Genomic DNA, 72,089 nt, shown 5'->3' on the forward strand with positions numbered 1-72,089 from the left:
AGTCGTAAAATAATTTTGTCATTTCAAATACTCCAAAGCTGCATCTTTAAAAAACTCTATATTGCTTGATCTAAATAAAGTATTTAAAGCTACAGTTTGGTCCAAAACAGCCTCTGTGAGAAGGTAGCTTTGGTGTGACGAGAACCTGGGATCCCAACCACACTGGCCATTATATGTCGGACGGCGTAGCTGAACTGGAGCGTGAGATGAGCTGCTTCAAGGAGCCTCAATACCCTGGGTTTAGAACTGACACAAATTACAGTAGAGGATGGAAGACTGATCAGACTGTTCAGTCAGCCATAGCTGTTTAATTACGACTATCTCTCTCTACCTCCCTCATTCTACCGCCCTAATTATTTTATTTATGATTCAGCCCTTTGCTCTATATCTTCTTTCTTACATCCCTAATGTCCACTTTCCTATCTGTCTCCCTCTCTGTCTCTCTCTCACCCATTGCTTTCCCTCTATCTCTGTCTCTCTCTCACCCATTGCTTTCCCTCTATCTCTGTCTCTCTCTCACCCATTGCTTTCCCTCTATCTCTGTCTCTCTCTCACCCATTGCTTTCCCTCTATCTCTGTCTCTCTCTCACCCATTGCTTTCCCTCTATCTCTGTCTCTCTCTCACCCATTGCTTTCCCTCTATCTCTGTCTCTCTCTCACCCATTGCTTTCCCTCTATCTCTGTCTCGCTCCTGACAAGTTTACAGAGGGCACAGTCCAAATATTTTGGCTCAACCCGTTATTTGTTTTGTGAGGAGATTAGGTAATGCTGTATACTTTCCTGTGTCTGACTTAATGAATCATTAGAGATAAAACCACAGAGAAGTAATTTAGTCATGACTTTGGCCGCAAATCACTGTGTCCCTCATGCCTGTGTTCTGCCTCTGACAGCTGCTCTGAAATAATGCTTTATAAGGAGCAGTGGCAGTTAAGAGACGGCCTATGTGTCCTGTTGACTGATTGACTTGGTGGATGATATTATCATGAGTATCATCAATATTAACATGTAATTGAAAAGCACTGGGGTGGTCTAGCAGTCTAGGCTGCTGCCTCCAGTGCACTTGTACTGCTGCCTCCAGTGCCCATGTACTGCTGCCTCCAGTGCCCATGTACTGCTGCCTCCAGTGCCCACGTATTGCTGCCTCCAGTGCCCATGTACTGCTGCCTCCAACAGCAATTTAAAAAGAGTACTGTAAACTAGCAGCAATATGGGTAGTAGTATTGCATATTATAGATATGGCAAGTGTGTCACTATCATCACTATTAACGTGTCATCAGTATCATCACCAATAACATGTCACTATCATAACTAATAACCTGTCGTCACTATCAGAACTAATAACATGTCAACACTATCATCACTATTAACATGTCATCAGTATCATTACTAATAACATGTTGTTAATATCATCACTAATGACATTTTGTTAATATAATCACTATTAACGTTGTCACTATCATCACTAATAACATGTCTGTCACTATCATGTGATGACAATATCATAACTATTAACATGTCTGGGGTTTTATGTACCTCTGAAACATAATACATGTACTCTACATAGCCTGGGGGTTTATGCACCTCTGAAACATAATACATGTACTCTGCATAGCCTGGTGTTTTATATACCTCTGAAACACAATACATGTGCTCTACATAGCCTAGTGGTTTATCTACCTTTGAAATGTGATACATGTACTCTACATGGTAATAACATGTTGTCACATATCAATAACATGATAGTGACAATATGTTATTAGTGAAGATAGTGACGTCAGGTTATTTGTGATTGCCGCGGTGCAGTGAGCAGCAGCGCCACCGTTCCGTGCACTCTCACTTCCCATCACGTATGAACACATCCTGGACTTGTTTTGTGTCACATGTCTTCAATCATCGTTCAAACCAGGTCCCTGTTTGCTCATTAGTATGTGTTTAAATGTTTCCCCTCTGCTCCCCACATCGTGGATCATTGTTGTTGTTGTTTAATGTGTCGTGTGTGTGTGTCGTGTGTGTGTGTCGTGTGTGTGTCGTGTGTGGGTCGTGTGGGTCGTGTGTGGGTCGTGTGGGTCGTGTGGGTCGTGTGGGTCGTGTGGGTTGTGTGTGGGTCGTGTGTGGGTCGTGTGTGGGTCGTGTGGGTCGTGTGGGTCGTGTGTTGGTCGTGTGGGTCGTGTGTGGGTCGTGTGTGGGTCGTGTGAGTCGTGTGTGTGTTGCCGTCTACAAGTAAGTGTCAAGACAACGTCTGTATAGCTTTCGTTTGCTGCTTAAGTCAGCCCATTCTTTTGGTATTTGGTTGTGCTCGATATTTTGTTTAATTAAATAGATCAACACCTTCTGCCTGCGCCTGGTTCGTTACTCCCGCAACACTGTTGACAGTGATGATAGTGTTGACATGTTAATAATAATAATATGCGATACTTGTACTCTACATAGCCTGGGGTTTTATGTACCTCTGAAACACAATACATGTACTCTACATAGCCTGGTGGTTTATATACCTTTGAAATGTGATATATGTACTTTGCATAGTCTCTGGGTTTATGTACCTCTGAAATGCAATAAATGTACTCTACATAGCCTGGGGGTTTATATACCTCTGAAATGCGATACATGCACTCTACATAGCTTGGGGATTTATATACCTCTGAAATGCGATACTCTGTACAGCTTGGTGTTTTATGTGCCTCTTTCATGCATGTCACGTGTCTAGGACTGGAAGGTAGCATGATGGTTAGAGTATCTCACAAGTAACTGAAAGAATTCTAGATCTAATCCCTGAGATGGCAAATTAAAAAAAGATGTTCAAAGCAACTTCCCCTTTGCTCACCAGGTTGTCGCTACAAATGAGTGTTCTCTGGTAAAATAACGCAACCAAGGAAGATCTTGGTAATTATCTTAATTTTCCTGGGGAATTATGGAGTAACTGTATGTGCCAGGTGCATCGGGCATGTATTTGGTGTGTGTGTGTGTATTAGGTGTATGTGTGAATGTGTATTAGGTGTGAATGTGTATTAGGTGTGTGTTCGTTTGTGTGTGTGTGTGTGTGAACATGTATTATGTGAATGTGTTTTAGGTGTGTGTTTGTGTGTAAGTGTGAACGTGTATTAGGTTTGCGTGTGTGTGCGTGTGTGTAAACGTGTATTAGGTGTGTGTGTGTGTGTGTGTGAATGTGTATTAGGTGTCTGTACATGTGAATGTGTATTAGATGTGCGTGTGTGTGTGTGTAAATTTGTATTAGGTGTGTGTTTGTGTGAATATGCATTAGGTGTGTGTACGTGTGAACGTGTATTAGGTTTGCGTGTGTGTGTGCGTGTGTGTAAACGTGTATTAGGTGTGCGTGTGTGTTAACATGTGTTAGCGGTGTATGTTTGTGTCATTAGGTGTGTGTACGTGCTTTCATGTGATTGCACCAGAACAAAGGATCTTTGAAAATGAACTGCAACCGACCAGCTACCTTGGAGAGTTCCTCAGCTCAGTCTTAATGCTGAACTACATTTGGACTATTTACAGAACAGCTTCATGGTGAGCCTCCCTAGACTTGTCTCTAAGTAGCACTGTAGCAGCTGAGAGAGTTGCCCCCAATCCCTGTGGGTCCCAGTTGGAGTAATGTACTAAACAGGGAATAAGGAGACATTTGGAATTCGGACAATTAGCCACTGGGCTTAATGCCACCAGTTCCGGTTTCATTAGTTACAATATCTACTGAGTTCTTGTCAGGCTGGTAAGTGGCCCGGGCACTAGCTGACTATATAGCAGACGTCTGCTAGATCTCACAATGGCTGGATGTTTAACACCTCAGCTGACCACATCATGCTAAATAACAAATGACACTAGTTGCTGCAGTGTGGAGAGCATGGATTCAAAGCCTCTGGTGTTTGCACGCGTGTCCTTGTGGGTGTGTGTTTGGGACATCCACTTGCGTGTTGGCGGAGGGAACCATTTGGCGACAGTGCTGACGGGACTTGAGGGTTTTTGGATTTAAGGGTACGACGTGGAACATTTAAAGCTCAGATGTCGTTTTAGAGTCATCTTTAGCTTTTTCCTAAAGGGTTAAATAATAAATTTTTATGTGCTCATTAGAACTGAACTGTTACAGTAGCCGGTCTAAATTAAAACATTTACACAACGTTTATGTAGCTGTGTTGCCCACTTTTAACTGTCAGAAGCGCAAGGTCCAGGGACTGCTCTGATTAGCTCGTTGCCCGGGTGATAAGAGTTATCATTATGTTCATCAGGGTGTTGCACAACACAGAGATCACGTTCTCTGTGGAAGCAGTGTGTACACGGTGCCATGTTGTTCTGGGTGATGAAACGCTTACAATATTTCCCAGGAAGTATCAGCCTTTTTGACAGCATAGATAATAACCTCTTCATTTGTGCAGTGGACAGTGGCCCACAGAACGGCCAAGCATGCGGCCAGCTGAGGCCATGATGTTTCATCTTAACCCCAAAATGATACACCCCAACCCCAGCCCTTCCCCACCACAACAGGCTTAGAAAGATCTAACTTTTTTCTTGAAGAAAGAGAGAAATCCTTTTCATTCCTGTGTAAAAAATGAATTAGCAAACAAGGTTTTCACCAAACCCTATACAACTAAAATGGGATTATGATTGAGTATTGGCTGGTCTTCAATTACTGATGGGTTTGCGTCCCGGCGGCCAGGCACTGCTGTCTGTCGAAGCTGAGAGCGTGGGGATCAGATGAGCTATCAGAGTTCATTTAGAACAAGGACGTTCTGCTTTTAACAACACAAGCCTTTCTTGGGCCTGATTTGAGAAATTCATTTCAACATTCCTGCGAACAATAAGAACTTCAAGGTGTTAGTGGGTTGGGTTATGCATGTATCATTATTACTACAGCTATATTCGTGTATGGGAAAAGGAAACGTTATCATGTGTCTGACCAGACAGCTGGCTGAAACATGACACATGAGACAGGTCCACCAGCTTGGCCTCGAAAGACCCATTTCAGCATCATGGACGGCTCACGTAGAGTGTTTCAACGCCATAGAGAGTAAACGCATATGACCCCATTTTCATGGTCTCTGCACGTCATTCAGTGTAAAAATAAACAACCCAGCGCTGACTGGAAAACGAAAAGACACAGCAAATAACCAAACCTATAAGAAGGAAAATCATTTCTCACCAGAAGACAAAGCTGAGGCTTCTTCATTTACATTCTGGTCGAGAGATTTTCTCTATGGGTTATTGATGAGATCCTTTCAGAGTAGAAGCAGATTATCCATGGATAGATGTTATAGTATGTGAAAAAATGTTTGCTCTATTTGAGAAGACAGAGTGAACAGGTTGGATTTTGTAGTAATAACCCTCTTTCGAAATACTTTATAGTTTTAAAACTGAATGGGAATAAGAAGTGACCAGAGGGAACAAAGAGGGAGGGGCCAGATGAAGCAACCTTTAAACACAGTAACTGGAGGGAAGAAAGAGGGAGGGGCCAGATGAAACAACCCCAAATTCAGATAATTAAGCACATCTCTTGGCTTTCGCAATGGCTGAACAAGCTTTAATTGACACACATTGTACTGAACTGTGAACTTTGACCTGGATCTTTAAGTTTTGCTGTTCCCTGTTTATTGGCTGTCAGAGCGCAACAATGACAAATTACATTGGAGAGGTTCAGAGGATTCAACATTCTAATCGCTCCACTTAATCACTCTCACATGGTTTACTTAACCAATAAGGCACGAGGCTGTTCTTATGCTCGACTCAATGCTGCGTGCCTGTTTTCAGCTCTTCATACGGTCTGATTGATATAGTACAGCTTTTAGCCAATCAACACTGAGGGCTTAAAGCAGCCGGTTTATAAGAGTCATTAGAACCTGTCTGCTGTACCCCAGGGCTGGACTTGGGATATGCTTTGCTTCGTAAATGCCCATTAATGGTTTACAAAAGGGACATACTGTGATAAGATGATTGATGCCACCATATGTTCTTAACTTCTCACTCTGCATGACAAATCTCTCAGCAGGAGGGAGAAGAGACAGACCCCATCATTACTCCCCACCCCCTTGTTGTAGCATGCTCCACTCCTCTCTTTTCCTCTCCTCATCCTTCCTGTCCTTTCCTTTCTTCACCGCTCCCCTTCCCGCAGGGAGGGAGTGTAGCGATTAGAGTATCTGACCACTAATCTAAAGGTTTTCAGATCATAAAATCTGAGCCGGCGAGATGCACAATATATTGTTTGGCCCCTGAGTGAGGCAGTTAACCCTGGGTTCTCTTCCTGGCAGAGCAGTTGAGGTTAAATGTGGATGCTTGACGTTGGTTGAACTTGGTATGCAAATTGGCAAATATTCTCGTTTCCTCTTCTCATGTGTATTTATAGGAGGCTTCCCCCTCTTCCCTGTCCTCTATTTCCTGTGTCTCCTTGACCCCCACATGACCCAAGTGTGTCCTGCATATATTGGAGACTGATGACAGAGTGACAGTCAAGGGCTGAGTCTCAAATGACAAACTATTCCCTATATACAGCACAACTAAGCCTGTGGGTCCCGGTCAAAAATAGTGCCCTACATGGAAATACAGGTTACTATTTTGGAGTCTGGGTAGGGTTTAGGGCACTCCCTCTTCAGCACCCTCTCACAGCACTTCCAGTAATGACTGCACTGAAACACACGCGCTTACTGTTGAACATCTCTCATCATCATTCAAATCCTCTGCCTCCTTCTCTTCACCATGTCCCTGTCTTTCTCCTTGTGGTGTGGCGTGTGATATTAACGTCTCCATTCGCCCCGACTGGTTTCCCTGTTACAAGACTCAGGCAGGGGTCCCCATTGTATTGTTAGGACAGACCACATATTGGATTTTGGAAGGAGTCTGGGGACTCGGTCAGAGAATTTTTCCCTGTCTGGGACTTAAATTGCGAAAATGGCTCCAATTTGTTGCACCTCATCTGCTGTATCAGACTCTAGCTAATTGCTGAGTTTGGCTTGTAACTAAGGGAAACCCAAGACGAAGCTCTGATATTGACAGAAGATATCCCTTTGAGGGAGTGTAAAGGCTTTGCTGGTACATATCCGCCATTACGTAAGGCTTACTTTTTATCTCCAGTTCTGCCCCTCCCATTTCTTCTTCCTTTCTCTCACCCTGACGCCGCTCTCCCCATACTCCTCTCCTCTCTCTCTGTTCTATTTTCCTCTCCTCTCGGTATGGTTTTAGTTGTCATCCCTCACCTTCGTCATTCGTTCTTCCTGTATCACACTGATGTTTCCTTCCTCCTGTCAGAGCCGGTATCCTGACAAGAGCAGCATAGAACTTCCCAGGGAGCCTAGAAAAATCTGTTAATTGGTCTCAATGTTCTTTTGTTCTGCAATCTTTATTCCCTAATCGGATTAGAGATAGTATCATTCACACTCTATTATTTCACTAATAATTATCCTCTGTAATGAGCCTCATACCGAGAGCTAACATTTAACATTTTAGTGATTTAGCAGAGCCAGTCACAGGAGCAAAAAAAGTGCCGTGCTCAAGGCAACAACACCAGATTTACGTTTATACTTGTCGGTTCAGGATTTGAACCAGTAACTGTTCCAAAGCTCTTGACCACTAGATCATCTGCAGCAGAATGGGCATTTTCCATTTACTTTCCCATTAGCTTGATACGTTTACTAAGGGTAATATATAGAGGGAATTATGTTTCTGATGGGTAAAATAAAATGAAAGATGCCATGACCCGTGTCCATCTGAGCTCACGTGACACCATTAAATGTGAAAGGAGAGGAGAGACAAGATGGAATGGAAACAGTGGTTTCAACAATGCTGGCAAATGTTTCTCTTGTACTGTTTCTCTCTCCTGAAGCCAACATTCGATAAATATTCACAGGCAACTGTCTTTTCATTGATTTTTATTTATAATTGTGCTAGTTGCCAGGCTAATTAAAAACCTTTCCGTGGGCAAACAACAATTTATGTATGATAGGACGAAATTTGTAAAACTTGGAGTCTGGATTAATCTTCTTGGGGAAAACTCACCAGATGCCTGCAGTGGGATTAGGCCAATTACATGGCTTGTCCTTTTGGATATAGAACGATTAATATTGCCAAACATTGTAGGCCTGTGTGAATTCTTGGAAGAGGAACATAGCTAGGCTATCCCAAGAACACACAATACGTTGGTTGTTTGGAGCTTGAGCTAATTAAATAAAATGTCATGGAAATGTGTTAATAATACGCTAATTGTTGATATTATAAACTGCTAAACACTGAAATGTTTTACTGCACCACACTGTACATTTTGGGGATTTGCGGAAGTATTGCTATATTTTAATGAGTGATAGAATGTTGATAATTTAAGGTGTGTCTGTAACAGACCATGTCTGTTACACCGATGAATGAGAATGCTGTACGAATTGTACTCGTGATTAAAAGTGTGTTTAAGTATAGTTGATCTGTACCAATCATTGTAATCTCACCAATGCATTTGCAGATGACACCACTCTGGTTGGTCTCATCATTGAAGGTGAGGAGTCCATGTACCATAGAGAGGTTGACCAGCAGTCCCCAAAGGAGAAACTTTTTGGGTTCCATGTAGAATCCTCTTTAGAAACGGTGCTACATGGAACCAAAATTGTTCTAACTAGAACCAGATAGCGTTCTTCAAAGGGTTTACCTATGGTGGACAGCTGAAGAACCCTTTAAGTTCTATAGAGAATTTTTTTCTAAGAGTGTACCAGTAACCAATAGGTTGTTAGATCGAATCCCTGAACCTTCAAGGTGAAGACATATGCTTGTCCTTGAGCAAGGAGGTCAATCCATAACATGTCCTGGACGATCATCATGACAAATGCAAAAGCCAAAGCTTTACAGGACATTGTGTGCAAACTGACAAATATCCACTCCCTGTTACTGTTTCCATGACATGAAGTTGGTAAAACAAATGGCCACTAGATTGATGCAAATAATTATTATTCTGTTCTGACAGGCAGACACATGCTACTCACACCATTATTCATACGTTCAAAGTGGCTTAGCCAGAATCCAAACATAAATGTAGAGCGACATATTTCATTAACGCTTCCTAATGCCCCAAGCTGATTTATTGGTTTTCTTTATTTTAGTCATATTAGCCAACCCAATATCTTCACTTTACATCTCACATTTCAAAATAATATGTCGATCTCGACCATTAACGGTTCACGACACACTGCTTGAATGTTTAGTGGGCATTTTGTGCACATTACATTTAGCCATAGTGGCGCGTGGACCAGCACTAAAAACGGGAATTATTCATATTGTTTCAACAGTGTCAGCTAAACACATTTGGATATGTTCAATTAATCGTTTTAATCGTCACGGTGTGTCAATAAATCCCTTCAATACATATAAGTGGGAATTAAGAAGTGCCTACAGCCTGGGGTGGGAGGCATGTACCTGCGTAAATCCCCACCACATCACTGGAGAAGATCATAGCTGACCACTCCAACCCTGCTCATGCACTGTTCCAAAAATGACCCTCCAGCAGGCTGAGGGCAGGGGGGTAGCTCAAGTCAATCATGACCATAACATCATGACATAACATCCTGCCACCCATGGGTGTAGAATTAGGGGGGGACAGCGGGGTCATGACCCCCCAATATTACAGGTCAATGTGACCTTCCTGGAAAAAAATCCTAGAAAATCCTGGGATCCAGTCACCCAGACCCCCTCCACCCCTCAATACACAATACAAACCTACGCTGTTGCTACCACCTGGTCGTGTTAACTTCCCTGCAGTGCCCCTCAACCAGCCATCTGCCCCAGAGAGACTGACATTTATACAGTAGGTCCACTATAATGCGAAAATTATTTTAATTCAGATTCAGATGAATAAGAATGTGCTGGTAAATTATTTTTACCAAAACTATTTTATCACCTACCAGGGACAGTAGAGAATTGCCTCTTGGGCCGGATTCAGCCCGTGTGCCTTAGTTTGTCCACCCCTGGCCTATCATCGTCTCATAGGTGCACCGCACATTACAAAAATGTATGTTAACTTAAGAACGGTTCGTCTACTCTATCCCTGCAGGCTGTATACCACGCACCGTTACACCAAGTTAAATTCTGGGTAAGGGTATGGGTACTACGCGAATAAAAGCGATTCTGATTCTGGTTAATTTAATTAATCCATTAGTTCATTCATTCGATAGCAATTCCTCTCCTTTACATTATAATACACTAAATGTTACAATATGGGTGTCAATAGACGTTTTTGCTTTCATACCGCATATTTATTTATATTACACCCGGTGTATTGCAATATGAAATACACATTTTACTAAGGACTGAGCTGCCGGTAAGCAACTGAAACATTCACCATAATCGCTTCAAAGTATGCGTCTTCCCGTACCTCTTATTTTTTGCGCATTCGGGAACGCCTGTGGCACATGATGCGCACAGCACCAACGAGTCGCGTGTAGTTGACAGCTGGCTGTGTGGCAGCGATATTTGTTTTTTCGTGGATCTTTCATTATCGGACTTTATTAAGTAACGGTCAATATCAGAATGTCGAGGCGTTTTGATATGAATTTCGATTTTTCCACAGGCTGCTCCTGGGACTTTTGCTGATATCTATCTCTGTCAAATACTTTCAGAAGACACAGTAGCCTACTTTAAAAGTGTGTCACTTGTCGAAGTGTGGACTAATTGTTGCTTGTGGGGAATCATGAATTAAGCACTGGGAACAATCCAGTGTCGCTCTACATAGACCACAGCCTAACGTGCTACTGACGCATTGTAGAGAAAGGAGCAGGAAATCATCAATCATGTCTGTGAATCCTGTGTGTCCATGGGATTTGGTCAAACAATACTCAAGAAAAAAAAAGATATGCACCTAAAGCTGGCTTCTGGTCAGAGGACCAAACGGTATACTTTAATATAAAGGATGTGTCAGTACCACTGAAATAATTTAAAGTCAACGAATGTTTGCCTGTTGATGCTTCGTCGTTTAACAGTCGTATCCTCTCAGGCTTATCTCTCCACTCTATGCTGACGGTGGTGGATTTGATATGGGCTCCGTGGGACACACTACAGTTTTCGGGACAGTCTAGTATAGCATGATCTCAGCAGAGATCCACAGATCCGATGAAATGTGCTGCCAGTGTCTGTTCTCGACTGTTACTGACTCATTAGCACCGCAGCTCCGCGCAATACCCGCATCAGATAGTCTGTCATGGGAAGATAGATTGAGGAGTTGAGTTTAGGCTGAGACCGAGAAACAAAATGACCCAGAAGAGCCCGCGGCATTTCTCAGTGACTGATCTTTATACGTGTAGTTCTTCGACCGTGTCAAAGGGTAGTGGCAGAAAGTGATATAATACGAGAGATGTGCGGTTTGGTGCAGCTACCCAGCGGAAGATACGCTTCTGACTACATATCCGGTCCTATACCTTGCACAATGGATAAGGGGAAGGGGAATAGCCGAACGGATGAGTAGATTCACTTTGTTGCGTTACCACTGCTTAGTATAATGTAATTATAATTCGTTTTTGTTAGGTGTTTTTAGGTATACTCTGGAAACCAACAAAAAAGTATTCGGTCACAGTCCAGTCCATGGAATAATGGTTCTATATCTATTTCGCGTACCACAAGTTGGGCTGTTTCTTCTTAGTTGTCCAAAATAGACTAAGCTGTACAATTGATGGTAAGGGAGACTGGCTTGTGTAAATATCGTAGTCATTTGGGGTTTATCTTAGCCCTTGTATTAGCCTATTTTTATTTTATATACTTTTTTAAACATTCTTAAGTGGGACAATCAAGTGATTGGATGCCCTGTCCAACGCAGAGCGGGTCGCTGTCCTTCGCGCTAGTGGTGCTGAAGTCTGGATGATGCCTGGCCAGCGACTGCAAGGCTGCCGCTCCCTCCACATAAACGAAGACAACGGCCGCTTCTTGCTGCTCGCGGTCTTAATAATTTTGTATCTGCTTTGTGGCGCCGCGGTGTTTTCCGCTATAGAGCGGCCTTCGGAGGTGCAGGCGCACGGTAAATGGAACAGAACACTTTTCAACTTCAGCGAGACTTTCAATATCAGCTTAGAGGATCTGAACTCTTTCCTACGGGAGTACGAGACCGCAATCGCCGCAGGCATCCGAGCTGACGCTCTCAGACCGCGATGGGATTTTACCGGGGCTTTTTACTTTGTTGGGACTGTGGTGTCAACTATTGGTGAGTTCAAAATTAATTAAGCTTATCAGCGACTCAATTTATTTCGTGAGTAGGAAAGGTAAACGCATTCAGAGATTAGAGTAGGACAAAATTCATTATTTAACAGCCTACCGCTGTATGCACTCTCCTGCTTGCCTCACAAAAGAGCCTGCACAATTTGAACCTCACGTTCTGAGAATTTGCTGCACTAACTATGCCAAGTATTAGGGCTTTTAGAGTAAGTCTAAATTAAATTAAAAGAATGTTTGAGCGACACAGTGACACGGCATTGCATAGAACACTGAAATATATCGCTTGCGAAAAACATACTCCATAAATATTGTTTTACATGGATATGTTGGGTGAACATGCAGAGCAGGATGATGACTCTTAAAAGGGGAAAGACAGCTATTATTAGGTGTCACTGAGGGGGTGTCAACCACCAAGGGGTAACATTACTCAGGCATTGCATTCTTCTCATCACCCTTTTCAGAATACAGATTTGAAATGCCAGTTTGAATGTATATTTTGGTCATCAGATGCAGAAGGCCTAAACCATTCCTCATGGTGACATTGTTGTAGACTGGCTATATATGCTTTGCATATATCACGACCTAAACTACAGCATATGCAACATGCCTTAGTTTAGATTTTTATTTTTCTTCTGGAGTTTACTTAAGGAATTGCGTTAGTGGACTAACAGAAAGGCGACAGATTACCAAGTGGCTAGTGTTGTGACAGTAACCCAAAGGTTGCTGTTTTAAATCCCAAAACTGTAAAAGAAAAACTTACAATTTACTGAACACCTAGCTGCCTAAATTCCCCCTAGATAACAATGTCTGATTAGTGGCTAGAAGAGCATTCTAGAATGTGGATTACTTTTTGCTTCATCTGACAGTTGGAAAATATATCAGCCACCTTGCAATGATGGAGATTATGAGCCTACCCTAAAAAACGTAATTGCTTCTACCAAGATACAGAAAACTCAACCAACGTATACCTAAGCTGAAATTGGATACACAAGGAAAGACATTGCTAGCTAGATAGCATTGATTTGTTTTTGCCGAGACATCTGACAACCTAACACGAGTGATTGATGAAAATACATTTCTGCCCTTATTTTACCAGGTAAATATGACCGAGAGCACATGTTTACTTTCAGGAACAACCTGGGTGGAATGAGGGTTAACTGCCTTGCTCAGGGACAGCGTGGCAGATTCTACATTTTAGTGGATTGGGGATTTAACCTTTTGGTTAGTGATCAGATGTTCTAACCACTAGGTTTCTCTTCCACACATCTTTTGCAGTCATTCGATACATTGTATGGTCTTGACATTGTTTATCTTTGCAAGGCCCTGGGGCAGTTGCAGGCCCCTAGTGGACTTCAGCGTAGCCTATGGTGTACCCCTTCATTGCATTAAGGATTGCATTATTTTGTATTGTTGTGCCCCTAAAACTGATGCCTCATCAACCAAAGTGGCCCCAGTAAGAGAACGTGAAAAATACCTAACTAGGCTGTGAAGTCTTCCCTCATATTGACCAGCTGTTTCCCGCATCTTGTTTATTTATTTGTCTGGTATGTTGACAGATTTTCTAGTTACAGATAATTTAGCTAATTTAATTTCAAGCCTATTGTTGCAATAAACAGTGTGCTGATGAAAAGACACATCTAATCTCAAAAGTTTGGGGTCACTTAGAAATGTCCTTGTTTTCTAAAGAAAAGCATATTTATTGTCCATTAAAATAACATCAAATAGATCCTAAACACAATGTAGACATTGTTAATGTTATAAATGACTATTGTAGCTGGATTATTAACAACATAAACAATGTCTACACTGTATTTCTGATCCATCTGATGTTATCTTCAAGGAAAAAGAAATGTCTACCCAACTGTTGAACTATAGTATATACGTACATTGAAAACTGATTGTAAATGAGTTGAAGTGGAGTTGCTTATAAATTGCAGGCTGGTGTTACACAAAGCAATCAGTTAGAAAGTTATTTTATTCACTGGTAAACAGTTGCAGTAATATTGTTTGTTGGCTGTTGTGTCAGCCAAAAAAAAACAGACATTCTCTTCATTAACTTTTATCCAGTGTTTTCCCAATGTCTGCATTTTATCCCTAATGTACATGTATTATCAATGTTCCTGCACCATGTAAAGTCCCCTCATTAGCATCTTGCTAAGCCTTTTGTTCCATTTAGGCATTGGCTTTTACCCAGTATACTGTATGTCATTCTAATTCAATTCAAATGTATTTCAAAAAGGCTGTTTCATATCAGCAACTTTCACAAATTGCTTTACACATCCCTGAAATAAAGAAAAAAGGAACCTGGGAAAAAACCTAGGAAGGACCCAGGCTCCAAGTGGTTTTCAGTCCTCTGGAGATTCTATGTGTACATTACATTTAATTAGTTCATGACATGCTCTAACAGTTCAGTGCATACATTTTATAATGCATACAGTTTTAAAAAATCTGTGACCCAAAAACGGGCCAAAATAAATGCAAAAAGGTCAGTTGGCTTTTCATATCAGTGTTCAAATTAATCACTGTGGAAATATAGGCTGCATAAAGTCAGCTCCTCCAGAGTAAATGCAAATGTCAGTTGGCTTTTCATAAGCTTGTGTTCATAAGCTGAGGTACAGACAAATAAGTAATTGGTCAGGTGGTTGTCAGGCCAGGTTCTGAGGCACAGCCCTTAACTCATGTCCTCCTAGGGTGAATAAAGAGACAAAGAGAGACAGAGAGAGAAATGACAAGGGAGTGAGAGACCAAGAAAAGAAGAGATGGACGAAGACTCAGGAGATTTCTATCTTATCTGTAATTGCGAAAAGTTCCATCCCATGACAGGAAAGTTAATTACATCAAAAGTTAAGCCTTGTCAAAAACATGTTTCTTGTCGGCAAAGGCATATAACATCTATGGACTCTACTTACAATCTGGGGGTTTGAATTTGTTCCTCGATATCAACAAAGCTGTTAAATATCATTTTTTTCAAGCAACAATCCATAAAACATATCGAAACTGATCATAAACCTTATATACCGTATAATATACAGTGGACATAAAAAGTCTACACACCCCTGTTAAAATGCCAGGCTCTTGTTATGTAAAAGAATGAGACAAAGATAAATCATGTCAGAACTTTTTTCCACCTTTAATGTGAACAATTCAATTGAAAAACAAACTGAAATCTTTGAGGGGGTAAAAAAATGAAATACTCACAATAACCTGGTTGCAGAAGTGTGCACACTCTTTTGATTTTATTACAGCACTCAGTCTTTTTGGGTAGGAGTCTATTAGCATGGCACATCTTGACATGGCAATATTTGCCCACTCTTCTTTGCAAAAGTGCTCCAAATCTGTCAGATTGTGGGGAAATCTCATGTGCACAGCCCTCTTCAGATCACCCCACATATGTTCAATTGGATTCAGGTCTGGGCTCTGGCTGGGCCATTCCAAAACATTTATCTTCTTATGGTGAAGCAATGCTTTTGTGGATTTGGATGTGTACTTTGGGTCGTTGTCATGCTGAAAAGGGAACCTCTTCTTCATCTTCAGCTTTCTAACAGATGCCTGAAGGTTTTTTGCCAAATTTGCCTGGTATTTGGAACTGTTCATAATTCCCTCCACCCTGCCTAAGGCCCCGGTTCCAGCTGAAGAAAAACAGCCTTAAAACATGATGCTGCCACCATCATGCTTCACTGTGGGTATGTGTTCTTTGGGTGATGTGCAGTGTTGTTTTTGCACCAAACATACCTTATGGAATTATGGCCAAAAAGTTCAACCTTGGATTCATAAGACCATAACACATTTTCCCACATGCTTTTGGGGGACATGATGTTTGTTTTGGCAAACTTCAGCCGGCTTGGATGTTTTTCTTTGTAAGAAAAAGCTTCCATCTTGCCACCCTACCCCATAGCACATTTATATGAAGAATACAGGAGATTGTTGTCACATGTAGCACACAGCCAGTACTTGCCAGAAATTCCTGCAGTTCCTTTAATGTTGCTGTAGGCCTCTTGGAAGCCTCCCTGATCAGCTTTCTTCTTGTATTTTCATCAATTTTGGAGGGACATCCAGTTCTTGGTGTCATATTTTCTTCACTTGAGGATGACTGTCTTCACTGTGATCCATGGTATATCTAATGCTTTGGAAATTATTTTGTACCCGTCTCCTGACTGATATCTTTCAACAATGAGATCCCTCTAATGCTTTGGAAGCTCTCTGTGGACCTGAGATGAGATGCAACTAAGAAAATGTCAGGAAAATCCTACTTGAACAGCTGAACTTTATTTGTGATTAATCAGAGTCACTTTAAATGATGGCAGGTGTGTAATGACTTCAAAATAACATGAGTTTGAATGTGATTGGTTAATTCTGAACACAGCCACATCCCCAATTATAAGAGGGTGTGCACACTTATGCAACCTGGTTATTGTAAGGTTTTTATTTAAAAATGTTCCCCCTTGAAGATTTCAGTTTGTTTTTCAATTGAATTGTTTACATTATAAGTCACATTAAGAGTGGAAAAAGTTCAGATTTTTGTCTCGTTCTTTTACATCACAAAAACCTGGCATTTTAATAGGTGTGTGTAGACTTTTTATATCCACTGTACCCATACATAAATACTTGGATTTACTTCGTATACTGTGTGTCAGTCAAATTAAATTCATATACCTCATCCACTTATACATCAACAATGCAGCAGAAACAACGGCTTTAAACAGTATAAATTCTCAATGCACCATCATAACATACTATTTAATGCCTTTAAACACATGCCCTGATCAATTAGATGTTTGGCTACAGAAGTGCCTTTCCCTATCCAGCTCTACATCTTACTGCATGTAAAAATAACATGTAGAAATACTGGAGGAGGTAAGTAGCAGTCATCTGGAAACCCTATTCTGGATATAACACCAGTATCTGGTGAGTGGGAGTAACCTATCATCGTCACCGGTGAACAACCAAATGCACATCTCAAGTCTGATTTTAAATTGAGAGAGAGTTTGACCTTTAAAGAAAGCAACCCAACTGCAAACATACACACGCAGTGGAGATCGGTACAATATATTATACATTAATCACCAGTCACGTAAAAACAACTGCATCATCATCTTCCTTAAGCATAAGAACCTTGTTTATTTTCTCCCACATGGCTTTCGACCAGAACACCAGATTAGCCCGTTTTCCAGTCATGTGTTATCTTAGCTGTGGACGAGCCTTTGGCATGAAGGATACATCCTATTTCTATTTCTGTCTCTTTGGCCTGGGTATCTCAGCTGTCTCTGCTCTATATTCAGGTGGCTCTCCATCCATTCTGAGGGACACTGTGCGTCACTGTGTATAGGACAGGACCCACGGGTGAACTTCGGGAAACATTTAACATTTGCTCCGGCGATAGGTCACTAAAGAGCATGTTTCCCTGCAAGCGAAGCCTGAGGGTTAGAGACGGGCCGCTTTGCATAGCTGATGGTGTGTGTCTGGATGTGTGTGAGTATGTGTGCGTTTCTGTATGTGTGTACCCGGAGGCCAAACAGGCTGAGTTACAGAGCTGATACCCAGTGGCAAACATTTGGCCCAGGGTGACCCTAATGACACACTGTCAAAACATTCTATAACAGAAGTGGATTTGTGAGGTAACCAGTCGCGAAAAGCGTCTTGAATGTTCAACTTTTGTTGGTATAATATCGCTGGAACTCACCATCCTCTCACAGCAGCAGCTTGCCGTACAAATGTACTTTGAATCAATCTCCATGCCATTTTGTTGAGCCATCTCCATCTCCTTTGCAGCTGGCTGTATAATTTGTCCATTATATTAACATCCATGCCGTTTTGTTGTGCAAACACACAATCCTATTATACATTGAATCAACCTCAATGCTGGCTTGCAAAGACATGTGCTTTTCCAACTGGAATTCAATCAATGTGAGGATATCCAACAACTGAATCTTTTAATCACCCTCCACCACCTGCATTGAAAAAGTCTGCCGTGCTAGAAAATATTGATTATCAAGCAATATACAAACAGAAAGAGGTATTGATGCCATCTCAAGCTACATTTGAGTGTATTGAGAAATGATGGATGTGGTTTTTAGTAGTTTCCAAATTTTACTCCCTTTAAAGGAATATTGTAAACTAGTCAGGTGATGTCTTTTCAGGTTGCTCATAAGAATTAACAAGATGTTTTCCTCCACAACCTGACACCCATCGTAATTCCTGCCATCCCAATGCTGCCCTGCTATAAGGCTCATGGTCCATCATGAGAGTGTATGTTTTTAACTTAACAGCTAGTCTGTAGCCATTCAAACTAGTTGGTAAGTAAAATTGCCCTGTTGACTGACCCTAGCTGCGCTAAAGATGACACAGAGTAAACAAAATGTCAACATATGCAATGACTTGAACCGCCGGGGGGCAGGCCGGGAGCATCCAGTGCAACATCATCATGTGTTTAAATATGACGTGTGTGAGGCATAACTGATCGGAGCTGTTGATCTAAAGGTACAACCTAAGTTCTCTTTCAAGCGGCCAATCTATTTAACAGTTTCAGCTCTCATCATTGCCCCCTTGTGGACAGTGCCCAATTCAGACATTCTCTCCACTTAGACAAACGTCTAATATAGACTTAGATCTTGTGTGAGCTACCTGATATGCCAGGTTCCCTCTTTGCACCGAACCAAATCAGGTATAACTTAAAGAGTTGGTGTATTTTTATAGATTATCTCCATAAAAGGACCACAACGTAAACACATCTTTTGATATTTGCTGTATATAAAATATCTTGCAACTTCTCAGAAATGTATTCTTTGGATTTGTCTGGCTTATTTATGTATGTCCAATGGTCAAATAAAGACCAGAAAATAAGTGTCATTGAAATTGTATTAAATTATATTTCCTATATGTGAAATTAAAATTGCAATTCTGCATACTGTTTATTACTTCATATATATAGTTTTGAAATCAAATGTCATTTGAGGTATTTTCAATTCTGAATTGAGCATGCTGATGCGTTTATGATTTAGCCTGCCTCTCCTCCGTGTAGTACTATGTTCAAAGTGAAATTGGCTTTTAGCAGCTTCATTGGTTTTTATTTCCAAGCTGATAGGGACTACAAGGCGAGCTGCAACAGGATATCACAAGACAACCTGTCGAAATGTAAATGCCAACTTAATATTATGAGTTTTTCGGTCTAGTGAGCCTTAATATGTTGGGAGGGACCAAAGTATGTATGAAACATCTGAATGCTGATTTAGTACACGTTGTCCTTTTGCTTTCAGATTGGGTGGGTGGGTGGATGGGAGTGTGTGTATGCGTGTGTGTGTGTATGCATGGATTCGGGGGGATAAATATCACATATAGTAAGTTCAGTTGACAGCACTTTCACTCACACAGACAGAGAGACAGACAGACAGATACACATTTCACATCCCGCACATTTTACTTCGACACTAAACACCAAGTCCACAGAGTCTAAAGAGTGTGTAAATGATGTTATAGTGCTAACAGTTCAGTTGGAGCATTTGTTTTATTGTAAGAGTTCTTTGAGTAATTTAAATTTCACTCAGGTTGTGAAAGTCAAAGCCATGAACTGCAAAGGCTTACTCATAGCTCAAAAAGTTGGGGAATTACAGATATTATTGTGACTCTGTCCTACTGAAACTTTTACTCTGATAAAATACAGCATATAATGCTTTCTATGTCATGCTTACTTAGATCCATTCAATCAAATACGTTAGGGTGCATTTGAACACTGAATGTGACAATGTTTTACCCGTGAGACTGTGTTGTCAACTCCACCAAAAGCATTGATGTGAGAACTCAGTCAGTGGCACCACACATGAGTGTGTATCATGTGAAAGATTGAGAGTGTTCTCTATCTCATTGATCAGTGATTCACCCAATCCACAAAGATTTTAATATATTTTTTGTGATATCGTCAGCCAGAACATTTGTGGCGCAATCACTGTTTCTTTTTGTTATTAACCTTTTTAGTTTATAAAACGCAACAAAACAGAACATGCTCAGTTCAGGTCCTGTTGTACTAAAGAGAAAAGTAAAGGTGTCTCTGTATTTGGCATTCTTGCAGTATTATCTCTTTAATTATCTGTACATATGATAGACAAGATAGACAGAGCTTTTCAACACATCTCTGGAGCATCTGTAATCTATTCTTTTGTACAGTTTTCATTAAGTATACATTCTTCATCCAAATTTTAGTTACCTTTCTCCGCTGTTGGCTAAAAATGAATAGAAGTAATCACAGAAGGTGAGCAGAGTAAGTGAGGATGTTTTGTATGGCCAAATTACATTTAGTATGTAACGTCATACCGTAATGGAGTGGAATTCAGGTGAGTTTTTAACATGTTCAGCCCTGATTACTTCCACTGACTTTTAGCTAGCATTGGTTAAGCAAGCTGAAGTTCGGAAGTAGGGAAACTGAATCATCCATGACAGGTTTTCTTGGCCAATAGTCATCTTTAAGAGGGAGGAACCATGTAACATAAAGTTGAAAAAGTGAAATAGTCATCATTGCTATTCATTGCAGCAAGCGGTGAATCAATACTGATCCTCAAGTTAGTAAACATTATTTGAGAGTAAATAATTGTCTAGCTGCACATCATGCAACCATAGATTATTTTGGGTCATGGTTATTTTCCCAGGGCTCTGGTGAGCATTTCATAATTCAATCATTCAAGAGTTTTTTATTACATTTAATTACCTTGGCCTGTTTGTGCTGTAACAGTGGTCAAAATGCAAACCTTTTGTGCCATTATGCAATTAAGGTGAATAAAATATTGTGAACTCATGCATAATATACACTAATTGTATGATTTTAACTGTATTATGGGATTGCAGTATCAGTGACTTCTGACAGTACAGAAAAGGCTCTGTGCGTCTGGGTCTCAGTGTGCGTGTGTGGGAAGGCTTTGACATTTTCTCTGTGTCTATCTATATATATCTATCTATATATTTATATATAGATATATATATCACCTAGTGACATGAGAGAATCATGAGATCATATGGATTGACGGGATCTTAGTTTAGAGGCGGAAATGGCCTTCTCTCTGCGTCTCTGCTGGCCTTTTGCTTTGCTCTCATCTAGTTCAGAATTTTCAGTTCTCTTTGATGTCAGTCCAATTTCTAGTTATGACCTTTTGTCTATCGCAGCAAATCCCAACAGGCTTGGGAGAGTCAAAGATCGGGACACGCCTCCCCCGAGACAAACCCTGCCAAGCTGTGCTACTTCTTATCACACTGCTCGCTCAACCACGATGTGTCAGCCCCTTGACTCTAACCACTTCAATTTAACTCAACGATGTCCAATCTGCCTGAGTGTGTAGTTACGTAGTGACACCACGAAGTAGTGCGTTAAACTGCTGCGTCACTCAGGAGGCCAGGCCCTTAAATGTCTCTTTCTATCCTCTCTCTCTTTCTCTCTTCTCTTTCTCTTTCAGTGTCTTGCTGCCTTGGCCCCTGACTTTCTATTTCATGTGCTCTGTCTCGCCGGAGAGCGTCCGCTGACTCGTTCTCTGTGGCAGGGCTGGGTTCTTTATTTGTACTGCTCACAGCAGGATGGTGAATGTAGGGTCACTCCACGCACCTCTCCTCTGTCACACTGGCAACCTCTGCTGACACAGACACCCAGACTGACAGACACACACAAACACACAAAACGACACACGCACACACACACACACACACACACACACAGGCACCCTGCTGCTTGAGACACTTCTGTAGAATGGCTCTGTGAGTAAACATAGAAACAGATGAAGAGACTGGCATTTCCCTTTCATGTCTTTACAGAAGCACTAAGCCAATAAAGAAAACAATTCTCCCACCAGTTTAACCCTATCTGTTTAACCCTCTACTGCAAATTGGTGCCCGGAGGCAACAGAAAACAATTATGCACCTCACACCAACCATTTTGTTTACATTCCTTGACAATACACTATGTGTAACTGAGATGTTTATTTGCTTGCAGTCCAAACGGTTTGGTCGTGACAGTTGTTTTTAGGAGGAAAATCGCAGGCATTCCATGATGAAATCTGAGTTGGATTTACTGTTAAATGTTATGGATGAAAGAAAATAACACATCATAGAAAAAACGTGCATTAGTTTGTAGTCATTCTAAATATTGGTTGTTCTTTTAAGTAATTTATATTCACCCAATTCTCATTTTGTACAACGTAGTTGTGTGTTTAATGTCTAGTTCTAGTTAAATGAACCCAGAAGTCAAATGTTCAACCCCTGATCATGCCTGTCCGACTGTCTCCACGAGTATGTCCCAATAAACATAAAAAATGCAGAATTCCACACCAACTATAACCATGGACATATCGCCAAACATTATAATGCCTGAGCTATTTGCATTCATTGACAATGAGAGAAATATTCATTTTTCATGCTGCCGTCGTCGCACTGAAATAAAAATAAAAATAAACTATGTTTTCATAACAGTCTTAAAACATGGATCAATAATCATATTGATGAACACCTTTGCTTCTTTCGAAATACTTGAAGTCTGTCGGGGGAAGACCTCTATAGAGACTTGAGGACTGAAGGCCTTTCTGAGGAAAGATCTGCAGTTTAGGCAGTTTCAATTTCAAAACAACAAGGAATCAGGGGCTTATAGGTTTGTAGTTTGCAATCTGTCTGATGTCTTTCCAGAAAGAAGAGAAGTCGTTACTGGAGCACTGCTTTCAAAGCCTGGCTCCAAAATTATGTTTTGCAGAAGTAGTTCCTTGAGCTTTTCTTGGCTTGTATCTTGGAAGATCTTGTTTAAGGCTTGTGTAGTTAAAATTCCCTGTGTGGTCGCTCAGGCACTCAGAGAGATGTAAACTCCAGCCAAAATGCCAGAGCAGAATTCACCCGGGTAGAATGGGTAAGGTTTACAGTGGATATAAATAGCCCCCAAAGACAGGAGAACAGGATTTAAACACAAAGTGACATCCTCTCACCAACTTCGTTGGTACAAGAATCATTAGGAATTTCTGGGAAGTCAATAAACTTGAAGTGCACATAATAATTTCTCCCAGATGTTCATATCTCTTTGTTTTTCTTGCTGAAACATTAGCAATGTCTTTAATGAACAGACAAAAAACCTACAAACCTACATAGCCTGTTACCTACAAGAGTAGGTAACGGACAGAAACATACATATATAGGACAAAAACGAACATATAGGACAGAAACATACATATAGGACAGAAACATACATATAGGACAGAAACATACTTATAAAGGACAGAAACATACATATATAGGACAGAAACATACATATAGGACAGAAACATACATATAGGACAGAAACATACTTATATAGGACAGAAACATACATATATAGGACAAAAACATACATATAGGACAGAAACATACTTATATAGGACAGAAACATACATATATAGGACAGAAACATACATATAGGACAGAAACATACATATATAGGACAGAAACATACTATATAGGACAGAAACATACATATATAGGACAGAAACATACATATAGGACAGAAACATACATGTATGGGACAGAAATATACCTATATAGGAATAAAGACATACATATATAGGACAGAAACATACATATATAGGACAGAAACATACATATATAGGACAGAAACATACATATATGGGACATAAACATACATATAGGACAGAAACATACATATATAGGACAGAAACATACATATAGGACAGAAACATACATATATAGGAAAAAAACATACATATATAGGACAGAAACATACATATATAGGACAGAAACATACACATATAGGACATAAACATACATATATAGGACAGAAACATACCTATAGGACAGAAACATACATATATAGGACAGAAACATACACATATAGGACATAAACATACATATATAGGACAGAAACATACCTATAGGACAGAAACATACCTATAGGACAGAAACATACCTATGTCCGCAGCTACACACACACACACACACACTGTCTAATAGGCTCCTTATCACAAATAAATTAATAAAATGCCAGACATAATTTTTTTACGGCCAAAAGATCCACGTTGATCGATGACCATGATGTTGTGTGTGTGCTTGCATGTGTGTGTGTGTGTGTGTTTGGGGGGCATTAAGTGTCACTGAGCAGGCTAGCAGCCCAGTATTCTCACCACACATACATACAATCACCCTGCACAAGTTTGGTGTTACCAATCTTTACTTCACCAAAGAATGCTAAGATAAATCACTTTCTTTTAAAATAATAGGGAAACAGTGTTGATTCAAACGCTTTGTGCCTGCTGGGGAAGGGACAGTGCTGTTATAGCAAATGTTTCCAAGTGTGTGCACAAATGTGGGTTTTCTGTCCCTATATGTTGTTTGCAACCAGCTGCACCTTAAAACCAAGTACAATTCTGGGTATGTACAAACATACTTGGAGAATATAGGCGATTTAAAGCCTGATGCTGAGTATGGCATTATGCACCGATCAGCCATAACATTGTGACCACTGGCAGGTGAAGTGAATAACACTGATAATCTCGTTATCATGGCACCTGTCAGTGGGTGGGACATATTAGGCAGCAAGTGGAAATTATGTCCTCAAAGTTGATGTGTAAGAAGCAGGAAAAATGGGCAAGCATAGGGATCTGAGTGACTTTGACAAGGGACAAATTGTGATGGCTAGACGTCTGGGTCAGAGCGTCTCCAAAACTGAATCCCTTGTGGGGGGTTCCCAGTCTTCAGTGGTATGTACCAATCAAAAGTGGTCTAAGGACGGAAAAGCAGTGAATCGGCGACTGGGTCCTGGGCGGCCAAGGCTCATTGATGCACGTTGAGAGCAAAGGCCGGCCCGTGTGTTCTGATCTAACAGACGAGCTACTGTAACTCAAATTGCTGAAAAGTCAATGCTGGTTCTGATAGAAAGCTGTCAGAACACACAGTGCATCGCAGTTTGTTGCATATGGGGCTGCATAGCCGTAGACCAATCAGGAGGCCCATGCTGACCCTTGTCCACTGCTGAAAGAATGGGCACATGAGCATCAGTACTGGACCACGGAGCAATGGAAGAAGGTGGCCTGGTCTGATGAATCACGTTTCCTTTTACATTACGTGGATGGCCGAGTGCGTGTACGTTGCTTACCTGGAGAATACATGGCACCAGGATGCACTATGGGGAGGAGGCAAGCTGGTGTGATGCTTTGGGCAATGTTCTTCTGGGAAACCTTGGGTCCTGCCATTCATGTGGATGTTACTTTGACATGTACCACCTACCTAAGTATTGTTGCAGACCATGTGCACCCTTTCATGGCAACGGTATTTCCTGATGGTATTGGCCTCTTTCAGCAGGATAACGTGCCCTGCCACAAATCAAAAATGATTCCAGAATGGTTTGAGGAACACAGCAACAAGTTCAAGGTGTTGACTTGGCCTCCAGATTCCCCAGATCTCAATCCAATTGAGCATCTTTGGGATGTGCTGGACAAACAGGTCCGATCCATGGAGGCCCCACCAAGCAACTCACAGGACATAAAGGATATGCTGCTAACATCTTGGTGCCAGATACCACAACACACCTTCACACCTCGACGGGTCAGGGCTGCTTTGGTGGCAAAAGGGGGACCTACACAGTATTAAACAGGTGGTCTTAATGTTATGGCTGATGGTTATATGGTTCAATAAAGTAATTGACTCTGTACATGATGTCCAACATATAGCTGCCTAACATTGTGTGTGTGCATTTATTATCTCTTCAGGGTGCTACGTCTTTATCTCCACCTCTGACTGCAACATCTGTTCCGGCCATTGTTGGTCTATCTATTTATTAGCAGAGAACCTGCCAGCCACCTAGATAGCATGAACACAAACAACAAACACACACACAATAAGCTTCTGTGGTGTAGTGGAGGCTTTAGCCGCATTGAAAAAACAAGGAGATTTCCTTTTTACATGGCAACTGGCTAACAGAGTTCACCCACCTATTTTTGCTAACACCAGCCCTCTGTGGAGACAGACACACAGCCCCACGCGACAGCCTGGCGGTGCTGTTCACTTTAGTTACAGGGGATATAGAACCAGGCAGCCGGGCTGTTAAGAAAATAATTGCTTTGCTGTAATGGGATCAGTGTCCCTCCCACCCCCCTTTGCACATTTAGATCCCTCAAAACTCATGTTGTGCTGTGTGAGGCTCGCTGAGGAGTTCACGGGGAATGCGGCGTTGCCACGGGGAGGGCTGCGTCGGCGACTTATGGCACTATGTTTGTCCAGTCCTTAAAATAAAAGGTTGTCCCGTATTGCGCCACGCAAACTAGCACAGCTCTGCAGATATGCAGCTCTGAAGTTAGTTCAGCAGTTCTGCTAGCCTAGCACATTTAAAAACACAACTTAAACCTCAGGAAAATCAGGTTAAATTGTAGGAGTCTTCTCCCTCTGCTCTTGCTCTGAACCTCATCTCCTCTTTCCTTCGTCCTTCTCCTCTCCCCCTCATCCCCTCTCCTCCTGTCTCCCCCCTTCGTACAGTCTTCCCCTCCTACGCAGTACAGACAAAGGCCCCATTACACGGCTTTGTGATCAGAGCCGGCGTATCCCAGCGTTGTGTGTCTGTTGCAGCAGTACAGTGATGCTCAGTGGCCCCGAGGGCCTGGATCGTGCTTCACTCTCCCAAGTCTTCCTCCCTCTCCGATGTGGATTAGATCATTTCAGTGCGCTGGCCATGTTTGAGTGTGTGCATGTGTGCGCCTGTGTGTGTGTGTGTGTGTGTGTGTGTGTGGGGGGGGGGGTCTACTTGACAAGACTTTCAGTCGTGGAATGGTTTTTAATGGATGTTGATAGTAATGGATGTTGCTGCATTCATTGGCTGTTGCGAGGTGATTCGGTGTAGATAAAGCACTAGCTAGCCTGTCTCACTGGCTCAGAAACCTCAGTTTTGTTGCTGTTGTATGTTGTGATTGAGGGAAGTAACTGCGGAGGTAGGTGTGAAATACCTTCAATATGCTGTCTGGTCCATGGTTAGTTGTCTGTTCACATGCTGAATATAAGTGGTCAACTGATTAGAAAAGCAAGATAAACATTTTCTAAAGCAAAGATTGTGTAGAATTCTAGATGTGTTGTGAAGTGAACCAGATAACCATCTTGGTTTGATAAAATCTTTGCTTTAACAAAGATACCCCTGCGCTAGCCCTTGTCTGATGGTGTAACTTGGGGTGACAAAGAGTCGCGGCTGCAGTGCCGAAGTAGTATAACATTCCTCAAAGACTAGCTACAGAAATCACAGATGATTTGTTATAAGACAATAACTGTAATGTAACCATGTAATGTAAGCAATTCACTTTCATTCATCTCAAGACGTAATTTTAACTCTCTGGTTTTAGTTTTCTAACCTAAGCTAACGAGTTGAACCAAATTGGTATGTGATCAATACAATCCTCATTCTTTTCATTTTATTTCTAAATATCTAATATATAAGCAATTAGGACCCTGGCTAATATCCAAGCTAAACAAACATAAATAGTGTTGCTAGTGGTATTAATGAACTAGTTAGCTATATTCTAGTGTTACCACATTTACGTTGAGCCTCAATCTGTATAATCTTGGCTGTTGACTGTATGCCTACTCATAACAAGAGTAGAAAGAGATATTTTTTGGGAAAACCTTCCTTTATGTCAATTCAGTGATTCATCCTGAGTTGCCTTGTTGAATGAAACAGAGGAAAATGAAAAGACACAGCCAAACAAAGCTAAAGGTGACGGAGGATAGAGAAATAGGAGCTACTGCCAGGGATGACAACCTTTTAGAAACATAACGTAGACATTTCAATCATACTCATATTTCCTTGCTCTGTGAAAACAGAAGGGACCACTACAGTATGTTTAGCCAATACAATGAACTTGTTTGGTGTGAACCGCTTGTATGTGTTGATAATGGAAATGGGACAGTCTCGTTTTATCTTTCTCTTCATGTCTCCTCTTATCTGTCTCCTCCTATCCATCTCTTCCTATCTCTGTCTCCTCTTATCTGTCTCCTCCTATCAATATCTTCCTATCTCTCTCCTCTTATCTGTCTCCTCCTATCATCTCTTCCTATCTTTGTCTCCTCTTATCTTTCTCTTCATGTCTCCTCTTATCTGTCTCTTCCTATCCATTTATTCCTATCTCTGTCTCTGTTTATGTCCTATATGTGTATCTGTTTACTCCTATCTGTCTCATATCTGTCTCCTCCTATCTCTGTCTCCTCCTATCTGTCTCCTCCTATCTCTTTCTCCTGTCTCTATGAACTCCTATGTGTCTCCTATCTTATTTCATCTCTCCTCCCTGTTCCTGCTCATTCCATCCCTGTAGTGTCTTCCTCCATGGTCATGGTTTCTCGTTACAGCCTGTTGAATCCTTAAATCTCTTGGATCATGTATCACTGTGGTCAGCCGATATCCAGCCCTCTTTCCTGCATGTCATCGCCGGGCTGAGGGTGGACAAACTCATCTATACAAGCTAAAATCACAAACAGAACAACGTTCTCCCTTTGCATAGATGAGGAATCTTAAATTAAGACAGGTCACCACAGATGAAAATGAATCCCGCAGCATCTGGAAATGTGAATTGTTATGCAGATTATAATGGTTTCAAATTCCTATTAACTATTTTAAATACAGTTTTCTCAAATCATGTCTCTCAACGTTAATTGAAGATAACTAACCTTAGAAGGCTTTTAAAACCTAAATGACACTACATTTTGAGAGTGCCTATGTGATCTAGGGTGTGCCGTGGTCTAAGCCTCGACAACTGGAGGGCATCTACTGCTGCAGTACTGGTTCGAAAGTGACCTACTAACCTTTCATAAAAAATATAAAAATCATCATCACAATCATCCCTATTCTGTCCAATAAAGCATAAAACACACACAAGATATCGCATCTGTACTAGACATGTAGTTCTGAGAGGATTCAACACGTGGAAGCGTATTTCATCTTCCATAGCATAGAAAAACAGGATTTTCCATTCCCTGTCCAGTGGCTGCCTTACTGCACCATGAAACTGAACAGGCAACTGCCTCAGGCATTCGTGAATTGGTGGCATAATTGCAAATAATGACGATAATAACAATAATAAGGCCAAAAACATATTATTTCTCTGCTCGGGGTGCCACAGTCTCTGTTCTTTTTTGTTACATTTCATATGTATCCTCAAATGCATAACCAATTCCCATGTTTGTTTCCCTCTTCTACCCTTCTCTTTTTCATTCATTTTCTTCCTCTCATTGAAGACTGGGTCACTAGCTCATCTTTTTATATCCTGTCTAAGTTTGGTATGGCTGTCCCTGCTGTTAACCACTTGGTTCTCTGACCAGTTTTCTCTTCTCGGCGGTTCATTTTTGAATCAAAGTATAGCTGTATGCTATTTGGCTTGGTGGCCCTTCCTAACTTTAGAGTGTATCTGGGGCAAATCAAGCCAACATGGACATCAACACCACAGTAGAAATACATGGCGACGCATCTGTGGACGTAAAAGGCATCAAGACTGAGGGTTGAAAATGTCTGTTTCAAACTGGTGGGAAACCTAAGGCCAGTACATTGTGCATTCAGAGGTGTTTTGCCTTGCCAATAAAGTCAGAGATCTGGAGTTCTGGTTTTAATCACATTAACGTTTCACATGGCCCATTTGGGTATGACGTCTGATGGATGAATGGCGATCTAGTGTAGGGTCCTGACTCATTCTCTCTTCCTCACATTTTCTCCTCTCATTCTGTCTTCTAGTCTTTTCTAATCCTTTTATTCTTTCTCTTCTCCTGTCCTTCTCTCTTCATCTGTTTCCAAATCTCTTCTCTCTCTTTTCCTTTCCTCCCACTCTATCTTTTGCTCTCATACTCCTTCACTTTGAGATCATGTCAATCTATCATACAGATTTTGGCCTGGCACTGCTCATAATGAAATGGAACGATATTGCTTTGCCCTGCACTGTTATGTGAACCTTCTTAAAGGACGATTGTAAACTAGTCATGTCAGATTATATTTCCAAATCGGGGGAAAATGACTTGGCAAAAAGGTGATAAATTACAATATTGAGCAGTTACCTAACCCAGATATGACATCAGCAGATATGTTTGTCCCCTTCACCTCTTTTCATCTCCATGGCTACCTCGTGGGTACTCCAAAGACTAATCCAATTCAAAGCCCCTAGCCCCAACCCTAAAACAGGTGACCGTTTGCTTGATATACGATCTCATGAAGCTAGTAAAATCAGAATGTACCCAGACAGACACATACACACAGTGCATTATCTCCTTTAGACTTCCCTGGTTCTCCAGTTGAAATGTCCCCCTGCAACACAGTTCACTAAACATTTCAGGCTGACAGTCCTTTCATTACGGTTGTTTAGGTGCAGTCCAAATGAGGAGTGGTGTACAAAAGAATCCTCTGCAACTGGGTCAAATCTGTGTGATCTGTCGGTAATACGGCAGCCTTTCTCAACGGCAAAGCCAAGCTGCTTTGTTACACTATCTTTGCGTTTCTTCACCTTGGGTCTGACACGGTGGTCAGGCAACCTGTACTCTGTTGCGGTGTTCCAATGTGCTTTTTCTGCTTCATTCTATCCAGTGTGTCACAGCTGTTGTTTTTTTTGGTTTTCGCCTGATTTGGTTGGGCCTAACCATGCTGTTGTCCTGGGGCTCGGTGAGGTCTGTTTGGGTTTGTGAACAGAGCCCCTGAAACCAGTTGGCTTGGAGGGCTTAACCTAGAGAATAGGAAGCCATTCTCTTGGTAAAGCCCGCTGTAAATGAGGGCTTTGTTATGGAAGGTTTGGAATCCCAAAATGCATTGGTCCTTTTTTTGGGATTTTGATTATGACTGGGTCTAGTCCTAATTGCGCTCTGCGAATTTTCAATGTACTCTGAGGATTCTTTTTGCAGAATTTGGCATAAGGAGTCTGGTTTTGTGAGCTAGTGAGTGAAGTTCTGACATCACAACCGTAGACCATAGGCTCGAATACAGACTGAAGTGTTTTCAGGCATATCCTGTGTGGGTTGTCATGTTTTTGTCTTTTTGATGGTGCAGAAAGCCCTTCTCGCCCTGACGTTCAGATCATCAATAGCCTTGTTGAAGTTACGTGAGGCATTGATGTTTAGTCCTGGGCAGGTATGATTCTTTCTTGTGCTCTAGGGTAATGGTGTTTAGATTGTTTGTGGTCCTAGCTTCTGGAACTTTTTTTGGAACACCAACTAGACTTGGTGACCTGGGTCCAGATTGTAATCAATTAAATTCAAAGAGGCCTTTACTGGAATGGGAAATAATTGTTGAATAAGGCACGTGAAGATTTTTCCAAATCATGTGAAAACAAAGATAAAATAAATCAAATTACGTGAAATAAACTCTAAAATCTGACATTCTAAGTAAACATTACACATACAATACTTTGGATAAAAACAATTGGCAATTGGCTGTGATTGCACTTTGTGGTATTTAGTATGTTTTCTCTTTTTTCACGCTCTGTCTCTTTCCCTGACCCAGGTAAACAGTCTTCCTCTTTGTCAGTTTATTTCAAATTGCTTTATCAGCCTGACGAAACAATTCAAATATTCCCAAAGCATACCTAACAGTCTCTCTCCCTTTCTCTCCTTCTCTCTCTCAGTCTATCACTCTTTCTCTCCCTCAAGCTCTCACGTGAGCGCAGGTGTACTCTCTTGATTCAGTTCAGTTTCCATTTAAAGGGCCCCAGCCTGGGAATCATTTCTACATTGCCAAAACAATTGGAAATTGGAAGAGATACAAACATTAAAGAAATTATAACACTAAATTGAAATCAATCGGGAATATGAAGTGAACGGATGTGCGGACAAGATGTAACCTTTGACTTTTCTAAACCTGTTGCGGAATTGTTGTGATGAGGTGAGGCCATAATCGCATCAGAGAATTCCAAAAATGGAAGTTCGTTAAACAAACAAAAGCATTACAAATCAATGTTGGTCATGTTTACAGGACTATGATAAATCTTGGTTAGGTTTTGTGTTATGGGGTGCCGAATGTAAAAGTTTGGTTACAATTTCTTAGCTGATACATTTTCAACATTTAGCTCACTTTCCTCACATTTAGCAAATTTTTCTCACATTTGAGACAGAAATTATATATTATATCTAAATGTTAAATCTAAATGTTATATCTAAATCTAAAGGTTGAATTTATATCTAAATGTTAAATGTTAAACCTAAATGTAATATCTAAATATGTCGCCAAGTGTAAATATTCAAATCCCCAAGGAAATCACGCACACTGCAGTGGCTTCAAATCACGCTGCACCGCTCCCACCCACACTAAGACGCTATGGTAAAAGCAAAGGACTTAGGTGAAAGGCAGGTATGGCCGGTTCTCTAGGTCTAGGAGACACTGAACGGGTGGTCATTGCAGGTGTGCGGGCTGCACTCCATGGTGTACCTCCCCCGGTGCAGTCCACAACATCAACGGTAAGTTCAGTTGTTTTAATTTTAGTTCTTTATGCATTCTGGAGCGGGGGAGGGGGTGGGGGCGGTGCAGCGCGATTTGAAGCCACAGCAGTGGGCGTGGTTTCCTTGGAGACTTGAATATTTTCTAAATATTTAGCTTTACACTTGGCGACACATTTAGATATAACATTTAGATTTAACATTTAGATATACACTTACCTAAAGGATTATTAGGAACACCATACTAATACTGTCTTTGACCCCCTTTCGCCTTCAGAACTGCCTTAATTCTATGTGGCATTGATTCAACAAGGTGCTGAAAGCGTTCTTTAGAAATGTTGGCCCATATTGATAGGATAGCATCTTGCAGTTGATGGAGATTTGTGGGATGCACATCCAGGGCACAAAGCTCCCGTTCCACCACATCCCAAAGATGCTCTATTGGGTTGAGATCTGGTGACTGTGGGGGCCATTTCAGTACAGTGAACTCATTGTCATGTTCAAGAAACCAATTTGAAATGATTCGAGCTTTGTGACATGGTGCATTATCCTGCTGGAAGTAGCCATCAGAGGATGGGTACATGGTGGTCATAAAGGGATGGACATGGTCAGAAACAATGCTCAGGTAGGCCGTGGCATTTAAACGATGCCCAATTGGCACTAAGAGGCCTAAAGTGTACCAAGAAAACATCCCCCACACCATTACACCACCACCTGCAGCCTGCACAGTGGTAACAAGGCATGATGGATCCATGTTCTCATTCTGTTTACGCCAAATTCGGACTCCATCTGAATGTCTCAACAGAAATCGAGACTCATCAGACCAGGCAACATTCTTCCAGTCTTCACCTGTCCAAGTTTGGTGAGCTCGTGCAAATTGTAGCCTCTTTTTCCTTTTTGTAGTGGAGATGAGTGGTACCCGGTGGGGTCTTCTGCTGTTGTAGCCCATCCGCCTCAAGGTTGTGCGTGTTTTGGCTTCACAAATGCTTTGCTGCATACCTCGGTTGTAACAAATGGTTATTTCAGTCAAAGTTGCTCTTCTATCAGCTTGAATCAGTCGGCCCATTCTCCTCTGACCTCTAGCATCAACAAGGCATTTTCACCCACAGGACTGCTGCATACTGGATGTTTTTCCCTTTTCACACCATTCATTGTAAACCTTAGAAATGGTTGTGCGTGAAAATCCCGGTAACTGAGCAGATTGTGAAATACTCAGACCGGCCCATCTGGCACCAACAACCATGCCATGCTCAAAATTGCTTAAATCACCTTTCTTTCCCATTCTGACATTCAGTTTGGAGTTCAGGAGATTGTCTTGACCAGGACAACACCCCTAAATGCATTGAAGCAACTGCCATGTGATTGGTTGATTAGATAATTGCATTAATGAGAAATTGAACAGGTGTTCCTAATAATCCTTTAGGTGTGTGTATATTTAAGATTTAGATATAATATTTAGATATACATTTAAGATTTAGATTTAGATATAACATTTAGATTTAACATTTAACATTTAGATATAAATGTATCATTTAGATTTAGATTTAACATTTAGATATAGATATAACATTTAGATTTAACATTATATATATATAATTTCTGTCTTAAATGTGAGGAAAATGCGCTAAATGTGAGGAAAGTGAGCTAAATGTTTTACATTCGGCACCCCATATTGTGCTGCGTGGCCAATTCGTTCCAGTGTGTCAAGTAGTTTTTTTTGTTTTCTCATATATTGGTTTGGCCTAAGTGTTTGCTATGCTAGGTATCTGCGGGGTCTGTTTGGATCTGTGAACAGATGGCATAGGAGACTCTCCTCTAGCTTCATCTTTATGTAGATGAGGGCTTTGTTATGGAAAGTTTGAGTATAGATTATTTCTATACTCAAATGTAACAATTGTTTTCTGGATTTTGATCATTGGGTGTAGTCCTAAACACAGCTCTGCATATATTATTTGGGTTTTAACGTTCTACTTTACAGATATTTCTGCATGTAGTCTCAACTGGATGTTTATTACATTTTGTGAATAACAGGGCGTTCTCTCTTTCTTCCTCTCTCTCTCTCTTTTCTTTCTTTCTCACAGTCCAGCGCCCATGTGTTCTCTCACACGGTTTCTCTCTCTCTCTCTCTCTCATTCTCTCTCTCTCTCTCTCTCTCTCTCTCTCTCTCTCTCTCATCCTTGGCCAAGGTGTTCTCTTTCTTTCCTCCCTAACTCACTGAAACCATCTAACCAAGAGTCAGACAACAACCCCTGACGACCTTCCATTTCGCAGGAGAGATTTCTACCAGACCTTCTAGCTCTTTCTCTCACACACTCTTTTTCTCTCACTCTCTCCAACCCGAACATAATTAGCATTCACTGATTCCGCAGCTCTTTGTTTTGGGCTTTCTTCAAAGTAGATACCATTCAAACTGTTTGGCTGCATCCTAAATGGCCTTCTAGTACCTAACTAGTGCAATACTTTTAGTATAAAAAAGGGCGGTTTTAAGGGAATATTTTGCCCTTTTGGAGTGTGTTAAGAAGCAGAGATAAAAGAGATTCTGAAGCTGCCCCTATTTAGCTGAGTGGTAATGAGATACTAAAACAGCTTTCTTCATATCACAACAACAATAAATTAATGCATTTTCCACTGATACTGTGTTTTGCCCTTACAATTAACTTTTGGCATTTTGGGGTCTTAGTGCGTTTTTTCAATTAGAACATTTGAAATACACGACTGGTATATTGTACAGTACTTTTCAAAAACCCACATTTTGGTGCAATTTCTGGAACATTCCTAGATTTTGAAGCACTCATAGATTCTAGATTTTGTAGATAAAAAATAGCTAGGCTGAGACATTCACACAAAATGGGCTTCGTTTCAAACTGGCACCTGGTCTATTCCCTATGGAGAGTTTCTTGTCAAATGTATGACTCTATATAGAGAATAGGTTGCCATTCAGGCCGTAAACATGGTTTATAACAACAGTGTGGGGAGTGTTGCCAAACATTCCCAGTGAGATCCATCTGGTCCATTGTGTATAATGACAGAGATCATTATCGGAACTGTCAGAAGTCTAGAGGAAGGATTTAGAATTTCATTGAAAACATCACAAGGCTTAGATCAATAAATGAATCAATGCGCAAGGAAACATATATTAAAGCAAACCGTTGTGAACGTCTACCTGCAACAAAGCATGCTGGGAATATTGGAATTGATTAAATGAATTAAAAGCACTCTCACCAGGACGAAAGTGAGTACTAGAGTTTGTAATATACCATAATGCTTAAACAACAAAAGAACTGTAACTAAATTCTAAAAAAATAATAGGGGTTATAAATGTGCATTTGTGCACCAATCAGGTCTTACTAAAACAAACAAAAACATACAAATCCATGACATTACTTGTTGTGTGTTTATGTGTGAATTTATTGTGTTGGCTGAATCACAGAGCTAACAGTTTGCTACAGTACTGCTCTTAGTGTTTTTGTCTAGGCTTCAGAGAGGAGCTGCCCTCTGACCAGGTGTGTTTGCACTGTGGAATAATACAAGAGGCGTACTAAGGTTTTATTCAAACACGGACTGCACTGTTTAAACACGGTTCTGAGTAACCCAAGGACAGTGCCTTGACTTCACCTTACAGTACATAACAAAGAAACGGCTCACAGTGTCATGGCTGTCCCATTTCACCAACCGCCGGACAACAAAACATCTGGGAGGTTGCACTGCCTTGCGTACATGCAGACAAAACAAGCTAAAACATGAACTACTTGCAATGGTTTCGTATATTCGGGACCGTGTCGTTTAGATGTTACTTTGCAGTACAGAACCATTTTGTAGATGGGCTTGTGTAATATTTTCCTCATCCCAGTGACAGTATAGTTTTGGATGCACGGTATCAGAACTTAGATGTACAAGTATTTAATTGGTTTGAATAGTTAGATTTGTAAGTATAGTTTCAGATGTAAAGTATAGTATTGGCTGAATTGTTAGTGTTGGATGTAAAGTATAGTATTACACCTGAAGTTTATTGCTATGTAAAATATAATATTGGGTGTGATTGATGTAAATTACAACGTTGGATGTCAATTATAGTGTTAGATGCAAATTAATGGATGTAAAATATAGCATTAGATGACATTTATTGTATTTCAGTGACAGATGTTGTGCTGTCAGGATGTTCCCTACATCCTTCCGAGTAATTAAGAATTAAATGTTAGATGAATGTCCAAAACAAAAGACAGAAATAAACGCTGTGATTCCTGAGGTGATGCAGACACATTTGATTGAAAATAAATCAATGTGGCAGATGACAGGGACATCAGCCGTATTGTTGCACTGTATATTGTCTTTTCTAGTAGTGAATTACATACTGACAAACAATACCAGACAGCATGCTACAAGCATGAGCAGGAACAATTAATTATTTTGGAGAAAGTAAGTGAATTCCAACACGATTTTGTGAGCACACTGCAGTCATAGATCACTCTGATTTGGTAGTGTGTGTGTGTGTGTGTTTTATTTCTGTTTTGTGTCTGTATTTGTTTAGTTCTCTTCATCAGTGTGGTTTCTGTGGTAATGTTGAGTTATGCCTCAGTACTATAGAGTCTAGGCACTCTCCATCATACATCCTCTCCTTGGCTCCCACATCAATCGGTGTGCTGATCCCGTTCCCATGCAAAGCATCTTTAGGATCCACGGAAGTCAATAGGAGACACTTTACGCATTATGATTTCGTTTGTTCATCTAGAATACTTAACACTGATTGTTTATGTTTAGTTCGGGCTATTATGAAGTGTAATTACAATTCTACATTATGCAATTATAGCCAAGATTGTGTTCGGTGTAATGAAAACTATGATTGATGCAGGCTGACAGGCTATGCATACCAGGATTGTAATATTGTGTGTGTGTGTGTGTGTGTGTGTGTGTGTGCACATAAGGTGACCTGTGTGAAATTAAAATAACAGTCATTTTGAAGGTGCTACACCACACCAAAACAAAATTTACAGTCATAACTAACTTCCACATGTGGCGTTAGCTTAATAATTCACAACTGACACGTTTAAAAAAAAAAGAAAAAAACATTTATGTAGATGAGCTAATGCAGTGCAGTGTTTACAGTGGGAATCATGGATCTCACACAAACACAGATAGACATTCACAGACTGCTTCAGTCTGTTTTATCTCCAGTCAGTCTTCTAAAATTCAAGCTGCTCCTTAGCAGATGGTGCTGATTGGGTCTGTGTGTATCTGTGTGTGTTTGTGTGTGTATCTGTGTGTGTATCTATGTTTCTGCTTCCTCGGCTCAGTTGTCTCCAGACCCCCTCCATGTTGCCCTATGACTAATCATTTCCTGCTCGTCACAGAGACAGCCATCACAGAGCCATACGGGTGTATGTGTGTGTGTTTGTGGGTGTGTGTGTTTGTTTGTCTCTGACACATTGTTATAATAACGCAGTTATTGTTGTTTGATGTACAAGATTTATTGGCTGATCATTTTATATACTGCGCAGGGTTGATGATTAGTGATGGCTGAGTTTAGTCAGCGCTTGGTTGGACACCAAAAGGCCCACTATGAAATGTGAAGGAGCGCTAGCGCCTAAAATGCTAAAAATACAGACACTTGTTCCTCTCCACAGAACGCAGTCAGTTAGCTCCCACTTTCTACATTGATTGACCCAGCTCTTATCACATCCCAACAGCAGTGTGCTTTTTACCTTTCTATTCCCCGCAGTGCGTATTTCCCATGACCCTCTCTGTCCATTCACTTACTCTCCAATAGTAAAAGCTATCTCGGAGAGTGTTGGTCTGAAAGCAACAGAATTTGTCTGATGCTTCTGGGAAGTTTGACATTGTCTTTTCAGTGTTCTCTGAGTATGTCACAAATCCCTTCATTGAACATTGGTCGGCCATTTTGGAAGTGCGCAAAGACGGATTCCTCCTGAGTACTAAGTTGGACAGGGGCAGTGTCCCGCGTTCTACTTGTCTTTCAGACCTGTGATAGCTGTTTTTCTGAAGAGGGTATTCGCTTGCAATTAATGTGTTTCTGAATTCGGTTGTTGCACTGATCATAATAGAAATGACAGCTGACTGTCGGATGCCCTGGTAATGAGCATATGAATAAATTAATAAATGTTAAAGAGAGGTAACTCTTGAGGGGAAAGAGAAGCTATTTTTAACGCAGCCCCTAGTGGTACATCTGCTGGGATGTCTTGTTGGGTGATCGCTGAGGATGTCATCCTTCCACCTGACATTGTCACTCTGAATTAAAATGAACTAGCTGAATTTACAGCTCAGCCCTGAATCTCAACGAGGATTGCTAGAAATGTTTCCTGACGTCGCCACCTCCTCCATGGTTCTGTCTGTGTCGATTTCCAGGTCATTTTGACTGCTCATGGACACAGACTCATTGCTGTCAGTGACGCAAACAACCAGAGTGGTATAACGGGCAAACGTGGATAGCTCAATGACAGATGCATTGCTAAAGGTACAGTCATTGGTATAGAGTGAATAGAGTAGTGGAAAGGGCAGGAGTACTTAAGTGCTCCAGTCCTTTGGGATAAAGAGTCCGAAGTAGGTATGACCATCTTTACATGTTGCGTCCTATTGGTCAAGAAGTCGAATATCAAATTAAGCTGGACACGTTCAGCCTGGGCTAGTTTGTTTTGAGGTAGGTCTCGAATGATGAGGGTGAGGTGTTCCTAGGAAGGGACACAGGTAAAGGATAAAGGGTAAAGGTTAAAGGGTTCAGAGGGCCAAGTGGGGGAACATAGACACTGGCAGACATACAGCGTATATAAAAAGTCTACACACCCCTGTTAAAATGCGAGGTTCTTGTGATGTAAAAGAATAAGAAAAAGATAAACCATGTCAGAGCTTTTTCCACCTTTAATGTGACATATAACGTGAACAATTGATTTGAAAAAAAAATTGAAATCTTTGAGGGAAAAATAATTTAAAATTAAAAACTCACAATAACCTGGTTGCACAATTGTGCACACCCTTAAACTAATACTTTGTTGAAACACCTTTTGATTTTATTACAGCACTTATTCATTTTTTGGTAGGAGTCTATTCGCATGGCATATCTTGACGTGGCAATATTTGCCCACTCTTCTTTGAAAAGGCACTCCAAATCTATCAGATTGCGAGGACCTCTACGGTGCACAGCCCTCTTCAGATCACCCCACAGATGTTCAATTGGATTCAGGTCTGGACTCTGGCTGGGCCATTCCAAAATGTTAATCTTCTTCTGGTGAAGCCATGCTTTTGTAGATTTGGATTTGTGCTTTGGGTCGTTGTCGTGCTAAAAGGTAAACTTCATCTTCAGCTTTCTAGTGACACCTGAAGGTTTTTTGCCAAAATTGCCTGGTATTTGGAACTGTTCATAATTCCCTTCAGCCTGACTAAGGCCCCGGTTCCAGCTGAAGAAAACAGCCCCAAATCATGATGCTGACACCACCATGCTTCACTGTGTGTATGGTGTTCTTTGGGTTTTGTGCAGTGTTGTTTTTGCACCAAACATACCTTTTGGAAATAAGTCCAAAAAGTTCAACCTTGGTTTCATCAGACCATAACACATTCTCCCAAGTGCTTTTTGGAGATTTGATATTTGTTATTGTAAACTTCAGCTGGGCTTGGATGTTTTTCTTTGTAAGAAAAGGCTTCTGTCTTGCCAACCTACCCCATAGCCCATTCATATGAAGAATATGGGAGATTGTTGTCACATGTAGCACACTGCCAATACTTGCCAGAAATTCCTGCAGTTCCTTTAATGTTGCTGTAGGTCTCTTGGAAGCCTCCCTGACCTGTTTTCTTCTCGTCTTTTCATCAATTTTGGAGGGACGTCCAGTTCTTGGTAATGTCTCTGTTGTGCCTTATTTTCTCCACTTGATGATAACTGTCTTCACTGTGTTCCATGGTATATCTAATGCTTTGGAAATTATTTTGTACCCTTCTCCTGACTGATATATTTCAACAATGAGATCCCTCTGATGCTTTGGAAGCTCTCTGCGGACCATAGCTTTTGCTCTGAGATGCAACTAAGAAAATGTCAGGAAAATCCACTAGAAAAGCTGAACTTAATTTGTGATTAATCAGAGTCACTTTAAATGATGGCAGGTGTGTAATGACTTCTATTCGAATGTGATTGGTTAATTCTGAAGACAGCCACATCCCCAGTTATAAGAGGGTGTGCACACTTATGCAACCAGGTTATTGTAAGGTTTTTTCCCCTCGAAGATTTCAGTTTGTTTTTCAACAGAATTGTTTACATTATAGGTCACATTAAAAGTGGAAGAAGTTCTGACAGGATTTATCTTTGTCTCATTCTTTTACATCACAAAAAATGGCATTTTCACAGGGGTGTGTAGACTTTTTATATCCACTGTAGTTCCTGAACTGAGCCATTTCCTGGCATCTATACCATATCACTGCAAAGCTCTAACCAGTAAATACAAGGCTTTGACTCTTTGTCTGTGTGATACAGATGTGTTTGATGGAATGCAGATGTCCTGATACACATTGATTTTGAATGTGACTCTGCCTGTGGAAGCATTGCGGTCTTTGAATGCCTGTAAAACTGTGTCAAAGCAGTTCTTTAGCTTCCCAGCGTTTTCATCACTCCATCTCTGCACTGTGGGTTTGACAGGTTTTGCTGTTTTACATTTCTGTCTGTATGCAGGGAGGAGGTGGAGCATCACGTGGTCGGTGTTTCCCGGGTGGGCGTGGTTAGCATAGTGGTATTGTGTCTGGTTGGACATTTGACCAGTCACTTGTATCTGGGGAGGTCTTTATAAAGATATGTGTGATTTAAATAACCCCATGATGGTGAATGTAGAACATGGGATCTTTGAACCTGAAATTTTTTTTTTTTACCATATATGCTCTTCTCTAAGCAACTCTAAAAACTAGTTCTGCTGCCTGTCTGTAGGAGCCAGGAGAGGCCCCAGTACTACTGTACTGTTCCTTGGACCGTTCTATCTGCCTTGAGATTTTGTACCTTTGCCTTCACGTTTATTGGAATTCCGTATCTTGACCTTTTGCTTGTCACGACTACTCTTTGTGCCTTACTTTTACTGCAAAAAAATAAACGACACTCCACAATTGGATTCCAAACCCTTTTTCGTGTGGATCATTAACTTTTTTTATTCTAAGATTATTTTCATACAGTCAAAACAGGCTACAATGTATAGGCTTATGTTAATTTATGATTAACAAACACAGCCAATCACTGCCCTATACTGTCCATATGGGAAACATATTTAATGTTTTCATTCATAGGCTACCTTTGTTAGAAGGGCTATTGCTTGGCAAGGCTACTTTACGTTAAGTTTGTGGGTAGAAAGGAATGTAGTCAACAGCAGATTTCATAGGCTTGCCAGTTTACCACTCCCCCACAGAGTTTTACGTTGCCACCCCACAGAGCTACATATGCTCTTCTTTTCTTAGAAATGTAAAGGCTTTTTTGGCATGGGAAACCATTGTTTACATTGTCAATGCAGAATGGAAATAAGCATTGTTTTATTTGAAATTCTTTGTGGGTCTGTATGTGTATCTCGAATGTGGTGATTCATTTGTCAGGAGGTTAGTATTCTGCGACTGTGTACTGGCTGGTTAGGGCAATGTAATGTACCGATATGCTCTATATTTTGGTTCATTCTTTCCAGTCTGTGAAATAGTTCTGTTTTTGTTTTCTCATGATTGGTTTATGTACAAAAGTGTTGCTCTCCTGGGTTTCTGTGAGGTCTAACTGGATCTGACAGGTCTTCTCTTGATTTTGATCATTAGTGGGTATGTTAGCTACTTATTGGAAGCATGCGTTTCAGATATTAGGAAGTGGATGACAGAGAATTTCTTGCTCTTAAACTCAAGGAAAACAGAAATGCTCGTTTTAGGACCCAATAAACAAAGAGCGTTGTTAGCAGATCTCACTGTGAACCTCGGCGGCTGCATGGTCGTATCCCAAAAAACTGTAAAAAACCTTGGCGTTACCCTTGACCCTGACCTCTCCTTTGAAGAACATATAAAATATGTCTCAAGAGTTGCTTATTTTCATCTTTGAAACATTGGAAAAATTAGAAACTTTCTATCAAAAACTGATGCAGAAAAATTAATCCATGCTTTCGTTACTTCTAGACTAGATTACTGCAATGCTCTTCACTCTGGTTATCCAGACAAATTAATAAATAAACTTCAATTAGTGCTACACACGGCTGCTAGAATCCTAACTAGAACAAAAAAATTTGAACACACTACTCCTGTCCTAGTGTCCTTACACTGGCTGCCTGTTAGGGTTAGGGCTGATTTTAAGGTTTTACTCTTAACCTATAAATCAATACATGGACTTGCTCCTACTTACCTCGCTGAAATGATCCAGCCATACATACCTACACGTAACCGACGATCGCAAGATGCAGGCCTTTTAATTGTATCTAGAATTTCTAAACAAACAGCTGGCGGCAGGGCCTTTTCTCATAGAGCTCCACTACTGTGGAATGATCTGCCAATTAAGGTTAGAAATGCAAACTCAGTGCAAACTTTCAAGCGTCTACTAAAAACTCATCTCTACAGCACGGTTTATAATTAGGTGTAGCCTGGCCCGGGGGCGTGAAGGTGACCAGTAGGCTTGATACTGTCCACCCTTGCTGTCTTGCCAGGTGGGCTCTCGTCGCCACTGGGATGCCCTCCCTCCAATGCCTTTCGGGGGAAAAGTCACTGGCTTGATGTTGTCTCTCTGTTGTGCACTTGGGCTGTACGTTGCTGGCAATACTCGGCCCTCATTCAGGGGGGTTGCGGTTGGTGGGTGTCCTTTTGGTTGATGCCTAGCAATGTGGGTGGATTGATTTCCTGTCTGTTGGGCCCTGTCCGGGGCCTCCCCCGGGTAGGGCCACAGTGTCGCCAGACACCCCCGTCTCAGTTCCAAGGTGTTACGCTGCTATATTATTGTGCTGGGGGATATGAGGAATGCACTTTCTAACTTTTCTCAGTCTCCTCCAGTTTAAAATTTTAGGTGGAGATAAGGTCCTGGTCCACAGTACCTGGTTTGGGGGGGCCATTGCTGTCCCTGTCCTTGTCCACCTGGTCATACTTTTGACCTCTGGATTTAGCCCAGAGAAAGGTATTTATTATTCTAATTGGACTCTTAATTTCTCACCCGGCACAGCCAGAAGAGGACTGGTCACCACTCTGAGCCTGGGTCCTCTCTAGGTTTCTTCCTAAAATTCGGCATTCTTAGGGAGTTTTTCCTAGCCACTGAAATCCAACACTACTGTTGTTTGCTCCTTGAGGTTTAAGGCCGGGTGTCTTTGTAAAGCACTTTGTGACAACTGCTGTGGTAAAAAGGGCTTTATAAATACATTTGATTGATTGATTGATTGATTGATTGATTGATTGATTTAATCCTTTGGGGTTTTCCATTGTACAATGGGGGTACTTCTGCAAAATTCTGCTTGCATATTCTGAATTGGGTGTTTAACTGATGTTGTGAATTTTTGGTTGGTGAGTGGAGCCCAGAACATCCAGGCATAAAGAACAATGGTAATATGATTGACGTCAAGACAGATCCATGATTGGGATGTCAAGTTCCGTTCTTCTTGATGGCATAGAAGGTAGAGATAGGTGATACCACTGATTTTCTTTTCGATCCGATATCAAGTAATACCAAGGATAAAATCCTGATACCGACACTTTTATAAGTCTTGTGTATGTATTTGCCGGTTGTAATGAAAGAAAAGGAAAGTCAAATATGCCTGGAAATCCAAATTTCTGTTTGAGAACAACACTGTCTGAACGTTGTAAAGATGTCCTTACTATGTCTTGACAGTCTTTATACAGGTCTGCTATTGTACACTCCATCAAGCGTTATGTACCTTGGGATTTTATAGTACCAATCAAGGGACTTAACAAATACCTTAAAACAGGGATGCCCAACCCTGTTCCTGGAGATCTACTGTCCTGTAGGTTTTCTCTCTAACTAATTTAGCACACCTGAATCTAATAATTAGCTGGTTGAAAAGCTTAACCGGGTTAGTCACAAAATGCGTTTGAAGAGAAAACCTACAAGGACAATAGATCTCCAGGAACAGGGTTGGGCCGCCCTGCCTTAAAACCTCCGTCTTCAACAATTGAGATTGTCTGGAGGTCCTTCACATTCATTCCCCCAGGTTTCTTGTAATCTCTGCTGCTCTTTGGGAGTCATCTATTGGAAGAAAAAAATGTTACAAGCTAAATTAAATGTTTTTAAGTCTTTCTGGATCATATAACTCACATACAACCTAAAATGGTTAGACTTATAGCTACTTATATAATTATTAAAGAGTTTAAGAATTCCAAAATGCATTACACAATTGGATAATAACACTTTTATGCATTACACTTTTGTGATAAAATAATGGCCGGTGTAAGAGATATATTCCCTATGGATTATTGAGATCTTTACTTTGAGAACATTGAGATATTTTTTATTCTTTAGAAATCCTGAGCAATACATATTAGTTTTTCCACAAAATGTATATAATGAATTCAGATATTGTTTGAAATTATGTCCAACTTTTACATAGTTTAGGTTACAACCTTAGTCAGCGTGTCAGAGTATTAGTGTACATGTAAATGCACCCACTGTAATATTCTGCACTGTGATAGGCCATTTTGCAAATAATTAGTATTTCCTGCTTTGTACTGAAATTATTAAACAAACAAATATTATCTATACACATAAACTATACTGTGAATATAAATATGGCCAGAGGCGTTGCTAGGATCACAATACATTCGGGGCTTAGGGCCCCCATTTGCCTGCGTTCTCTCCTCTGATCGCCTCAGCTGTACTTCTTCATGCTATGTAATGTGGTTGATTCTTGTGTTTTAACAAGTTTGTAGTATTGCCAAAATATCGCACAGACTTTTTACAAAGATCACATGTTGCTTCATGTTTGATTATTGGAGTGAAAAAACAATGCTTAGTTTCCGTTCTGCCATGAACGTAAGATAACCTAGTCAACTCCTAGTTCTTTAACTGTGACTGAATGTGTTTCACAGCGTGCCTGGGTGTAGGTTATATTAGGAGCGTAAGGAGACAGCAGAACTAGTTCCTATAAACAACTTTTTTTCACCACCGATAACACATTGAGTTGATAAAATAAATAATAATAATAAATGGTTAAAGAAAGCACTTGGTATCGATATTTTTATGTGAAGATCGATTCTCAAAAAGAGAAGTGAGAATTGAAAGTATCGATAATTTGGTATCGATCCACCCATCCCTAATAGATAGCCCTTCTTGTCAAGCCTCTCAGATCATTCAAAGTATTTTTGAAGTTACGTGTTGTGCTAATGTTCAGGCTGACGTGAGTGAAGTACTTCTCTAGGACAACCATGTATAGGAAGAAGTAATGTTACAGTTCTCAGAATCTGGATCCTTTTTAGAAGAACATATTTTTAGATTCAATGTCAGGGCATCAAGTCTCAGAGAATCTGGATCCTTTTTAGAATAACATATTTTTTGATCCGCTGTCAGGGCCCAAGTCTCACAGAATCTGGATCCTTTTCAGAAGAACATATTTTTAGATTCACTGTCAGGGCCCAAGTCTCACAGAATCTGGACCCTTTTCAGAAGAACATATTTTTAGATTCACTGTCAGGGCCCAAGTCTCACAGAATCTGGATCCTTTTCAGAAGAACATATTTTTAGATTCACTGTCAGGGCCCAAGTCTCACAGAATCTGGACCCTTTTCAGAAGAACATATTTTTTGATTCACTGTCAGGGCCCAAGTCTCACAGAATCTGGATCCTTTTCAGAAGAACATATTTTTAGATCCGCTGTCAGGGCCCAAGTCTCACAGAATCTGGATCCTTTTCAGAAGAACATATTTTTAGATCCGCTGTCAGGGCCCAAGTCTCACAGAATCTGGATCCTTTTCAGAAGAACATATTTTTAGATCCGCTGTCAGGGCCCAAGTCTCACAGAATCTGTGAAGAAGATGTGGGTGCTGCACTGGGGGACAGGGAGGGCCATGCGCTCACACATTCTCTCTTTCTTTTACATTCTATTTGTTCTGTCTTGCTCTGTGTGTTCTCACCTTTTGTTTTTGGCATGGTGTAGGTAGGGAGAAGTTTTGGTCAACTTTCAGGTAGGTTTGTCTCCCAGCTAGTTTGCTGCAGGGTCCATTCTCTCTATGAGAAAGGAATTATTTTGCTCGGAATCCAGTAGCACATCCTTAGGGTGTTTTCCTTCCATGATGCATGTGGATATAGGCCAGCTTTAGTCAATACTAATGCTGTTGTGATAGCATCTTGATGTGCCCACAATTTAACATTTTGAATGGTCCCAGTGTTTTTTATGTACCCTGCAGAATATCATATGATTCAGTTTAGCATGTTTGAAATATGAAAAAAGAAAGACAGGAAATGAGGTGCCAATTAGACTATGGAAATTTACCTGAAGAAACAAGAACGACTATTATAATGTTTTGTGTGTGTGTGTGTGTGTGTGTGTGTGTGTCTTTCTTGCAATGATTAAACTGATTCAGACCTGGCAGTCCAGGTGAGCAGAAGCGCTGGCCAATCATTGCATTTTCTGATCAATTAACTTGTAGGTATAAAGGTAAGCCAGCCATACTTCAGCCCTTGAAAGCTGGTTGCTGAATAACCCTTAATTTTATATCAACTTCATACAGAGAAATCTTCTGAAGTTGTTGATGCCCACAGGGATATTAACAGGCTTACAGAACACTGGGTTAAGCCTGAAGGTCTGGAGACCAATATCAGCCCAGAAAACACAGAAAAAGCCAGTATTTGGTGGCATCTCTTATACCCCAGGCACTTACGTAGAGTAACTCTTTTCAGCTGTTAGCTCCACAGTAAAGGCTTTATAATTGAAGCACTCACAGAAATAATAACAGTTGGTTTCATGTATGAGTTACTAAACAATAAAGGCAACAGCATGCATCAGTGAAGTGTCTTGTCTGTTTAGTGTTCTGTGTCCTGTATTGTCTTCAGACTGGTCATTCAACTCAATGATCTCTAGTGATTCGTAATTAGAAAACAGAGCCGTTCATTGTAAACAGTTTCAGCTGTCTCCATGTGTGCCTTTAATGCTTTACCTTACACAATAGATTTATAATTTTCATCGAACACAGCTTAAAAGAAAAGAATGATTCAAGATCGAAAAATAAATAAAAAGAGAATAAGTAGAATGATTAAAAACATTTACCATTATTATTGGAGAGCAGTTATTGTTTCATGTTTTTCCAGAGTTAGATGAAAATAAGTATTTTGTGGTTAAATACACATTTAAAAGACGTTGAAGACATTTAGGCAACCAGCTCGAGTTATAATGCACAGATTGAATGGGTGAGAGTGAGGGAGAGTGAGGGAGGTAGTGAAGGAGAGAGTGTGAAGGTCAGTGTAATTTGAATGAAGTTCAACTTTCTCCAACTTAGGTCCTGCCACGTTCATGCTCTCACGCCATGTTCACGTCACCCAACAATCCTTCAACAATGAAACACAGTGAGATTCACAGTTTTTAGTGAATTCAGACATGGTCATTTGGCTTCCGTCAGGACTAATGTTGTCATAGCAAAAATATTGACTGATGTACAGTAGCGAATAAATTAAGGAATGAGCTCAGCGGGGACTAGACAGACATTAGGTTTGGCTTAGGCTTCCTAACCTTGAGCAAGTGCCAAGAGTTTTATTTGGAGGCTTCGTAATGTCCATTTGGATCAATGCGGACCAAAACGGCAGTGGGAGTCACACAGGCCCTGGAGATCTGGACGTCTTGGTTGTGATCTGGACAGCTTTCTATTATGCTTTTGATTACCGTCGTAGTTTGTGCTCTGATGTGTCTTGACACCTGGCCTGGAGTACTGTTTCTGAAAAAGTACTGTTTCTGCATCCCCAGTGCTATTCTAGCCACTTAAGAGTGGACTACTTCCCATCAAAGCCCATTCAGTTTTGACCAGGTCTCATAGTACACTATGTTGGCAGTAGGATACCATTTGGGAAGTACTCCTTGGAATTCTTTATTTTTATCCCCCAATGGCTGTTCTTCCTTGGGTCCACAACCAATATATAGAGAATACTCTGAAGTTCAAGTAAAAACTTTGAATCCATGTCTCGTGCTTCTTCTCCTCTCTCCAGAGCAGAGGACATCTTCAATGTAAACCAGAGCAGAGGAGCTAGGAGAGACGTTCAGTCTTTTTGCATAGAGAATATTTAATCAAGCTTCCCCTGGAGAAGGGAGGCAGAGTGATAATTAATTAACAATTAACACCGCAACACACAGATATGTTTTCATTGAAGCTCTTAATTTGAGCTGCACCTCTGCCTTCCCCCACCTGAGTTAAAAGACCTGGTTGGGGAAATATTAGTGGAGCATTAGGATATTTTCCTCTAACTGTGTTGCTATGTTAATCTTTTGCAAGCCTCTGAAACCCTAAATTTTTAAAGAGTAACTAAAATATATATTTTTTTAATAGCTAGCCTCTAGCCCAATTCCATGTTAATCTAAAATTGGCAGCTGGTGTTGTCGCTGTTACGTCTGGATTGTGGAAACTGAAAATGGGCGAGTCAAGTTGCCCTGCGCTAATATATCCCTTGATTCCAGCGCACAGCTCTCTCTCGGCTTATCTAGCGTCACAAAACGGCAAGTACATTATTATGTAAAACAAGGCACCTTCTCTCCTTAACTCTGTCTCATGGAGTAAAAATGCTCTTAATCACAATCATCCCTGAGCGACTCTAGCCTCTCAATCACTATTTCGCTCATTATATGAATTTATTGCTGAAGTTACTGTATGGGAATGGTCAGCTCTCTGGAAGAGGGGTAACTGAGACCAGCTACTAGGCGGTTAGGCCCTGGGAGATTCACTACTTGGGCGGAAATTGGTTGCATAAGAAACCTAACCATATTAGACCACTAGTTTTTACTACAGTCTCCTATAGAGAATGTGGAGTGATTTAGGAGGCAGATGATAATTGAAATTCAAGGTATCTATTACAATAAGACCAGGGTGTTCTCAGGGGGAATGATACACCCCCTAAATGCATACTAAATGTAACGTTTGGGGGTTTAGCAATAGTGCTAATTGTACCACACTCCTGTTTGTTTAAAATGCAGTGGTAGGCCTTAGTGTGTTTTAAAAAAGCGGTAACTATGAAAAGTACCAAATGATAGGAACACCCCCAGCTCTCAGTCCTCGTTTAGACCATGTAAAGTAGCTGCACTTGTCAACTGCTTGACTCCAGCAACTCAGCCAGGGTGACTGACATGATATCAATCATTCTCCAGAAAAAGCAGTCCCAACGATTCCTTCTTCAGTTGGAGTGTTCAGCAGTGGCTGGTTTTGAATGCTTTTGGTTCTGCAAAACGATGTCTGGATTGGCAATTTTCCATAATCAATATATTCTCGACAATCAGATGAAATAAACATGACTGGTTGTGTTCATGTGACATTGAAATGTTAAATGAGATGTCTGTATATGTCTGTATTTGAAGGTAGGTGCACTCAAGTCTTACAAGGTAGCTCTATTTGCATGCTGTTTTAAATGATATACTCGATATATTTATATTTCAAGTGTTTACCCTAAATAGAGAGGATGAGCCTGGATGAGAAACATTGAAGGAACCATCCTTCAGTCAAGGCGCCTTTTGATGGCACTTTATACTACTTCAGTGGAGACTTGTGGTGGCTACTCTGGGTTTGTGTACGGTTGGTCAACCAAACGTTGACTAACCCATTTGTGGGTGTTGACCCCAGCACTCAAGTGATTAGGATTTTTTTTGTGTGTTTCTTTCTATTTCTTTTGGTTCAGAAAAAGACAAAATCAATGCCGCAGTTTGTTGCCAAAAATCTGTAATGAAAAAGTATGTTAGTATAGTTATTTTCGTAGTTTAATTATAGTTAACTTTTTCTTTGGGAAGCTGATTGGGTTAATTGGAAGGTCATAGTATAACTGAAACAATTTCTCCTGATACTAGTTAATCTATCCCCCAATATAAACAATGAGAACAGGGGTACAGTGTTCCTAAGCACTGTGGAGGGGGAAAAAACATGACATAACTGTACAATTTATTTCCACTTATCCCAGCCTAATTCTTTTGAAAGAAATAAGGGCAATTAGTGTATTTGCTTATGATGTAAGCGCCACTTTAGCCCCAGGGAACTGGCCAACTTACCCAACAAAATCATGTGAAAAATGGAACATAGCCCCCATTGATGCTTTGTGACTGTTGCAACTTACAGGTTAATTTTATGTACTTGTTCGTGAAACACTTGAATCATATTCTAAGATGCATCTGGTATAGTTATCAAAATGCTTACATTTCATTGGAAGTTGGAAACAAGGTCCTAAAGCAAAAATTTCACATCTTTTTTAACATTTATATTTAACTAATTTAGCTGACACTATGATATTGATTTTATTAACTCAGGGCTTTATTAACTCAGTTTCCTTCTGTGACCTGGGTCATTGGAATTTGTTCTTTAATCAAGATTAAAGTGTGCCTCATGGTTGGGCCAGGACAACACTTCCAGCCAAATCTGTTTTCCTGTCTAGGCTGAACAGGACAAGCCAGCTGTGGGAAGCTGCTGGCTTTTCCATTGTTGTTATCTATCCGTTTGGGGAACGTGTTTAATATTTTTAACTAATAGGAAGTTAACTGATAATACTTTTACACATAGCTAAATAGCTAATAGTTAGATTGTTATCTTGCTAGTTTGCAGCTCAGATGAGTTAGCTAGCTCATGATATATTTTCTTATATTTACATAATATATTTAGTGACTTTAATTGTTTTTCTCACTGCCCCCATTGTTCAGTCCCCATGAAAACAAAATATTGGCCAATCTTCCCTGTTTTCATATGTTTGTCACGTTTAATTTATTGGTCAGTGGTTTATACACAGGTATTTACTTATCCATGATTGGTTGGAAAGTATGTTATTCCATACTGTAACAGATTTGATAGGTTGGAAGTCATCCTAAATACTGAGCAAAACTCTGGCAATACGATGGTCTATCTCAGACAGAGCGTTCCGCTGAGATACAGTGGGGAGAACAAGTATTTGATACACTGCCAATTTTGCAGGTTTTCCTAATTACAAAGCATGTAGAGGTCTGTCATTTTTATCATAGGTACACTTCAACTGTGAGAGATGGAATCTAAAACCAGACCAGAGATACCAGAGAGCTGTGTAAGGACATCAGGGATAAAATTGTACAAGGCCTGCACAAGGCTGGGATGGGCTACAGGACAATAGGCAAGCAGCTTGGTGAGAAGGCAAAAACTGTTGGCGCAATTATTTGAAAAAAAGATGATGGTCAATTTCCCTTGGTCTGGGGCTCCATGCAAGATCTCCCCTCGTGGAGCCTCAATGATCATGAGGAAGGTGAGGGATCAGCTCAGAACTACACGGCAGGACCTGGTCAATGACCTGAAGAGAGCTGGGACCACAGTCTCAAAGAAAACCATTAGTAACACACTATGCTGTCATGGATTAAAATCATGCAGCGCACACAAGGTCCCCCTCCTCAAACCAGCGCATGTCCAGGCCTGTCTGAAGTTTGCCATTGACCATCTGGATGATCCAGAGGAGGAATGGGAGAAGGTCATGTGGTCTGATGAGACAAAAATAGAGCTTTTTGGTCTATGCTCCACTCGCCGTGTTTGGAGGAAGAAGAAGGATGAGTACAACTCCAAAATCACCATCCCAACCGTGAAGCATGGAGGTGGAAACATCATTCTTTTGGGATACTTTTCTGCAAAGGGGACAGGACGACTGCACCGTATTGAGGGGAGGATGGATGGGGCCATGTATCGCAAGATCCTTCCCTCAGTAAGAGCATTGAAGATGGGTCGTGGCTGGGTCTTCCAGCATTGACAACGACCCAAAACACACAGCCAGGGCAACTAAGGAGTGGCTCCGTAAGAAGCATCTCAAGGTCCTGGAGTGGCCTAGCCAGTCTCCAGACCTGAACCCAATAGAAAATCTTTGGAGGGAACTGAAAGTCCATATTGCCCAGCGACAGCCCCGAAACCTGAAGGATCTGGAGAAGGTCTATATGGAGGAGTGGGCCAAAATCCCTGCTGCAGTGTGTGCAAACCTGGCCAAGATCTACAGGAAACGTATGATCTCTGTAATTGCAAACAAAGGTTTCTGTACCAAATATTTTCTGATGTATCAAATACTTATGTCATGCAGTAAAATGCAAATTAATTACTTAAAAATCATACATTGTGATTTTCTGGATTTTTGTTTTAGATTCCGTCTCTCACAGTTGAGTACCTATGATATCAATTATAGACCTCTACATGCTTTGTAAGTGGGGAAACCTGCAAAATCGGCAGTGTATCAAATACTTGTTCTCCCCACTGTATCTGAAGATTTTCACACCCAAAGAGTGCTTGATAATGATGATGTGTATACTTAGTATCATTGTTATATTTTTCTGTATTTCAATTTGTTTTTATCCTTCTGTAAAGAACTCACCACTTACACACACACACACACACATCATCTCCATTACCCCGCAATCCAGGCATCTAATTCACGTCTCTGATCTCTCACAAGGTCTCCGCCTAACATTCACACTTACCCTAATTGATGAGAAAATTAGTGGACAGAACAAAGAGAGAAATCAAGAATCTACCGCAGCATTTTCAATCAGTTGGAGAGCTTAGCCTCATTATTGCAGTCCTCCCAAACACTTTTGACCAAGCCTAGAGAAGGTACGTTGAAGTAGAGTAAAAAGAGCTGCCAGACCTAATGCTGTTTGAGTAATATTACCAGATATGGAAGTTGTAAAAAATATCACTAAACTTGTACCGAGCATTTGGCAGTCAATGTTCTTCTATTGATCAATCATGCAAGAAGTCAACCAGCCAATCAACTAATCAACCAACAAATTAACCTTACATCAATCAATCACTCAATTCACCAATCAACTAATTAACCAACCGATTAACCAATCAATCAACCATCAATCCACCTGTAAGTCAATCACTGTAACCCCGACTTCCTCCGTTATCCCCTGCAGGTTTCGGGATGTCCACTCCTGTGACGGTAGCAGGGAAGGTGTTCCTGATCTTTTACGGACTACTCGGCTGTGCTGCCACTATCCTGTTCTTTAATCTCTTTCTGGAACGCATCATCACCCTCCTGGCCGTGGTCATGAAGGCCGTGAGGGAACGCCGCATCCGGAACTCCGGGATCCTCCCACCGGGCATCCGTCATGACTTCTCCGCATATTCTTTTCCCGGGTGGAAGCCCTCAGTCTACCATGTCATGCTGATCCTGGGGCTGTCTGCCATTATCATCTCCTGCTGTGCCTCCGCCATGTATTCCCCCGTGGAGGGATGGGCCTACCTGGATTCACTCTACTTCTGCTTCGTCACATTCAGGTAAGGGAGCCTTCAACCAGTTCGAGGGTTGTCAGTGGGAATCCTGGGGTTGACTGCGGGGGAGAGCCGGGAGAACTGGAGAAATCCTACAGTAGCATCTGAGAGTTCAAGACACCATATCCTGTCCTTTCCCCCTTCAGCAAGTTGCAGCACATCAGATGACACCGTTCTTTAAACCCCTGTGTGGATGTGTTTCGTGTATGTGTGTCTTGGATAGGGTGAAAAAATGCAGGAAATCAATTTAGAGGAAGCAATTTTCTCTGTGGTTTTGGGTAACGACAAAATCTATACTTACATCAAATGGACATTATCTCTTCCTCCTCCCTCTTCCTCCCCCTCCTCCTCTTCCTTTTCCAGCACCATTGGCTTTGGGGACCTGGTCTCCAGTCAGAGAGAAAAATATGAGTACCAGCCGCTGTACCGTCTTGCCAACTGCTTGTTCATCCTCATGGGCGTGTGCTGCATCTACTCCCTGTTCAATGTCATCTCTATTGTCATCAAGCAGGTATATGTAGAGCAAGAACCACAGCAGTCTGTCTTCGGTCAGACGGTGTTCTCTGAACTGATCAGTGCAGGGGGATTCATTAAGTTTTCTGATGTGAGACAGTTGAGCCAAAATGGAAATACGTCGGTCAGCATGATTTTATTTCCGTCATTTCATTGTGTCAATGTGTATTTGTTGTTTTGTGGTCAAAACCTAGATTTGTACGCAATGTATACCAGCGTTCATTAATTACTTCATTTTTTTAATTATTCGACTATTTCTGTTGAACGATTGGTCTGTCTCCTTAACAATCATGGACAATATAAAGACATTAAAGTGAACACAAAACAAGCAAAGAGTATTGTTACAAACATAACAAAGTTACAAGATACGTTCAGATTTTGAATCAAATGTACACTTCCTTTTTTTGTCTCTTGTTCTTCATGGATCCAGGTGCTCAACTGGATGCTGCAGAACCTGTGCTGCCAGCGCTGCAATGTCAAATCCAACTCTTTCCCATTGGGACGCCGTAATGCCATCCGGCCCGGTTCAAGAATCCGTAAGGGGCGCTTTGGAATCGGACGCCCACCGGACTCGGTGGAATCGGGACCATATGACAGTGACACTGAGGGAGGACGCAGACTCTCAGGAGAAATGATTTCGATGAAGGACCTGACGGCCTCCAACAAAGTCTCGCTAGCACTCATGCAGAAGCAGTTATCAGAGTCCGCTAATGGTTACCCCAGCACGGTGTGCGGCAGTTCTAGACATAACGGGTTCTCCGGAGGAGTGGGAGCTCTAGGGATCATGAACAACAGGCTGGCAGAGACCAGCAACTCCAGGTAGACCTGAATAGTGTTTCACTTCCTCTCGTTCGTGGACAGGTGCTGGTGCAAGGGATGAAACGTTCAGTCTGGGAGAATGTAAGCAGCCCCCCAATGAGTCAAGACCATAGCTTGTTGGTTTTGGACACAAGCAGCACAATAGCCTGCTGGTCCCAGGCATTAGAAAAAGGTTGGTATGAAACGGTTTCAGCAGAGTCCTACAGGATTTTGTAGGATACATCTGAGGAGACTGATGGGAAGAGAAAAAGGGTGGCTTTAAGGCGCTTTATGATCCAGCGAGGTTTAGTGTGGTGAACTTCATTAGCCAGCCCTCTTAACATGCTTGACTATGTCTTGTTGTTCAATGGAATAGCATGATGATGTGCATGAAACTGTTTGGACAATTTTTGGGGATGGAATCAACATATTGTTGTGATGATGATGATGAACCTACAAACAATGGTGATTATGATGGGGACAGTCGGAATCATATTGTGGGAAGGAAAGTAACTGTACCTTTGAAGGGCAAAACACTGATGCAAGACAACCATAAAAGGGACTGGTACAATACGATACAGTATAGGATGTAACCCTACATATCTGAGGCTGTACAGATGCAGCATCGTAATTTGACCTGTGTAATCGCCATAGAAAAATTATCCTGCAGCAGGGGGTTTTAATTAGTAACTGAAAGAGATTCTTTCAAACAGCAACTTCTTTTTGATAGGCTACAGTTTATGTTTACCTACCAGTATACTATATAATATTTAAAAGTGGACGCCAAAATCTATAGTTTGTTAATATGTTCTATAAAACTATGGTTGGTGACGTGTATGTCAGGTTTTGATTGAATTTATGCAAAAACAATTATAATATTTTGCCGCAGGAGACTTATCAGGAAAAACTGAGTGATCAAATTAATAACCTATGCCTGTCTGAATCAAGTGTGTCAGATTAGGAATGCTGATCTACTGTCAGTTTAGCTTTCAGCTGTTGATGAGTGGACAGGAGCTAAAAGGGTCCTAGATCAGAACCTATAAGAAGATGCATTCTGCCCCAGATCAATATGACTGCTACAGCATACTATAATGGAAGTCATAACCGTATGATCCTTCATCGTTATTCCTTCTGAACATTTTCAATTAGTATGGCTTAAGTCGATATTTGAATGTAAAGGTCGAGTTGTTACTGTACATATCGTTTTAACACAAAGATAACTACTATATGATATAGCACATAACTATGCATTACATGTCTAGTCATATAGACCAACTGGAACTCATCTGCTTATTTAATCTATATACAGATCCATCCTGAACTATGAAAGCTGAATCAGTAAATTGAAAACCAAGTCTCAACCATAGAAATATAATCCTAGAATGTATTTAACTAGAATGGCCATTTATGTCTATACACTATGTTGGCAAAAGGTAATTATATTTCTATAGTATGAACATGTTAACCAATTGTCTTCATAGAAGCCTTATGTTAAAGAGTGGCAGCTGATGTTCTGCTGCCCAGTAAGAAAATAAGATTTTCATCTTGGGTTGTGGTTCAATGTGGGCATTTTATATTTGTTATAATATACCTTGTTAGTTAATGTTATTTGTCCATCTTGAGTCAGGGTAGCAACAACTCACCCTCAAAATTGTCAGAATTAATCTAAGATAAATCAAGAAATGTACATGAAAATTAAATTTTTACTTAAATGATTGCACAATATCAATAGCTAACATCTGTGGTGCAGTTTTTCTCAAGTGAAAAATTTGCAGGAAAAGTAGTCATGCATTACACAGAACAAATATTTTATCAATTATACAATTTTATCAGCAAGCTGTCATACTATTGTAAAAATAAACCACACACTACACAGTGTATCAGTGTCCAGAAAAGTTCTCTGTTTTTAAAGCTAGCTGAAATTAGCAACCAGGTCAAATTACTAAATCAATTCAATAAATTGCTGGCAAGCGGCAATGTGCTTCACTATTACATGGTTCCTCACCATGAAACAAGTATATGGGTCAAGACAAATTGTTATCAATGGTTTATTTTTCATTAAACATTCATTACAAATGTCAGCTAACTTCAACCACCGCCACCATCGTTTTATTTTAATGGCCAAGGCACATTTAAAGTAGATGGCCAGGGATATGAAGCTATGTTTTTTTTTTGTTGATCAAACTTTTCAATATGTGTTGTAGTACATATTTTAGAAACAGCTTTTATGAACCTCTCCAGAAAACACACAGTAGAGAAGTACATTTTATTTATTTTTTTTAACATTTTTCTGATTGGCTGATACCAATTCTCTTTGCTCCAAGCCTTTGCCTCTAGCGTGCATTTACTGTATGTGCTTTCTAACACAACATATTTGAATCCGGCTAACTTTAGTTTTTCCCATGTCTCTGATCCCCTACCCAACTGATGACTATAAAACTTTTACAAAGACTTTAACAATAAGCTACACCTCATGCAGAATATAACTACCAAACGTTTACACACAATTAAACTTCCAAATGACAAAATGCCACATACTGTTCCCTCCAGAATTATTGGCGCCCTACATAAATACAGACTGTGAAAAACTGTCAATGTTGTTTATCAGCTTGATCTTACACAAAAAAAAAGCATACAATACTTTGTTGAGTGAAAGATTTTCAAAGGAAAAAAGCATTTTAAGTTTTTGAATCAAATAATTATTTCTTGATTAAAGTAATTTGATTGGAATTTCTCAGCAGACAGAGCAATAATATAAATGTTCAGTCTTTGATGATAATGTGTTAAATAAAAACAACATAAAAGCAGTATTCACTCTACATTCTCTTTTAGTCACATCAAACCAAATAAGTTCATTTTACTGATTTTGAGATTAAAAACAAACATCCATTGATTCCATTGATTCTAGTTATCCCCAGCTAATGTTTGTAGGACATCATAACTGCGTATCCAAAACAGTTTAAACCATGGACTACAAATTCTCTTCACTCATAGACTACTTTCAAGATGAGAAACCATCTAACACCAGGTTGCGGTGAGACACAATTGGCTCGCAAATGGGTTTTGATTTTTTGAAAATAGTGCATTGCCTCAATTCTAATTTTCCTAAAACACTGGCAAGTAATCACTAAACACATTAGCAAAGGGCCACTCGATGAAGAGGTTAGGGGCCAGGAATTCTTATAACATAACATTGACAATGTTCTGTCTTCAGTAAACCAGTCTGAGGAGCTGCTTAATGTTTGTCTTACTGTCTGTAGGTTATGCCATAGGATTTCTCTTACTATCAGTAGGCTCTGACAAATATCCAATGGCTCTAATAACACCGCAGCTTTCACAAATCTCATGGCCAAAATAATGCCCTTTACACTCTGTACTACATTTTTAGACTAGAATGAATGCTTGTGACTAACATCCATGCAGCATCAGCTGCCCTTTGGGTTCAGTGGAGTGTTTGTTGCGGGGAAGACGAGACAGGCTAAGCTGGTCCCCTTGGCACTAACACACTGATGTTTACCATCTTTAGATAGATCTGCCAATGTTGAGGGGTTTCAGACGAGTGGGAGTTGTAGGGAATGACTTCAGAGTGCCTGGTGCACTTGGCCTGGTGCTGCTGTACGTGGTTCACGCTACTCCTGTACCGCTTGATGTTCCCTACGGACCCAGCTCTGTTATGGTAGCCAGGTCAGTCAGCCCCAGGTACTGCGCTGGGCCTGACTGCAGGACTTCAAACAGTAATTTCCCATTGCAAGAGGGAGAAAGAATCAGAGAGACAGAGCAGAGAGGAAAAGAAAGAGGGAGAGAGAAAGGGAAAGGGAGAGAATAGCTGAGTCCCTCTGTGTAGAGCAACTAGGGTTCTTATCAGCTCATAACATATTTCAGGGCAAAAAGCCTTTGACTTTATGTGTCTTCAGGCTATAACTCATAATCCACCTCCTCATATGTCTATTCCCTCCCTTCCCAAAGACACAAAATCGCCTATGAAGCAGAAAAGAGACAGGACCAGGAAAAAAAGCTACAAATGCGCCACTTGATCATTACAGAGAGCATAAAGTATTAAGGATTTCTGGTAAAGTACTAATGGAGAAGAGATTCATGGCTGAAGCGAGGTGTAAGCTAGGTGAGCAGGTACATCCTGTACTGGTCCTTCACGTGTTAAATGGGGCAGATTTGGGAGAAGAAGGGAGTCGATTACTGACATTAAAGAGGAAAACGAGTTTGCCTTGTAGCCTTTCATTAAGAAGGATTCTCACACTTGACTGTCATTGATTCTCCTCAGTTCAGATTTGCAGGTCTGGGAGGGAGCAAGGGGGGGGGGGGGTAGAGAGAAAGAGAGAGACATCAGTTAACATCCCGAGGTTATTTTTCCTCCTGATTTAAGTATAACTGTGTAGGCATGGACGGCATCCCAAATGGTAACCTATTCCCTATCTAGTGCACTACCTTTGACTGGGGGGCCCATGGGCACTATATACTGTAGGGTGCACAAGAAAGGGAATATTGTGGAATTTGGGACAAGGTTATGGTTTATTAGAGAGGGTGTTTGTGTGGAGGATGTTATGCTCTAGACTGGGGAATCAATGGCCTTGTTCCTAACTATCTCACTCTCTCTTTGTCTCCTGTTATCAGAAAGGGAATGATAGGAGTCAGACACGTCGGCAGGAGTGGTTAAACAGTACTTTAAAGAGCGGAATTACACAAGAACTTCGTACTGGCGCGTAGAAATAGAATGTAAACACCGGTGCCTACAGAGACATTGAACAAGAAAGGGAAATACAGATCAGAGGGAGAGGTAACAGACACCTCCTGGATCCAGCTAAACAGAACAACACCGCCAAGGGCTTAACTCTCACAGGCAACTGTCGTTAGCGTCGTCTACGTCCCCACATATAGTCCTCCCACGCCTGCAACTGCTAGCGGGCTCTGCGATCTCCACATCACCCATCTCTCTCACACACACACACACACGCACGTACATACACACACATGCACCTGCACACACACGCACACACACACATACACACGCACATACACACACACATGCGCACGCACCTGCACACACACGCACACGCACGCACACACACACACATACACACACATACACACACACGCGCACGCACCCACACACACACGCACATACACACACACACGTGCACGCACCTGCACACACACGCACCTGCACGCACGCACACGCACACAGTACACTGTTACCTTCTGCAATCCTTTTTGTTTAATATCAGTCATTGTGTATATAATAACACCAGAACTGTACATAAATGAACAAGAATGCGTCGCGATAAAGCCTGAAATTGGAAGTATATCTTAGTTCTCCATAGGTACATCCCAAATGGCAACCTACTTGTGTTGCCTGTTTTCACCCAGGTCCATATTTAGCGCACTACTTTGAACAGGCTCATAGGGCCGTGGTCCAAACTGTGCACTACATAGCAAATAGGGTGTCATTTGCTGGTCTGTAGGGACCTAGACGGAGTATCTATAGGTTGGAATGTTTCCATTGCTCTGCCCAAATCCCTGCAAGTAGAGAACTTAACCTCAGGTAGTTGAGACTTCAGGCCTGTTTATAGTTATTTGCATGCCATTATGGTAAAGCCATATCAGATAGTGTATATTAAACGGAGATTACTCTTTTAAATCTATTTTTCTATAGCTGTAACACAACCTGTGACAGAAGCGGCGAATGGCACAGTTAGCATACCTTCCTGTAAAGAAAATGTGATGAATGTGTGCATCTTGCTGTTAGTCATAGATCCATCGCAATACTGACACAAAATCTCCGGATGACTGCATATCGTTATTTTGATGAACCAGGTCCCCATGGCCATCTCACGCTGAGCCGGTCTACTGATTGCACCAGGTACACTGAATGGCAAATGCGGTGAGCATGGACCGCTTCTATAAGGCGGTGTATATTTCCATGACAAAGACCGGTCCAAAGACTTTCAAGTCTATGGGTTGTATATTCATTTTGCGGACAATAAAATGTATATGGCGTATGGACTCTAGCGATTTAATACCGCCGGATTCTGTCACACAACAGGATATAACACATAGCGAATGAAACACCTAAATGTATATGTCTCAGCCAATAGGCATATCAGCATATTGTAGCAACGAGTAAATGTATCCACGTGAGTCTTTTCAAAAACAACCCATACCAGTAGATTCCTAAAGGCCCACGTGATAGAGGTTTTTCAGCCTATGAACTGTACATTCTATAGGTTGTTTAGGTTCTGTAGATTGTATACAGATGGGTGACAGATGGGGGCGTCCCTGGCTCAGCGGTTAGGGAGTCAGGCTTGTAATGGGAAGGTAGCCGGGCTGAATCCCGACTGGGCCAATTGTCATTATGTCCCAAGGATCCTTACCCTATGTTGCTCTGGGGAAAAAGTTCCCTGTACTTACTGTAAGTCACTTTTGATGAAAGTGTCTGCTGAATGACTAAAATGTAAAAAAAAAAAAATCTGAATAAATGAGTGGAGGAACAAAATGAATGCAGATGCTTCCATACAGGTGTACCGGATGGTACAATTTAGCAATTAACATCCTGTTCTGTGGAACTTGTAAAAATGTTCAGCAGGCCCAGTTGACCTTGATTTTGGTTCAAGATGGCAAGAGGAAATCTATGGGACAGACATGGTGGTTGAAAACACATTCAATTACCATGATCTTTGTGCATTACTGCAATATGTAAGGAAATCCAGAATAGTAACTCGATCCTAGGTTGCGGGTCGTGATCAGACTGATCAGCAAGAACAGCTCATTTAAAATGACATGGACAGAGATATTATCGTAGGGTTGCTGTGCATAAACCCCCCATTACAAACGTTTTTACTTTAAATTGTCACCTATCTGTACTGTCTAATGTGGTAAAGAGGTAGTGGAAATCCACCCAAGCCACTGAAATGTCATGACAACGCATAGTGGAAAGAACCCATTGGGGCAAATTAGCACACAATTTGGTTAATATTTGTGTGTGCATTTCACACTTTAAAAAGGTAAAAATTTTACCATGATACTTGCATGGACAACAATTATATATGTTCATGTTATCATCAACACTAAACTCCATAACAGCTGAAAATTATTACACACACTGATTTCTTTATGCTAGGTACTATTCTGCCAGCATATATGAATGGCATGTTGCTGTGAGCAAACAGACCATTTCTTAGCATTGAAATCGAACTTAGGTAATTACATTGTTGGCCTTTTTTTATAATAAATCAATCATTAAGGATTTGACTAATATTAACTTAGTCAGAGTTGACTGGGTGCCTATGACAGCCACCGTTCCATTGACGGCTTTACCCCATCTATAAGTTTACTAAATTAATTCTACAATTCCCTGTGGAAAAAGAGGGGCGGAGCCTAGGTACAGTACTGCTGGACACATCCGTATCACTGATACTCTTTTTGTGCGCGCGTGTGTATGTACGCATGTTTGTGTGCATGTGTGCAAGTGTGAGTGTGTGTGTGTTTGTGTGTGTATGTCTGTGTGCATGTTTTGCAGAAAGACATTTATTGATAGTTATTGAAATGAAATGCATCACTCAAATCGTCTTGCAAAAGTCCCTAGTTTAGAATTAGAAACAAAAGCCTATAATGAAATGCATTTTACACAAGCAAAAGTGACAATGCATCAAGCTTTACAACATTAGATATCTAAATGCATATATATTTACAATAAGGTTTACCCACAAGTGCATGCATGGCTTGTATTCAATTGCCTTATCTTTGTCCTTGAATAATTATAAAAAATAATATCACCTCACCAAAAAAAAAAAGATATGTATAGCTTGTATATTGTATAATACAATCCTTTTGCATTTTGCAAAATGAATCTCCATTGATGTCAATGGATCTATCTGTCCTGATGCCCTCTGTATCTTCTGAAAGAAGACGGGAGGTCTGTATGGGAAAATGTAGGTTGTGCCCAAAATGGCACCCTGTTTCATGTTTAGCATGATTTTGAGCACATAAGAATCTGGTCAAATGTAGTGCACTATCTAGGGGGTAGGGCTTCATTAGGAAGGTGACCGTATTGGTTGTCAACAGCAACAGCAGTGCTTCTTACTGAAAGGTGATGTATCTATCTATCAATCACAGTTTCCATCAATACTTTAATGGAATTGATTTATTGTCATGTTATCGTCTATTCTACATACAGCAATATGGAAGCCAAACATGTTAGAGATATTTATCATATAAATTATATCAATTATTATTAATATATGCCACAGTTCTTAAAATGACATTGTTTGTACATACTGTTCTGTAATATCACTTCTGTGTTATATCACTGGAATTGCCATAACATAACAGGGGTGGATCACATCGTAATGTAATATCCAGAGTATTTTAACAACAGGGGAGGATCCCAGTGTATTGTAATATCCAGAGGTTAATAATTGGTGGATCACTGTGTCATGTAATATCCAGGGGATAATAATTGGTGGATCACTGTGTCATGTAATATCCAGAGTGGATGATTGGGCAGGATCACAGTGAAATGTTATATATAGAGGATTGTAATGGGGTGGATCTCAGGGTAATGTAATGCCCAGAGGATCATGATATAAAAGGGGTGGATCAAAGTGTAACATAATCTCCATAAGACCATAATAGGGGAGGATCACAGATCATCACAGTGTAATGGAAAAGTCCTTGGCACAGGGCATGTTAACAAAACCGTTGGATCGTATAAGAGTATGCATCCTATATTATAAAGGGCCAGTAATGGGGCCTATAGGGACTTCTAACAAGGCCTGTATTGGGGCCTATAGGGACTTCTAAACAGGCCAGTAATCGGGACTATAGGGCCTGTAATAGGGCTCTGGTCAAAAGTACTGGAATTTGTAATGATTTAAAGATACAGCCGGTGCATATCTTCCATGCTTTTCAAAGGCATATGCATATTGGCCACACAGCAGTGATAATTAAAAACTGTAATCATTACATTATTTTTCAACAGATATAGACATAAATTAACTGGGTGGCTGACTTCTTGTGAATTAGTCTATTAATGCTTTTAGTTAGCTTCTCTCAGGGGGACTAACTAGGTTTTTTAGCTGAAATAAATACTGAGACAGTAACAACATTTTACATGTTCCTACAGTATTACCCTATCTATGGTTGCTACTTTTAGGGCATTTTCAAGAAACTCCCTGGTTCTCCAGAAATATTGGTTAGAGGATTCCAGACACAGTGCTAATATCCTTCTAATTCCAAGAATTCTCCAACATCAGTGACATTTTGGGAAAACATGCCTGTAATATCTTTATGGTGGCTTTAAAAAGTATTCACCCCCTTGGACGCTTCCGCATTTTGTGTTACAACATGAAATTAAAATGGATTTCATCAGCAGTTTTTGCCACTGATCAACACAAAGTTCCTAATGTCTAAGCGAAAAATAAAATAAGCAAATTGTTCTAAATTAATTACAAATATAAAATGAACTGTTTCCATAAGTATTAACCCCCTACTTGTGACTACCAATTGTCTTTAGTCGTGTGATTATACTTTGACTTAAAGGACTTTGTTCATGTTGATCAGTGGCAAAAACTCCTAACTACATTCGTTTTGATTTCATGCTGTAACACAATAAAATGTGGGTAAAGTCCAGGGGGTGAATGCTTTTGAGAGGCATTATAAACGGCTCCAGTTAAATTTGGACTGAATTAAGTTCTGTCACAAGACACTACGTTAAGACTGAGAGGCACCAACAGCTTTGTTGACTTAGTTATTTCACAAAAAAAGCAAGGGTGGACCCACGCTTAATGGTCAAGAAGAGTAATTGTCCCGTAATCATTCAGTCACTCAGGTTATATGGTCATCGTATATCTTGTTTCGGCTCACTCAATCATGAAAAACAGAGACATTGTATTTTATTGCCAGGCTAAATGTGTATTAGTATAACTGTTATCTACTCTGCTTTTCTCAGCCTCTGTTTATGTTGGTTGTGCCAGAACAAAGTGTACTTGAAGAACATCACATTTTATCAATTATCAGACATTATAAAGCATATAGTAAGTAGATACTATTACACTTTATAACTACAGGCTTTAAGTTGACAGGGTTACCCAAACAGTGAATAGATACATTTGTTGTTTCAGACTTGAGACAATGGCTTTTTAAATAAGCCTGTCAGAGAGATTGGAACAGCTAAGACACCCGTATGCATCCCAAATACCCTTCTTTTCCACGGCTCTGGTACAAAATTCTGAACTATTTAGGGAATAGTGTGCCATTTGGGATTAAGGGTGTGAGTAAGAACTCCAGGAGAGGGATGCCTCGCTGTAAGAGTACTCTTCGATCCAAGCCTGTTTTTCAGCATTCACAGAGTCAGGAGCCCTTCTGGTCCGCAAAGTGAAAGCTTCAGTCAGAAATTGTTTGCGATTGTTTGCGATATCAAAGATACTATGACAATTCTTCTGTCAGAGTTTGATCTACACTGACTGTCCCTGGAGGGACTTGAGTATGCCATCCCTTGTAATGTGATATGTAAAGGGCAAATCCTTAAGTCACATTTTTCAGACTACTTTGTTGAGTTCAACAAATTACTAATTGGAAAAGCGACTTAAGCGGAAGGCAGGGCGCATGCGCTCCTCAGTCAGCTGTCAGGTGCATTGCTTTTGTGATCCACCCCTACTCTCTGCCAACACCGTCATCATGCCCAGTCTTGGTCTGTATCGCCCCCATTATGTTTCCTGCGTCGTGCAGTACCATTGATTTAATGTATGCAAATTAATTCTGGTTGCAAGTTGCACATTTATACCAATGATTGTACTTTTTTATACTTCTGTAATTAAAAACTGAAAACCTATACAAAACAAAAAGGAGTCACACATTAAAGGAAAAAAAATTATATTTAACATTCATTCTGAGGAACTAATTCTTTCACAAACGCCTCCTCTCTCTTTCTTTCTCTCTGTCTGTTATTCTTTCTCTGTTGGTCCCTCTTCCAAAAAGATGTATTTTCCTTATTCTTGCCTGTATCCCTCTTTCTTTCTCTTTCTTCATCGTTCAGTCTGTGTTGAAGCGGCTGCACAGCAGATGGACCCATCTGCTAAGGCTGGTGATAACATTGACCCGTGACTGTATTTGGGAGTATCCATACCACATCCTGTCAAATACCTTAGCATGAGCAAGACGCATGCAAGAATGCCATTTGTCATTATAAATTAGCATAATTTAAACCCACTGTTTAAGTAAATAATACGGAGAGAAAATAAATGCACAAACCAAAACATTGTTCCTCTTTGGTTACCTGGCCTTTATGTAAATGCTGTGCCTATAGCTGACAGCCTAGCAGTTAGAGTGTTAGGCAAAGTCACCCAAAGGTCGCTCAACCTAACACAACCTAAATTGCTCCTGCAGGTTGATCTCTTTAACACCATTAGGTAAATAAATAACATGTAAATGTCTAAGTCACAGTTTTGGAAATAAGGGTTTGCTAAGTGTCATACTGTATATTATTATGTATATTATTATATTTTGGCCAAAATAGTTTTGAAGATAATTCCCCCTATACAGGCATTCTGGTGAGTGACTGACAGACAGACCACTCAAGATGTCAGCGTTTCCTCCACTCCACTTGCTCACCGCAGTAGAACACAGGTATCAACAAAGTGTACATCAGGCAGTGAGAAAGACACCTACTGTGGGCATTAGCACTCCCTGGAAGTGAAGGACCTCTCAACATATGACCATCTCAATCTGGATCAGCACTTCACAGCTCTTCGCAGACAAGCAGACGTCATATTCAATATGTGAATATTCTGCCCCCCTTCTTGACTCAATGACTTACCCAAGGCAAGGAAAACGGTGACAGGAAACAAGAGCCTGCTGCTTCTAAATGGAAATTACCCAAACAATGGAAGAATGTGCTGCAGACAGAACAACGTGTTCTTAAGTTGAATACTGCTAAACCATTTACCAGGCAAGTAAAAATTATATTTTCCCGAAGCCACTTTCAGGCTCTTTAAGGGTTAGGACCAGGATGTTGGTCTTTGGAGGCAACCTTTAATCACATTTATTAATGGAATTACTTTATTCCCACCTGCCTACAATTTCACATCAGCAAATGGACAAGTACTTACATATACTGACACAAATACAAACCCAAACCTGCACACACACAAACACATCAGCATCCCCTCCTCCCTTCCCACCCGCTTCCCTCCTCACCTCTTTTTTCTTCTCTCTTCCTCCACTCACCACCTCCACCCCTCCCCTCTCCACTCAGCACTTCCCTTCCCTCCCCTCCCCCCTCAACCCCTCCACTCACCACTTCCCTCCCCTCCCCTCTCTCCACCCCTCCCCTCCCCTCTCCTCTCTCCACCCCTCCCCTCTCCACTCTCCACCCCTCCCCTCCCCTCTCTCCACCCCTCCCCTCCCCTCTCTCCACCCCTCCCCTCCCCTCTCCTCTCTCCACCCCTCCCCTCTCCACTCTCCACCCCTCCCCTCCCCTCTCTCCACCCCTCCCCTCTCCTCTCTCCACCCCTCCCCTCCCCTCTCTCCACCCCTCCCCTCTCCACCCCTCCCCTCTCCTCTCTCCACCCCTCCCATCCTCAGTGTATTAAAGGGTAACAGAGTCGTGCTCACCAAAGACCATCTCTACTGGAGCAGAAACATTCTTTATCTCTCCATCACTACTCAGAAAGTATCTGGAGCTGAAGTTATTTCTTTGTTTTTCCTCTTGGTCTCCCTTCATTCATTTTATTTCTCTTCTACACCAGACAAAAGTGGAATTGATCAAAATATAAGCGCAAAGTGCCCAGTCTATCTAAACCACACTATTACGGATGTGTGCGTACAAACCCAAATCCCCACAAACACAAAATTGCACTTACATTAAAGTCCCACTTAACAGCACACCTCTGTGGTCCACTCTACATAATCACTTTCACAACAAAACATTAATGGAAAACTCAGAAACTAAAGCCAGTGACCCCCTGTCCCGATATCTTTCAGGAGGCAAATGTATGAATCCCAAATGGTCCGTATGCCCTTTTAAACAAAGTGCTTATAAAAGGCAAAGCCATTTGCAACTGAGCTACCACCAACTTCAAGAAAAACGTTATCTATGTTGGATTAGTGAAACCCACCATGCTGAGATTGTTATTTTAACATTACATGTTGTGTTGTCATACCACTTGTGACCATGGTGAGTGGGACCACTACTGGATAAGGTCGCACAACCGATTTTGCTATTTCGAACTTGGATTAAATGTATACAATATGTACAAATTTTTAATTCAAATAACTTTTATTGACCATAATTGAGTAGTAAGAAGTCACAATGAATATGAGTGTCTGATAAATTACAGAAATGTAAAACATTATAAAATGCTCAGGTTATATTATATAGCAAATTTTCCCATGGTGTTTATAATTCTGTTGTTTATTTGGATTTGTCTAAACAGTTAGACATGCTGTAATGGGTCATTTCAAACAGTGAATTACTGTAAAATTGTATAATTTAGCATCAGTACCCTTTTTAAGACACAGGTTTGATTGTGTTTTGGTATTTAACACAGGTATATTTGGTGTAGAGTTAGGGAGCCCCCAATAAGGCAGCACACACTATAAATATCAAGAAGTCGAGTTATGGCTGTCAGCGTGAAGCAGTCACTGGCTAAAAGGCTTGGATGAGTCAGGGCCACTGGGAAGTCTGTTGACATATTTTCCTGTTCTCAGCAACCTATGGGGTACCTTAGGTCAGTGTCAGAAAACCCTGCCATTTTTGGACTTTTGTGTTTAAGGCCTGGTAAACTATATATATATATATATGTCAGAATCTCTGCAGTCATCTAAAATTAAGTCACATTTTATGAAATTATTTCAAAGAATATGTCTTATTTGTAGAAGTTGGACCCATACATTTTATGATGTGCTTGTGCTAAAGGTGCTTCTGGCTATAGTTTTTATCCCCTTTGGGTACAGTAACATCATCAATATCAATGAATTTATGATCAATAGTTGCCAGTGTGCAAACAACTGTCATTTCTCATACTTTGATCACTGTACTTTGATCTGGTTTAATCTAATTTGTGAAAACAAGGATTTCAATGAGCAAGACCATACTCAGACAAGAACTTACAATGGGACTCTATGGTTGATTATTGCAGTTTACAAAAAAAATCCAATAAAAGCTAATATTGAAATAAAGATAACGATTAAAATTATTTCTATTTGTAAAGCGCTTATTGGAAAGAATGTTTTTGAAAAGGCACTAAATAAAAAAAAGAAATGAATGAAAGAAATTCAATAGTCTAACCTGACTGTCCCAGAAGTTGGGGATCCACTTCTCGCTTCTGGCTGTCCTGCTTTCACACGGGCTCCTTCTGTTTCTAATCCATCTAACAGCTTTGATGGAGGTAAAACTCCCCCAAATTATATTCAACATATTAAGGTCCAAACCATTTGCATTTCTTAACCATTTGATTGTATAAGTGCAATACATTTTTGTGGCTTTGATGCTTCCTTTTAAATGCACAAAAAAATAAATAATGTTTTCACAACATTATTTTAAATCGATCAATCAATCAAATTTATTTATAAAGCCCTTTTTACAACAGCAGTTGTCACAAAGTGCTTTACAGAGACACCCGGCCTTAAACCCCAAGGAGCAAACAACAGTAGTGTTGAATTTCACTACTGTTGTTTGCTCCTTGGGGTTTAAGGCTGGGTGTCTCTGTAAAAACATCTATATTCAAATTAAAGAATCACTTTGTGTGTTTCAGAGTGCTTCTATTATGCTTTTAAAGCACGTTCTGTGTTTCATAACACTTATCACAAGGGTTTGCATTTAAACACCCTCAAACACCAGATCTCAGATCGGGTCCATTATTTTTCTGGTTTCATTACACGATCATGGTCTTTTGAGTCTTTCCATTCTTTACAGTGTTTCCTATTTCGGGTCCTGGTCAAGAGTAGTGTGCTATATGGGCCTAGTGACAAAATGTTCAAACTTCATTTATCTTCTCCTGCAGATGTCATGGAATCACTCAGGCAGCAAGCTGCTCTCAGGGAGCCAGCTCCTCTTAAAGCCTTTTCACCACCACAGAAATTATCTACTCTGCCTGAAGAGCAGGGAAGAGTGACAGAGAATGGGGGCAGGGTGTGTTTCTACTGGTAATTTTATTTTGTTTCTACTCATTTGTTTATTCTTCACTTCAGTGTAATTATTTCAGATGTTTCCCTGGCCAAAACTAGCCCTTTTGAATTATGAGAGAGAAACAGAGAAAGAGTGAGAAATGAAATCAACTCAGGTGCAGTTAAATGAGTGATTGAGCCGAGAAGGATACATTTTGCTTCCTTTAATGTGGGTGTGTGTTTGTGTGTGTCTGCGTGTGTGTGTGTAGGTTGGGAGGGGTTTAAAATAACTCCTCCTACTCACCCTGCACACGAGACAAATCACAGATTGGCTGTCTAGATCACTGATTTCAAAAAGCAGAGTTTGAAAAGCAAAATGATCTGAAGTGTCCTTCACACTGCAGCATCTGTAATCTCTTTCTCTTATTAGGCTCTGGGGAAACGTTGCTTTTGGAGCATTGCTTTTGTATGCCGAAATGATTATATCCTTGCTTTGGCAGCACAATTTAATTTCTTCCAAATCATATGCCAGTCTATGCTTAGAGATTTAATCTTTCATGGTGAAATTACGATGACTAGTTAGTTATTGCAAACAACATGTTTATACCCATCAGAAGTCATTGTAGGCACAGTAAATTACATTCTGCAGTCCCCCACTTCCCCGCACCATGGATTCCCTAATAAGGTCTATAACTTCATTTCTATTTCGACAAAACAAACATTTTGATTTTTTTTTTACGATGGTCATATTGTGGATCATTTATCAGTTTCATTTAGTTTCATGAACTGCGTAGTTACATTTATTGTGAGAATCATTCTACATTTCTTCTGCTAAGCCTTGCAGAAACGCATTGAAAAACACAATCATTAAAGAGATACAATTATTAGCAAGATGGGTTTCCAATATCTGAGACATTTGTCTTTTAGACCAATATTTGAAACTATACCCCTGACATACTTCATACCCTGTAGGCATGTTTGTCAAGTCTTTATACAGGTCTATCTCAAGTATGTATTTACTTTCTCAAACCCTAAATCAAGGGCTATAGATAGAACGCTTTGTAGAGTGTTCTACCTAGAACCAAAATGGATCCCTAATTGGAAAAAACTGAGAACCTTATGATTCTACTTTTACTATAAAAGTATGTGGTGGAACCTTTGATACTCAGAAATGAAAACAATGTTCCTTACATTATATGTTTCCAAATATATTACTAGCTTCTAGCTCAAATGTTTAGGGTTCCACTAATTATTTTGGGATGTTTGTCTTCCATGCATCCTCCCACAGGCCCAATGTTATTTTTTATGCAAATGGTTTGCATCCGTGGATTTGAGAGAATTGTGAATAAGACATTTAGCTGTTAACAGTAGAAGAAATCTGCAGTTCAAACAACCACACAGCCGAACACATAAACAGACAGCAAGTCTTAAACAGTAGTTGGTCCAATGAATTTGGATGACTTTCCCGGCAGTGCAGTATGTAATCACATCCGCTCTTCATTTTGTCTGACAGCTCAGTAAAATTACCTGTGTCTTCTATGTCCTATTAATTTAGCAGGCTGGTAGAACCGTTAACTGAACTGCTCACAGCAGTGTAGACCTGCTGACAATACAACACAATAACTCAGTCTCAAATGGCAGCCTACTCCCCAAATAGTGCATTACTTTTATCCAAGGTCCATGGGACTCTGGTCTAAAGAGGTGCTCTGGTGGTGGGTAAACTTAAGCTGCACTCTCACTTG

At 40.7% G+C, this 72,089-nt stretch overlaps 1 protein-coding gene across 1 annotated transcript; it reads left to right on the forward strand.

Annotated features, from left to right (window-relative positions):
- The first annotated feature begins 10,692 nt into the window (after window positions 1-10,692).
- On the forward strand, window positions 10,693-59,515 carry kcnk12 (potassium channel, subfamily K, member 12). Its single transcript, XM_013133782.3, has 4 exons — window positions 10,693-12,154; window positions 53,562-53,925; window positions 54,283-54,430; window positions 54,863-59,515. Exons 1-4 carry the CDS (start codon window positions 11,815-11,817, stop codon window positions 55,253-55,255), a joined length of 1,245 nt encoding a protein of 414 aa, XP_012989236.1. The 5' UTR covers window positions 10,693-11,814; the 3' UTR covers window positions 55,256-59,515.
- Window positions 59,516-72,089: the final 12,574 nt, after the last annotated feature.

The sequence above is a fragment of the Esox lucius genome, chromosome 5, assembly GCF_011004845.1.
Source record: "Esox lucius isolate fEsoLuc1 chromosome 5, fEsoLuc1.pri, whole genome shotgun sequence".
Classification (NCBI taxonomy): Eukaryota; Metazoa; Chordata; class Actinopteri; order Esociformes; family Esocidae; genus Esox; species Esox lucius.

Excerpts from the sequence above, each read along its gene's own strand:
- kcnk12 (XM_013133782.3), top strand. The coding sequence starts at position 11,815 with ATGATGCCTGGCCAGCGACTGCAAGGCTGCCGCTCCCTCCACATAAAC. Across the intron at positions 53,926-54,282 it reads TTCTGCTTCGTCACATTCAG|CACCATTGGCTTTGGGGACC; the intron begins GTAAGGGAGCCT and ends TTCCTTTTCCAG. Across the intron at positions 54,431-54,862 it reads TCTCTATTGTCATCAAGCAG|GTGCTCAACTGGATGCTGCA; the intron begins GTATATGTAGAG and ends TCATGGATCCAG.